Source organism: Bufo bufo, chromosome 9 (genome assembly GCF_905171765.1).
Source record: "Bufo bufo chromosome 9, aBufBuf1.1, whole genome shotgun sequence".
Taxonomy (NCBI): domain Eukaryota; kingdom Metazoa; phylum Chordata; class Amphibia; order Anura; family Bufonidae; genus Bufo; species Bufo bufo.
This window is the reverse complement of record NC_053397.1, coordinates 210,705,336-210,777,424: the sequence shown is the minus strand read 5'-3', so window position 1 is coordinate 210,777,424 and position 72,089 is coordinate 210,705,336. Positions and strand designations below refer to the sequence as shown.

Genomic DNA, 72,089 nt, shown 5'->3' with positions numbered 1-72,089 from the left:
TTGGATGGAGGATGTGTGAGTTGAGGGTTGTGGGTGGGAGGGTGAGCTGAAGCTGAAGACCGCGTCACCCGGGAGCTCCCTGCTCCCACCTTTTGTAGTGGTGCTGGCGCCTCCCCTCACACAAATGCGGCGTCTACCGCGCCTATACTTGTGATCGGATCGGCTAGCAGATGATGAGTCCTAACCTTAGCAGTGGGGGTGTGGCGGAACTGCTTGTGTAAGGAAAGCCTAAAGGGGCCAAAAATGACGCGTGAGACACGGATGGTACAAAGGACTCATGTTACGGACTTACAGTACTACCTTCTGAAAAGCGCAAGACATTTCGGAGCGTGGATTGGGAATGTACCCGGTATAGAAAGAAGACCGCCACCAACCTAGTCTCTCTACGACGTGCACCAGGGTGCTATATTTTGAAGCTGCGGAAGCCGCGCCCGTCCTAAAGGAATTCCCCGCGAATGATTGCGGGTTTACCTTTACCTTGGAGAGGAGGCTCCGGACATGCTCTAGGAAGACCTGAATGCTGAGGGGAATGGAGCCAAGAGCTAGTAGGGGAGATCAGCTGAATCATCGTCAGCCTGGGCCCACAGGTGCCTATGAATAGCCTAGTAATCAGCCAGCCTGGGCCCACAGGTATGTATAATCAGCCCAGCGGTCAGCCAGCCTGGGCCCACAGGTGCGTGAAATTAGCCCTGTAATCCGCCTCCCCTCCTAACAAATGCAGCAATATATTTGCTTGATACCTGTGGTCGGACAGGCCGTCAGAAAGGTGAACCCAACCTATCTACCCCAGTCCATGACAAGCAGTAGAATCACGCCACGACTGCCGCGGTATGGCAGCCCTAAGGGGCCAAAAAGAGCAGCCCTTGTTTAGAATGAATATATACATACCGTTACGACACCCGATTTTGAACGGAAAAAGACCTTTCACGATGGAGGTGCGGAATATACCGTATATATCACAGTGACTACCATCTACCTTACCTCTTTGTCATGTGAACCGCCACCTCGTTCTTGGAGATGGTTAATGCGATGTAATTGAAAGAGTGGCCAGTAACCAGAAACGATTTACTCCTATGTTGACTAACGTATGACCATATTACGAGAAGGTCTGAATCCTGAGAGCTGCAGACTGAAACAAATAATGGTGAATCTGTTGGTAGGGCCTAGATGAATTCCAACCATCCGCCCAGGGCCCTGATCGGGCACCCACTGTTCCTGGTGGCAAAATACTTTACCTCTACTTATTCCCCAGGCCACACTTCCTATTAAGGGCCCATGAGTCAGAACATGGTGTCTGCCGTCTTACTGTAGTAGTAATTTAAGTGAAATGTGTGACCCACCAGGCCTGGGGAACCATCCACCGGAATACATGGCTATTTGATTAACGAGCTAATGTTGCCTGTAATGAGGGCAGAACGTACACGATGCCTGCAGTTGTGACAGAAAATGCTTAAGGTCGTGATGAACTGTGTATGCTGCGCCTGTAGTCGTGATAGGACTGGTCGTGTCAGAAGACATGACAGACTTCGTAAGCTGCGCCTTATTACTGTACCTTCTACTGGAAGATGGACCGATACTCAGGACTTAGGCCGGACACCAACACCCTCAGCCCGAGTTTGTAGCTGAAGTAAGCATGCCTGGAAGAAGATGATGTCCGCAAAGGCAGGCTTGGGATGACTGCTAATAAAGAAAACAATGAAACCCAACAACCTAGAAAATAACAGTCAGGGAAAACAATAACGTGCGTGAGACTCTGTTGGCACGAGTCACACGTGCGAGCCACCACGAGAAATTTGTTTTGCGAACCACAGATTGCCGAGCCATGCGAGCGGGTCTGAAGGCAGAAAAGACATGGGACTTACTTGTTGTGGGACTGCGCAGCCGGCCTCGAATGGCGTTGTTGTGTGTAAAATTTGAACGGAGAAGCCATACGTGAGAGACTCTAATGGCGGAGCCATGCGTGAGAGACTCTAATGGCGGAGACATGTGTAACACTGAAAAGGAGAAGCCAAGCGTGCGAGACTAATGGCGGAGTCATATGTGTAAACTAAACCGGAGAAGCCATGCGTGAGAGACTAATGGCGGAGTCATATGTGTAACACTAAAACGGAGAAGCCATGCTTGAGAGACTAATGGCGGAGTCATACGTGTAACACTAAAATGGAGAAGCCATGCGTGAGAGACTCTAATGGCTAAACCATGCGTGAGAGACTCTAAAGGCTGAACCATATGTAACACTAAAGGGGGGAAGCCATGCGTGAGAGACTCAGATGGCTAAGCCATGCGTGAGAGACTCTAATGGCGGAGTCATATGTAACACTAAAAGGGGGGAAGCCATGCGTGAGAGACTCTAATGGCTAAGCCATGCGTGAGAGACTCTAATGGCGGAGTCATATGTAACACTAAAAGGGGGGAAGCCATGCGTGAGAGACTCTAATGGCTAAGCCATGCGTGAGAGACTCTAATGGCGGAGTCATATGTAACACTAAAAGGGGGGAAGCCATGCGTGAGAGACTCTAATGGCTAAGCCATGCGTGAGAGACTCTAATGGCAGAGTCATATGTACCACTAAAAGGGGAAAGCCATACGTGAGAGACTCTAATGGCGGAGCCATGCGTGAGAGACTCTAATGGCGGAGTCATATGTACCACTAAAAGGGGAAAGCCAAACGTGAGAGACTCTAATGGCGGAGCCATGCGTGAGAGACTCTAATGGCGGAGTCATATGTGTACCATTAAAACGGAGAAACCGTTCGTGAGAGACTAGTGGCGAAGTCATATGTGTAAACCTAAACGGAGAAGCCATGCGTGAGAGGCTCTGATGGCGGAGTCATGTGTGTAAACCTAAAATGGAGAAGCCATACGTGAGAGACTAATGGCTAAGCCATGTGTGAGAGACTAATGCCGGAGTCATATGTGTAAACCTAAAACGGGGAAGCCGTGCGAGAGACTAATGGCGGTGTTATATGTGTAACCAAAAACCCGAAGAAGCCATGGTGAGAAACTAATGGCGAAGCCATGCGTGGGAGGCTCTAATGGCGGAGTCATGTGTGTGAAACTAACCGGAGAGCCATGCGTGAGAGACTAATGGCGGAGCCAAGCGTGAGACTCATGCGGAGTCATATGTGTAACCTGGAAACGGAGAAGCCATGCGTGGGAGACTCTAATGGTGGAGCCATATGTGCAACACTACAACGGAGAAGTCATGCATGAGAGACTAATGGCGGAGCCATGCGAGAGATATTCTAATGGCGGATTTTTAATTATATTTTCATTTTCATTTTATTTTTATTTATTTTTTAATGACCACTTATGCAGCTCCAGTATGACTTGGGGACTCGCATATATGTGCCCCTAACGAACGGTCATCGGGCCCCCTAAGCCACGAGGCCCCCTGAAGCCAAGAGACTGACCTGGATGACTTTACAGTGACGATAAGTACTTTAAAACGTGAGCCAGACCTAATGGAAAATGCATGACATTAGTGATCCGAACCACTTGCATAAACGAAACATTAACCGACCGCAAGATTGAACAGATGGGAGAAACCAAGAGCCAGAGGCATGCGTTTCGCTAAGCAAAGACCCTTGTCATGACAACCAAAATGAACAGCTGTGAAAACATAGTAGGAACTTACTCCTATTGGCCCACTATCCGCTAGGGAGCTATTTGGTTAACTGGGGCGGGGGATCAATCTGAGTGAATACGAACCAGAAGTAAAGAAGACCAGTCTGAGTGAATGCCAACCAGGATTTAAAGAACACACCGAAAAAGGTAGGCCTAAGGAATGTAACAAACCACCGAGGAAAGAAACGTAAGCCTGAAAAGAGCAGCTATGTTTATTGGAAGAGCAGTATCAGAGCAGTGCGCTGATAGCCCTAGTAAGAATACGGAGTAACCCTTATGAAGTAATGAAAGAAATGCAGCTTTAAGTGGAAACGGAGTATACCACATGATGTAAGAACAAGTGGGTAAATGCAGCTCTGGATGTGAGTGGAGCCTAAGACATAGTATGGGCACAGCTCTGAGTGAATATGCGGAGCATGGTATGGAGCAGCCGTATGAATGCAATCTGAAGTGAGCAGAGTATTAATGTAATGCAACAGCGAACGCTGCTCTAGTAGTGAATGGCGTATAGGACAAAAGTAAATGCAGACACACGGATGTAGCTTTGAAGGTAACCATCCTAACCACGATCATTTGACCATTGGAGCCCAACCCCCTTCGCCCCAAAGCGCTACACGTCACGGACCGCTTTTAAAACATTGACCGTTGATCCACGTTTACCATTACTTGACCCAGCATGCGTGCTTGAGCCAACTGCAACACGCGCCCCGCGTGCGCTAAGCGTATTTGGGTACTCAGAGGGGACTGACAGTCACGTGAGCCTGACAATACGTGGTGATGCGCGACTGGCGCCCCAGCGATGGGGGGGCGCAGCTGATTGTTGCAGATACCCGGGCCGTACTGCCCCCTATGAATATTTCCCCTACACGACCTATCATGCAGCAGGATAATGTCACCTTCGCCCATATTTCCTCTCCCCCCCCCCCCCCCCCCACAGGCAGATACTCCCCCCCTTTTTTTTTTTTTTTTTCTGAGACTGGCGCCCTGTGAAGGAAGATGTACTTTATGATCAAATCCCAGAATTGCAGTGCCACGGCCCTAACATCCCCAGACAATACCTGTAACACACCCACAGTAAGCGCTGCTATAGTGAGGGATGCCGGACTGCCACTAGCGACGACCTGTGGAAAGAACACATGTGAGGAGGCGGGTGGATGCGGCGCAAGGATCGGGCGTGCGTGCCAGTGATCCGGCTGCCGCTGGTGAGTGTGAACCTGTCTGGCTGGTGTCAGCGCCGTGCCGCCCCCCTGCCCCACTTACCCTCCGTGTGTACCGATGTACGGCCCCTCGCTTCGGCTGCACGCCCTATACTTACCCACCGGAGGAAGTATCGGGGGATCGCGTATCCACGCCGACGCCGGAGCAAGAATGGGAGCAGGAGAATCCCGGAAGTGATGTCAGCCGAGCTGAAGCTGAAGACCGCGTCACCCGGGAGCTCCCTGCTCCCACCTTTTGTAGTGGTGCTGGCGCCTCCCCTCACACAAATGCGGCGTCTACCGCGCCTATACTTGCCACTAATACATGCCAAAAAAGGGCTTAACTGCACAGCTGAACTGCAAATATATATATTTTTTGCCACTAATACACGCCAAAAAGGGCTTTAGAACATAATACTGCCCTGCTGAACGGCAAATATATATTTTTTTCCACTAATACACGCCAAAATGGGCTTTAGAACATATAACTGCACTGCTGAACGGCAAATAGGCCCTTATTTTCTTCCACTTATACACACCACAAAAGGCTTTAGAACATATAAGCCGTTTTTTTCACACTAATAAAAGCCCAAAAATGCTTTAGAACATATAACTGCACCGCACAAGGGAAAATAAGACGTAGAAATCAAAAAGCACTTGCACCCCAATAACAAGAACAGTTTGCTGAAATTACAGAGCTGTATAATGGCAATTTGGATCCGCAGTCAGTGCAGCAAGGTGTAATAGGATTGTTCCTTTTACCCAGGCTGTAAACTCTCCTACTGAACCCTGTTCTGCTTCAAGACTGTGGAATGATTCCTCCCTATCCTTTCCCTGAACTTCTATACAGCAAAATAAAAGTTTTAAAGTCTTTTCTACCACTGTCCCTAGCGCCTGCTGACGTCTCCCCCTGCACTAAGTACTCTGGAAAATGGCTGAATCCAAAATGGCTGAGGCTATTTATAGGGTTGTGACATCACAGGTCTGGCTGCTGATTGGCTGCATGCATGGCATTGTGGGTGATCCCTCATTCCCAGAGTTCCTTGCTCCATGTCCTAACACGTGCAGCAGACATTTTAGGATTTTTTTTTTACCACAAAGCGTGAGAAAAGTTGCATTCAGTGCGAATCAAATTTTTCCTGAAGTTCGGATCGAATTCCACTTCGTTAACTTCGATTCGCTCAACTCTAGTTACAATAAATTAAAACTCTCTTTACTAAACTGATAATAAGAGTCGCAGTCAATATAGCAGCAATAGGTACAGTTCCAAAGTATGTTACAGAGTAGTATTTTCCCAATAACTGTGTATAGGCAGCAATGATGATGGTAATTCTCCATGAGTCTCTTTCTAGACACACTTTGCAATCTTCGCAAATAACCACAGGTGTACAGTTCCATTCTCATAAACTATTTCTGCAGTTCCTAGGCTGCAGGGTACAGATCTTAGTTCCAGAAGGCCATACCGTCTAAAGTGTGGTGGGCGGGCACCAAAGCAATATTTCCCTAACCACAAGCAGTAAAGTCTTTTTGCCAGAAACATGCCTTAATACCTTTCCAGGAATGACCTTGGTTTTCTTCGATCTGTATGAATTTCAGGCTTTCTTTCCCTCAGGGGTAGTCCCTTAGTTGACTTTCATTATTAAAGTGGCTCTGTCACCAGGATCAACCCTATTAAACCAGACATACTGCATCTGTTTAGCATGAGCCCCGCCAGCCAGTATCTCCGGTTTAATAGGTAGGATCCTGGTGACAGAGCCGCTTTAAGGATAAATGTTCCTTGGACAAGGCCCAGTTTCCAGGAGCTCTAATGCACATCTTACTTCTAGGCTTGCTTATCTTAGACTCACTAAAGGCTTGAGCTAGGTCTCTCTCTCTCTCTCTCTCTCTCTCTCTCTCTCTCTCTCAGAAGGTTGGTACCCTGGTCAGAGGTCTGGTGGCACAGGATCTGTGGTTCAGACTTTTGGCAGGCCCTCTGGTTAAATGGCTGATGACCCAGGGTCTGTGGCAGAGTATCCCAATCTCAGTGTCTTCATCTGGTCACTTGAGCAGTCTGGCAGATTACCTCCTAATAAGCACTGGTCCCGTTCTGCAGACAACTAGGGGACTTGCTCTTTTGTATATTTTAACTCAAAAGCTCACAGAAGGCTTGCTTAGCCAAATTAGGTTTGTGTCACCTTTAATCGTGTAATTATTGTAAATTGGGGACGCTAAAATGAAAACAAAAAAGTCTTTATTCACTATCACTCAATTAAAAAGGTTGGGAAGGATGTGTTAAACGCACAGTGACAAATAGTTGTCAGTGGCACAATGAACGTTGCAGGTAATGGACTGAAATAAACCCGCAAACCCAAATTGCCATTTGCGCCCCAGACTTAAAGGGTGCGCAATTGTTACCACTGATAAAAGGCTACAACATGTTACAGGGTATAGTTCTACCCTTTCTGTGCTTCAGTAGCCTATCTTGACATAACCCGACTGACTGCACAATCAAATACCGTAGCAGTGTGACACGTAGACCGCAGACCATCCACTATTGCTGCATGTTGGCGCAGCTGGAGTTCAGCTAAACCACACTTCTTAAGGGTTAAACTAACAATCCCTGCCACTAGATGCTCATTTCAAATGGTTACTACCTATGCCAGGGATCAGCAACCTTCGGCACTCCAGCTGCTGTGAAACTACAACTCCCAGCATGCACACTTGCTTGGCTGTTCTTGTATCTCCCATAGAAGTGAATGGAGCATGCTGGAAATTGGAGTTTTAGAACAGCTGGAGTGCCGGAGGTTGCTGATCCCTGACCTATGCTGTTGCTCCCTATGCCGTGTCTCAATGCTGTTTCTTATAGTAAATCATCAGGAGCCCTACAGCAGAAGCATAGTGTAAGCTGTTTTACATATATCAGAGCAGCATCACGCCACCCCGCAACGCGTATGGAGGCAGCGCACCGGCACTAGTGGGTATTTAAACTCAGGGTATTTAAACCTAAAACCCCTCCCATCGCAAGGGAAGCCACGCCCACCCAGCATCACGTGATCAGAGCGAGATGGAGAAATCCAAAGCGCTTCTATTATTCACGGATGCTGGCACAGTAAGTGGGGGACCTCGGGGGACGACGACAATTCCCCCAACAAAAATCGAGATCAAAAAGGCGAATATCATAAGAATGACCTCAGATAACCAATACCATAAAAAGGGTGGACAATAAGAACCAGATTGCAAAATGATGTTAACATGCAGAGAATCAATCAGAGAAGTATTAAGAGGAATAGCGCATAATTAGAATGTGCAAAACAAGGAGAAATAGATGGCGTACATAATATATGTTTGCACAATTATCCAATGTGTATATAACAAGCTTTGCTGTCACACCAAATGTTGACTGGGTAGGACAAAGCATAAAAGGATATCAACTCTCATACTTCTATTGTAAATTATATTGTCCAAGGGCATACACTTCTGCAGGGCATCAGGTTCAAGGGGTGTACTTGTAGAGTGTGTCACTATAAAGATCTAAAGCCTAGGACTATGGGGAAATGATTATGCAAAGAAATGTAGATGGAAACCATAATGCCCCCCTTGCTATATAGGATATCAACATATTATGGGGTACATAACAGCACCAGCCTATTTCATAAAAAAACAAGCAAAGGATATGTGCTTATTAAGGCCATTGGGATGTATAGTTTTCAGACGAAAAATCTATTGTGCTTCCTTTTTAACCTCCCTGGCGGTATGATTATGTCAGGAATTTTGTACCAAAAGTGGTAAAAAATTTTGCATAAATATTTTATGGGCACAAATGACAGTAAAATGGCAGGCAAGGGGCACTGCACAGTCATCAAATGTCAGATCTGAGGTTATACAGTGTAATCCTCTCAGATTACAATGTATAACCTCTTTTATGTGTGTTTGTCACTTTTTATGTTTATATTTATTTAAATTTCCCGCCCAGTTCCGCTCCCATGCGCAGCTGCTGCTCGCAGGGAACGGAACCAGGAAGTCAAATGCTGGCTGGTGTTCTGCCAGATATCTATACCTTACGAAAAGTCTATACCGGAAGTGACGCGGCCGCACAGGAATCAGCTGGAGGGTGTGCGATAGAAGTACTTTGTGCACCGCGCGTGCGCACTTAGGGGTATAGAGATTTTGCAGCGCAAAATGTTGCATCAGATCCCCCTACCCCTGAGTGCACACGCGCGCACAAATCATCAGATCAAATCAGGATCAACTGCAACTGATGATTTGTGCGCGCGTGTGCACTCAGGGGTAGGGGGATCTGATGCAGCATTTTGCGCTGCAAAATCTCTATACCCCTTAAGTGCGCGCGCGCGGTGCACAAAGTACTTCTATCTCGGCGCTGCAACGATTCTTTCCCTCCTCCAGCTGATTCCTTTGCAGCCACGTCACTACCGGTGCGGCCGCATCACTTCCGGTATAGACTTTTCGCAAGGTATGGAGATCTGGCAGAATATAAGCGGAGGACATTGCCGAATCGCCAGCAGAAGGTGAAGGGACTCTGCAATGTTATCCCGAGTGTGACTCGGGGTTACCGTACCTGGCAGCGAAAATTAACCCCGAGTCACGCTCGGGAATACCGTCAGGGAGGTTAAGAAGACTTCGGTCGAAGTCACCTCCTCTTGGAGATGGCCTAACAACCTCAATGTCCTGGAACATAATTACACTTGGGTCCCCATTGTGGATTTCGACCTCATGACGGGCCACAGATGTGTCCGCTTCGTTCCTGACATCATTGAGGTGCTCCCCAATTCTTCTACTAAACTCTCTTAGGGTCTTTCCCACATACTGGACTCCACAACTGCAAGTGACCAAATACACCAAACCTGTGGTTCTAGAACTGATAAAGGTCCAGATGTCATACGTAAGACCAGTACATGTACTTTGAAAGGTGCTACCTTTTTGGATAGCCCCACATGCAATGCAACCACTACACCGGTAAGTACCATGCATTGAGCTGGTTATCCAATTAGGAGTATGAGGAATGGGTTCATGAAAACTATGGACCAGACGATCCTTTATATTCCTTCCTCGCCTATAGGTAATCGCCGGAGTGTCACCCACCAGATGCCCAATATCAGGATCAGCTTGTAAAATTCCAGTAACGGAATAAGATCTCCCTCACATGATTATGGGCCTCAACAAATTCTCCAATGATCCGAATCTGATGGTCTAGCACGGGGAGTCAAAAGAGATTCCCTATCACATCGCAGGGTCCTGCATGTTGGTACAATTACGACGAAGGCGCAAATACTTGAATACCCCACTTGAGAGCCACTGGGTGACAACTCTGCCATTCAAGCAAGCTGTTAGTCGCTCTCTTTTTACGAAAAAGCCGTGTGCCAATGATGCCATTAGGATCTTTATAGATTGTAAGGTCCAAAAACATAATAGTGGAGTCATGAATCTCAGAGGTGAAATAGAGACCCCATTCCTTAGTGTTGAGGTGCCTGATGAATGAATCAAAACTATTCTTGTCCCCTTTCCACAGGATCAGTACATCATCAATGTACCTGAACCAGAGCACAATTGATGATGCAAATTCAATCATGTTTTCTCCAAACACCTTATAATGCTCCCAACCCCTCATGTAAAGGTTTGCGTATGTGGAGGCACAAGGGCTTCCCATCGTCACGCCCTTTACTTGGTGGTGGATTTTTTTTTATTGAACATGAAATTGTGATGTTCTAAAATAAACTTAATCAGTAATACCAATTCATTATGGGGCCATAAGTGTACCCCCCTTTGTTGTAAAAAGGAGGACACCACTGCACATCCTTTTTCATGTAGAATTGAGTTATACAAGACCTCCACATCCAAACTGGCCAATCGGACATTCATTTCGACCTGAAGGCCGTCTACCCTTTTAATAACTTCCATGGAGTTCCGAACATAGGATGCAAGTGAGGTGACAAAAGGCCTCAAAATCTGATCCACATAAGTACTGATCGGATGTGTCAGACTCTCAGTGCCTGAGACTATGGGTCTCCCCTTAAGTGGCTCCAGGCCCTTGGGAATCTTAGGGAGGCCATAGAAACATGCCATTTTTGGATGTGGAGGTAACAAAAATTCCATTTCCGTTTTGCTAAGAAGTCTGGATTGCAGGGCCTGTGAGAGTATTGTATTGTGTTCCCTTCGATCTGAGATAGATGGGTTAGAAGGTAGAATGCTGTAGCACATTTGATCATTAAGAATGTTAAGACAGATTTTAGTGTATTGATTGAGGTCCAAAATTACCACATTGCCTCATTTATCTGATTGCTTAATTACAATACACGGGTCAGTTTCCAAAGCTCGCAATCCCTCCCTTACAAGTTGGGATAGATTATTAAACCCAAATTGTTGCCCATCAAGAGTGCTAAGCTGTTCCACTACCATCCTGAGGAACATATCCATCGGGGTATTGTCACCGATGGGTGGGTTCTTTAAGGATTGAGGTCTCAAACTTGTAAAGGGACCCTCACCGAGTCCCCTATTACCCTCCTCCCAAAGTTCCGCCAGGATTTGCACATCTGTCAAGTCACCACTCTCAATACCCAGGCTTTCACATTGCAATCTGTCGTGTGTAGCAAAAAATGTTTTCCATTTTAATCTACGCACAAACAGATGTAAGTCCTCAACCCTTTCAAAAAGCTGAAAGATATTACTGCAGAGACCAGGTCCGCAGGGGCAACATGTGAGGTACGGTGGGCCGATAGGGGTAGTAGTTGAGGTGCCCTTGATGGCATAGGTGTTTAGGGTGCTTTTGAGGCTGGGACCCCAGTTGTTTGAGACGCCAGCACCGTTAGGTGCAAAGGTTAATGGTGGAAAAGATGAGGAGTCGGTTGTAGTAAAACAGTTGAACTTTTAATCACTTGTCTCCAGGTAGTCAGTACAGTTCATTTATATGGCATCAAGATATGACTTAGATATTGGTTTAGCTGTAATCCTTGCAACATGCTAGGCAATTGTAACTTGAGGAGTTTTCCTTCTCCCTATATCTCTGTCTTTACCTTGTCCTTACTATATAACTCTTACTGATCAGTAGCAATCCACAGGGCTGTCTACCTAACGGCAGGCATCGGTCTTCTGCTCCATTCTTTGGAAAGGATGCTCACTTAAGAATTACGGTCCACTATGTCCATAGAGGCATGTGGTAAAGGACAATTTTGCACATTAATCATCCGGCTGTGTCCAGGTACTTTTAGGTTCCTCCTGGTCACTGCTGTTTCTGAAGTCCTTTGGCTAGTTTAGCTATAACCTCCACTAGACTTTCTCTATATCCAGACGTAGACTCACTGGTCTGTGCTGTGTTGCTGTAATACTGTCCTGTATACTCCCTTAGCTTGATCAGGGCCAAGGGGCTAAAACAGCAGCTACATTGTGGACTAGGAATGCCATCTTGATGTGACTGCAGTCTTGGCCTGGGTATATATATATATATATAATATATATGGGTATATATATAAGCAGTGCCAGCACCACCTAGGGGAGAATAGATGTAATGACCTCTAACAGCCTGGTAATAGGAATTACAGCTTGATACCACAATACATTAAATACACATATATCAAAAGTTTAAAGTGCCCACATATAACACATAGTGGGACACTGCATCCCCCCTTGGTTTAAGGTAAGCTGTCCTCGGCGTTTGTCTTGAGGGACGCTGTGGATCTTTACGTTGTCACCTGAAAGATATAAAACATACGCCGCAAACACAAATATGCATAAAATCACTGTTCAAAGTACTATCATGCCACTTAGATAACCTCATGTAAGCAAAGGGTTATGCATAACAATACACATTTATTGAAATATTTTTCTGGTCTGGTTCCATGATGCAAGGGTGATATTGGGCGTCGCATCTTCTGTGCTTGGCGGTGACAAAAATGGGCGTTGATCTTATATTGAGGGAACAAAGTTCATGATATAGTCCTGAGAAAAAGTCCATCCCTGATTTGGGGTCTAAATATTTGTAATCCAATGGGTTAAAGTGCAAAGTCTTTGCTTAAAATGATATGCATTGAATAGGACAAAACGCAGAAGAAATGTCTTTCTGGGCACATGACTTAAAAACGTTGCATAAAACCTTTGGTGTAGAGTCCCAGGAAACCTGAGAAAGGGGTAAAAAGGAATAAAATTGGTGCAAACTTTGGCGTGAACTTTCAGTGAAGGGGTCCAGAGGGAAGTCCTAACAATGGGTATAGGACTCCCATGTGGACTGGGGAACTGCCACAGCAACTGCAACTTAAGCAGAGAGTTCCTTCCTCAACATAACAGTACTGGCTCTTAACACAGTAGTCTCTCACATGGAGGCTAAGTTGTTTTGGTCAGCCGGCCTACTCCTGAGTACGGGTCTGGTTCTAATGGGACTTTTTTCTCTGTAAGGTCCCAGACCTCCCATTCTGTCCAGAACGGTTTCGGAGACTTCCATGTCCTTGGTCCTGCAAAAATAGGTTCCGGCCCATGGGGGAATTTTCTGATGAAGTGCTGGGTGGTGGACCCTCTCTGTTCCCTACCGACTCAACCACCAGGATCTCCTGGGGTATAGGAGGTGGAGTCCGAGGCCAATAGGAGCCATATTGCGAGACACGCTCTCTCCATGCGACGGAGTAAGGGTAATCTAGGTCCTCGGTTGGTGGGAAGGTAAGATTTGAAGACTGTACCTCTCTCCTTGAGCGCGGGCATGATAAAAACCAAGGATCAGTCGGCTCAGTGGAGCTTGCTTCGGGTGGAGGTTCGGTTCTCCAGGCTTCACCCCGCGTGGCTTGAAAACGAGCTCTTGGCTGCTCCTTGATGACTTCACCCTGGGAGGTGGTTCATTCCATACTTTCCTCCAACACCGGTGGCAGGTATTCGGCCATGACGCTTGATTTTTCAGGCCTAGCATAGCAATAGACATTGATCACATCTCTCCAACCATAACACAGACTCTGCCTTCTTACAAGCCCGCCCCCTAGATTCATTGCATAAGGGGGGCAGCGCAGACATTTGGAGATATAATGAAAAGTCTATGGTGGCGCAACAAATATTCTTTTCCTGCTTTTTTAAACTCAATTTTCCTGCTCTGCAGGGGGTGTCACTAACTTTTTCCACATTGATGGCGCAGTAAAACAACAAGAAAGTCCTCAGGCGGCCATTTTAGGTGCAACTTAACAGTCCATTCAGTGATAGTAAGCAGTGGCAGAGACACAAAAATATGCGATTTTCCAACTTTTGGCAGTGCAATTTTGTAGTGGGGTTCTTGTATATTATTCAGATGCAATTTGTAATCAACAGAAACACTTTTTCGGCTCAATAAAAGATGCCTAAAGTCGCTTCACTGACAATAATGTGTTAAAGCAAAGTTAAAGTCTCTTTCAAAGCACATATGTTTTGGGGTCCTATTCACACTAGGCGCAGAGGATTTTGATCCTGTATTTCCCTCTCGTCTGATCCTTGTATGTATTAGTCAGTGACTTGAAAGAACTCGAGATGGTTAAGCTCTTAGTCTCAGTAGGTAACTGTGCATCAGAAAAAACAAGTCTAGCCTCACTATCCCAGCTAGTAGTATTAGGTCCTCCTGCCAAAAATCCTGCCATCCCTACACGTATTAATTGTAAATTCAAAAGCTCACAGAAGGCTTGCTTAGCCAAATTAGGTTTGCAGAAGTGTATGCCCTTGGACAATATAATTTACAATAGAAGTATGAGAGTTGATATCCTTTTATGCTTTGTTATATACACATTGGATAATTGTGCAAACATATATTATGTACGCCATCTATTTCTCCTTGTTTTGCACATTCTAATTATGCGCTATTCCTCTTAATACTTCTCTGATTGATTCTCTGCATGTTAACATCATTTTGCAATCTGGTTCTTATCTTTTTATGGTACTGGTTATCTGAGGCCATTATTATGATATTCGCCTTTTTGATCCCAATTTTTGTTGGGGGAATTGTCCCCCCCCCCCCCCCCCCCCGAGGTCCCCCACTTACTGTGCCAGCATCCGTGAATAATAGAAGCGCTTTGGATTTCTCCATCTCGATCTGATCACGGGACGTTGGGTGGGCGTGGCTTCCCTTGCGATGGGAGGGGTTTTAGGTTTAAATACCCTGAGTTTTGGCGGCCGCTTCACGGCCGCACTAGTGCCGGTGTGCTGCCTCCATACATGTTGCTGGGTGGCGTGATGCTGCTCTGATCTATGTAAAACAGCTTACACTATGCTTTTGCTGTAGGGCTTCGGATGATTTACTATAAGAAACAGCATTGAGACACGGCATAGGGAGCAATAGCATAGGTCAGGGATCAGCAACCTCCGGCACTCCAGCTGTTCTGAAACTCCAATTTCCAGCATGCTCCATTCACTTCTATGGGAGATACAAGAACAGCCAAGCAAGTGTGCATGCTGGGAGTTGTAGTTTCACAGCAGCTGGAGTGCCGAAGGTTAATGACCCCTGGCATAGGTAGTAACCATTTGAAATTAGCATCTAGTGGCAGGGATTGTTAGTTTAACCCTTAACTGACTAAGAAGTGTGGTTTAGCTGAACTCCAGTTGCGCGAACATGCAGCAATAGTGGATGGCCTGCGGTCTACGTGTCACACTGCTACGTGATTTGATTGTGCAGTCAGTCGGGTTATGTCAAGATAGGCTACTGAAGCACAGAAAGGGTAGAACTATACCCTGTAATATGTTGTAGCCTTTTATCAGTAGTAACAATTGTGCACCCTTTAAGTCTGGGGCGCAAATGGCAATTTGGGTTTGCGGGTTTATTTCAGTCTATTACCTGAAAAGTTCATTGCTACCACTGACAACTACACTGCTCAAAAAAATAACGGGAACACTTAAACAACACAATGTAACTCCAAGTCAATCACACTTCTGTGAAATCAAACTGTCCACTTAGGAAGCAACACTGAGTGACAATCAATTTCACATGCTGTTGTGCAAATGGGATAGACAACAGGTGAAAATTATAGGCAATTAGCAAGACACCCCCAATAAAGGAGTGGTTCTGCAGGTGGTGACCTGACCACTTCTCAGTTCCTATGCTTCCTGGCTGATGTTTTGGTCACTTTTGAATGCTGCCGGTGCTTTCACTCTAGTGGTAGCATAAGACGGAGTCTACAACCCACACAAGTGGCTCAGGTAGTGCAGCTTATCCAGGATGGCACATCAATGCGAGCTGTGGCAAGAAGGTTTGCTGTGTCTGTCAGCGTAGTGTCCAGAGCATGCAGGCGCTACCAGGAGACAGGCCAGTACATCAGGAGACGTGGAGGAGGCCGTAGGAGGGCAACAACCCAGCAGCAGGACCGCTACCTCCACCTTTGTGCAAGGAGGAACAGGAGGAGCACTGCCAGAGCCCTGCAAAATGACCTCCAGCAGGCCACAAATGTGCATGTGTCTGCTCAAACGGTCAGAAACAGACTCCATGAGGGTGATATGAGGGCCCGACGTCCACAGGTGGGGGTTGTGCTTACAGCCCAACACCATGCTGGACGTTTGGCATTTGCCACAAAACACCAAGATTGGCAAATTCGCCACTGGCGCCCTGTGCTCTTCACAGATGAAAGCAGGTTCACACTGAGCACATGTGACAGACGTGACAGAGTCTGGAGACGCCGTGGAGAATGTTCTGCTGCCTCCAGCATGACCGGTTTGGCATTGGGTCAGTAATGGTGTGGGGTGGCATTTCTTTGGAGGGCCGCACAGCCCTCCATGTGCTCGCCAGAGGTAGCCTGACTGCCATTAGGTACCGAGATGGGATCCTCAGACCCCTTGTGAGACCAGATGCTGGTGCGGTTGGCCCTGGGTTCCTCCTAATGCAAGACAATGCTAGACCTCATGTGGCTGGAGTGTGTCAGCAGTTCCTGCAAGACGAAGACATTGATGCTATGGACTGGCCCGCCCGTTCCCCAGACCTGAATCCAATTGAGCACATCTGGGACATCACGTCTCGCTCTATCCACCAACGTCACGTTGCACCACAGACTGTCCAGGAGTTGGCAGATGCTTTAGTCCAGGTCTGGGAGGAGATCCCTCAGGAGACCGTCCGCCACCTCATCAGGAGCATGCACAGGCGTTGTAGGGAGGTCATACAGGCACGTGGAGGCCACACACACTACTGAGCCTCATTTTGACTTGTTTTAAGGACATTACATCAAAGTTGGATCAGCCTGTAGTGTGTTTTTCCACTTTGATTTTGAGGGTGACTCCAAATCCAGACCTCCATGGGTTAAAAAATTTGATTTCCATTTTTTTTTTGTGTGAATTTGTTGTCAGCACATTCAACTATGTAAAGAACAAAGTATTTCAGAAGAATATTTAATTAATTCAGATCTAGGATGTGTTATTTTTGTGTTCCCTATATTTTTTTGAGCAGTGTATTTGTCACTGTATGTTTAACACATCCTTCCCAACCTTTTTAATTGAGTGATAGTGAATAAAGACTTTATGGTTTTCTTTTTGGCGTCCCCAATTTACAGTAATATTTTAACTCAACTAGAAGTGGAGAAGCACAGCCTGATGGAAACATTGTTGCAATTTCAGTCTGCAATAGACTTGTATAGAGTTTCAATGCAAATCTATGGGAATGACTAAGCAGTTTTTTTCAGATATTAATAAGTCTTCACACATAAACAACAGAGCTAAGCCAGACAATCAAAAGATCAGTGTGTTCTTTTTCCTCCTTTAAAGTGTTGCATAGTCTCTTATAGTATACACTCACCTAAAGAATTATTAGGAACACCATACTAATACGGTGTTGGACCCCCTTTTGCCTTCAGAACTGCCTCAATTCTACGTGGCATTGATTCAACAAGGTGCTGATAGCATTCTTTAGAAATGTTGGCCCATATTGATAGGATAGCATCTTGCAGTTGATGGAGATTTGAGGGATGCACATCCAGGGCACGAAGCTCCCGTTCCACCACATCCCAAAGATGCTCTATTGGGTTGAGATCTGGTGACTGTGGGGGCCATTTGGTACAGTGAACTCATTGTCATGTTCAAGAAACCAATTTGAAATGATTCGAGCTTTGTGACATGGTGCATTATCCTGCTGGAAGTAGCCATCAGAGGATGGATACATGTTCTCATTCTGTTTACGCCAAATTCGGACTCTACCATTTGAATGTCTCAACAGAAATCGAGTCTCATCAGACCAGGCAACATTTTTCCAGTCTTCAACAGTCCAATTTTGGTGAGCTCGTGCAAATTGTAGCCTCTTTTTCCTATTTGTAGTGGAGATGAGTGGTACCCGGTGGGGTCTTCTGCTGTTGTAGCCCATCCGCCTCAAGGTTGTGCGTGTTGTGGCTTCACAAATGCTTTGCTGCATACCACGGTTGTAACGAGTGGTTATTTCAGTCAACGTTGCTCTTCTATCAGCTTGAATCAGTCGGCCCATTCTCCTCTGACCTCTAGCATCCACAAGGCATTTTTGCCCACAGGACTGCCGCATACTGGATGTTTTTCCCTTTTCACACCATTCTTTGTAAACCCTAGAAATGTTTGTGCGTGAAAATCCCAGTAACTGAGCAGATTGTGAAATACTCAGACCGGCCCGTCTGGCACCAACAACCATGCCACGCTCAAAATTTCTTAAATTACCTTTCTTTCCCATTCTGACATTCAGTTTGGAGTTCAGGAGATTGTCTTGACCAGGACCACCCCCCTAAATGCATTGAAGCAACTGCGATGTGATTGGTTGGCTAGATAATTGCATTAATGAGAAATAGAACAGGTGTTCCTAATAATTCTTTAGGTGAGTGTATATGGAAGATTTCTAACTTCTCAGTACATAGGTAGAAAGTCCCAAAGTATTTCAGTATTAGCTGGCTGTATATTAACACTTTCACAGTGCATGAACAGGATATTTTACAATGAACATATAAAATCCAGTTAAAAAATATAAAACAATATAAGTGCGCACAACAGCATCAATCATGGTGTAGGCAACCCTTTAAAGTGCAATAAAGTAGGTACCTGATGGCTTTGCGTAGTAGCAACAGGGCAAATATCCACAAACATCCATACTCCAAAGTACCCTTGCTCCAGGACACTAAACTTTAACAATACATCTCTAGCATTTAATTAACCCTTTGCAGTGATTCACTGGATTACTGCACAGATCCTGTGGGGTAATTGAAGGGAGAGGGGCGCAATCTGGTCAGACTTATTGTCTTTGTAAAAACATATGCAGGACTTCTCTCTATGGAGTACACAAGTGGGTGTAGAATTGACAAAGGGGTCATAGGGAGAGCTCTGAGGAGGGAAACAACAGGTGACAAAACCTGGCACCATAATGGGGGGCATTCTGATCCTTCCCATGAGATCTCCTCTCCTGTTTACTCCACTGATTTCAGACTAATCAGAGAAATAGTAAAGAAGAATCAAAACAGTCTCCTTACTGCACTGACTTGTTTAGACCTACTCTGGAAGATTATTCCTGGGTGTGCCTTCATCTGTGATGCCAGGCGTGCTGCCAAAATCTTGTTTATTTCATGCCAATGTGTTTTATGTTGTAAGGATCGTTTATCACACATATATACTCTTATAAAATTTGTGTTGATTATTGAAATAAGTTTTATTACCTGCACTGAATGAATCGCTCAACCCATTAACATATCTCCCCAGGAGCCAAAAGACATAATTAGTGTTTTCCTTGAAAATCATAAATAACACACTATAGCAGAACAGGCTTAAAGGGGATGTTGTGTGAGCCTATTTACCAGTCACAGGGCAACCTTTTTTAGATGGGATCCTACCCAGATTTCCCTCCTCTGGCCTTAGTCCAGCAAAATGCAGGTAAGATTCAGGAATATCTAAAGCCTTGAACACAAGGGCTAAGTCTGATAGTGTGGATTCCCATCTGAAGAGGTTCCCTATCTATCTATCTATCTATCTATCTATCTATCTATCTATCTATCTATCTATCTATCTATCTATCTATCTATCTATCTCTATCTCATTAGCTATCTATTATCTATCTATCTATCTATCTATTATCTATCTATCTATCATCATCTATTCATATCTATCTATCTATCTATCTATCTATCTTTCTTTCTACCTATCATCTGTCTAAAAATATGATAATATTCTTGTACCAACGTTGTATCTATGGCCATCACACAGTATTCAGCGTGTACTTCGAACATGAAAACCATAGTTCTATATTTAAAAGATAGCAAAGGGGTTTTCCAGGATTAGAAAAACATGGCTGCTTTCTACCAGAGACAGCGCCATCCCTGTCCACAGGTTATGTGTGGTATTGCAGCTCAGCCCAGTGAGTCCAATGGAGCAATACCAGACACAAGCCGTGGACAGGGATGGTTCCCTTTTTTTTGAAGAAAGCAGCCATGTTTTTCTAATCCTGGACAACCCCTTTAATGCTCCTCACTTCCCCATCAGTTGGTGCAGTGCAGCTACAGCATCGGTAATTCATTTATTAAAGGTTAAAGTGTCGTGATATATGTTTACAATCGTTTATTGCTTGTTCAGCTCCTTATGCCGCAGAGCCACAGGGCCTTTGTTCCAGCAACTGATCTGTTTCAGCATAAAGTCAATCACACATCGTCAATATTGAACTTTGTGCCAATTCTCTTCTGTATTACAATTCAGTCCTGCATAAGAAATAATCAACCACTGATAGGATGGTATGGTGTGTATAGTTTAAAGGGCTTGCGTAGTGCCCTGGAGTAATGGTACTATGGACTTTTGTGGACATTTACCCTTATTGCTACTATACAAAGCCATCAACTCCCTGCACTTTGAAGGGTTAACTTGCACAGTGGTTTGTGCAGTTGTGTGCACTTCTACTGTTTCATATTGTTGAACTGCATTCATATGTTTATTGTAATATTTTATTTTTCGCACTGTTATTGCACTGTATTTGCACTGCACTGTGGAAAGGGTTAATGCATAGCTGGGTAATACTGAGAAACTGTATGACTTTCTACCTATGCAATATTTTGGAGGGCGGAAAAAACACTGACCTTGACATTGACCTTCTGACTAGTTTAGCTCTGCCTTTTATGTCTCAAGACTTGTTTATTTCTGGAAAAGCTGTTTAGTCATTCCCATATTCTTTCACTGAAACTCTTTGCAAGTCTATGACAGACTAAAATTGTAACATTGTATCTATTTAGGTTGCATTACTACACTCCAACCCTCTCACTAGAAGGTTCAAGTTCAGTTTGAAACGGTATATACGGTAAGTAGAGCAGTCAGAGCCCCTAGCTGCCAGCAGAATGAAGCACACTGGTTTACTGCAAACCCTGACTCTCAGGACTTATTTCACATTGGGGTGCACCACACCTTACCATCCCTTCCAGAGAGCAACAACACGTGGTGACATCTCAATGGTATCCGTCCAGCGTAGCATTGAGGCCACCCAAAACCCGACCACTGCACTTGTGTCATCAAGACAATCCCTTTCCTTATGTAAATTATACCTCATACTTCACATATCAGTACACTGCTGTATATACTATATATCTGTACACATGGCATCTATTATACCTCGTACCTCACATGTTAGAACCCTGCTGGGTATGCTACATCCCTGTGTCTACTGCATCTATTATACTGTATACTAGATGCAAATGAAGAGAAAGGAAGAGGACCTCCTCTTACCACTCCTTTCTAGTCTCATGGAGAGCTCATCCTGCAGTTCTTATCTATGCTGTTGGGGGTTGAAGGACCTGTGATGATGCTCTATGCAGTTCCTTTGCCAAATATACAAGACCTTTGATGATAATGTCATAACGGGTCCTGGCAGATGCTCCTATCTAACCTAAGAACTACACCAAGCTCTGTGCAGTTCCTTTATTAGATGTACAGGACCTGTGATGCTGAAGATGATGTCATCACAGGTGCTGGCAGATGCTTCTATCTAACCTGGGATCTACACCATTCTTTGTGCAGTTCCTTTACTAGATGTACAGGACCTGTGATGACATCATCACAGGTCCTTTAGCTTTCTATGCTGACAGGTATACCATACTGGAACTGGACAGTGATGAGTGGGGCCTTTGGTTCACTGTGGTCCCCTTTTCCCCATGGGCCCCATAGCAGCTGCGTGGTTTGCCTCTATTGGAGGTACGCCACTGCCCTCCAATACTTTACCAACCACCATGTTACAGCAGTTTGTAATCATTAAGACACAGATCTGTGTAGGAGCTGTATATTCAAAACAATAGAAGGACTTTAGTTAAAAGTTTTTGCAAAGCTACAATTTTTTGGTCAATTTTAGATGCACTGGAGCAGTGAAAAAGAGTTTCAAAAGTGAACATGCCCTTTAGAGACGTTCTTTTTATGGACCAGAGACGCATCTAACAATAGCTCAGATTTGAATGCAAATTATGTTGTGGGTATTCGTTATCATCCAGATTTGCTCGGTCATGCCCCTTGAGGCTATGGAGGTGTTTGCGAGAGTAACACTCATCTTAATTAGAAAGCCGCGTACGTACATTCCGTCTCATGTTATCAATATTTTCCTAACAACTTAATCCAATTCAGTCTAATTTCTAGTCGTGTCCTGGCTGTAGGAAACGGTTTACCTAAGGAACAATTTCTATCTGCTGCCTTTTAAGTACATTTTTTGTATAGATCCTCTCTTAATTTGGTGCTTTAGGACATATTGACACTGGCCACTTTTGGCGTGGTTTGTGCTACAATGTTTGTTGCTTTTTTTTTATAGTACAGTCATTTATTTTTGTATTTTACAAAATAGGACTCAAACTGCTAGCAATAACTATGACAAATTCAGCCATAGAGCTAATTCACAGCATTCTGATCAAGGCTGCAAGACCTGGATTGTCCTCTCAGTTCAGATGAACTTGGGTTCTGTGGTCATCTAAGTTCAGCTCACTTGAACCACAAGGAGTTTGAGTCTTGCAACTATTCTATGGATGCTAAAATTCGTAAGCATTACTGTTGCCTGAGAGTGGCCTTAGACTATATTCACACAAGCCAAAAATCTCTGGTGAAAATGTTGCAGTTTAATTAATCTACCTACCAAAATGTTGCTGTTGACCTGTGGTTTTATCACAAAATTTGGCAAATTTTTGCCACATTTTGGCACTTTTTATTTTAGACTTATCCATAAAGCAAGTAGGCCAAAACAAGGGGCGGTGCTTAAGATGCACCATTAGGCACCAACATTTTGGCACAAAATTTTGTTGCAAAGTAACCCAACCAAACGGTGGTATAAAGTTAGACAAAAGTGTCTAGCAATGCACCATCCCCAGCCACTGGGATGAATTTGGCAGATTTTAACACTGGCTATATTTTAGACAGGATTATTAAATCTGCCCCAATGTTTTTCCCCATGCATATTGCACAGTTTTTTTTTTGGTTGCACATGAAGTCCCTACAGCTCCTTGGGACAGCACCAAAGAGTATAAAAAGCAGCATCACACTGGTGTTCCTTGGGCCAACTATAAGAAATTATTCTTGAGGCTCATCCACCATATCATCAATATATTCTAATAGGTTTTGAATCAAAGAAAAAGCTCCTAGTGGCAAATCAATTGGCTCCAAAGACAGCCAAATGAGTATTTTTGTCCTGGACCCTTGGGGCCCACTATGGCTTTAGAGTCTGGGCCCACCGGAGGATCCTCTGCTATTGTGGTGGGTCAGCCCAACTGTGAAACAATTAGAAACAATTTGCGAACTGGAGAATATCTGTGTAATACCACATGTAATGGAACAAGCCATGACGGACGGAGTGACATAAGAACTGCCGTGACTGCTGAATTACAGCTCAGAATGACTCCAAATTGTACCAAGACCAAATATGCCTATAAAGCATGGAGAGACCCTCTAAAAACGTGTGAGACTATTGGTAACTGATATGTATATAGTTGACTATATCTGATTTAATACTCATGAATGTGTTTTACTGTGATGTGCAGCCATTTCATAGAGCCTGAGAAATGCATGGTTTATTATGTTTATTGACATGCTGCCACCTAGTGTTGAAACTGAGTTATGCTACGGCTTTGTGTACAGGCAGCAGGACCTTTTGGTCACGAGAACCCCCCCCCCTCTTCCCGTGAAGGTCCTTGAGACAGAAACAGAACAGAGCCATTTGCAATTATAGTATAGAGAGTGCTTGTCACGGCTGAGGATGGGGGAAATCCTCAGCCGTGTAGAGCCAGGTGATGTTATGGCCAACTCGGCCAGGAGAACAGGATAGGGAGCAGGTCACCTCCTAACAGCGTCCCTACCCTGACCCTAACTCCTAACTGCATGGGCCGACCTTAAAGGTAGGAGGACCCATGCGCAGGAACCTCGGATCCCTAACTCACCCTCCGTCCGGTCCCTGCGCTAGGAGTCAGGGTAAGACGACCTACTCCTCCTAGGCACGGAGGAGCAGGAGTCTCAACGGCCAAGCTGTTGGGAAAAAGGGGAAACATAAACAGACTAATGGAAATGGCAGGTGAACTCAGTAGCTCAACCAACCTGCCACAGCCTTGCTGACTGGATCCCTGACACAGAGAATCCAGAACCATTAGCTGCACAAACCAACATAGGAAAATCCCAACAGACCATCACCCAGACATGACACATACAGGTAAGCATAAACTTAAAAAGACATAAAACCTGAACTTAAACCTAGACTTAAACCTATGACCACAGTGGTGGCTCTCACAGAGGAATGGAAAGCACAGGAGACTGCTTCAGCTAGCAAGACTGAAGCAGCCTTCTGAGCCCTGCTAGAGAGAGGGTATATATAGGCCAAAGTGGCCACACCCAAAGATAAGACACACCCAGTGACATCACACCCACACTGGGAAGGAAGTTAACCCTTCCAATGCCACAGAAGGGAAAACACACATACATAAAGGGAAAGTGCACACAATAACTAACAACAAGTGCACACAATAACATACCACACGGTGCACACAACACACACACCTAACAAAAGGTTGCTAGGTGTGACCGCATGCCAGGGCAGCAAGCTACCTAGCGATGCTCAGGCTGCTCTGCTGCTAAAAACAACACTGGTTGCCCGCGGCAACCACAAGTGAGGCCACAGACAAGCGGCCCTCACCCGTGGTTGAACGCCCATACAAAACCGCAGGCAACCGCATGCGGTAAAGGAGTCACGGTCATGGGCATGGCCGTGACAGTGCTGGGGTGATGTCATCACAGGTGCTGGCAGATGCTTCTATCTAACCTGGGATCTACACCATTCTTTGTGCAGTTCCTTTACTAGATGTACAGGACCTGTGATGACATCATCACAGGTCCTTTAGCTTTCTATGCTGACAGGTATACCATACTGGAACTGGACAGTGATGAGTTCACTGTGGGCCCCTTTTCCCCATGGGCCCCATAGCAGCTGCGTGGTTTGCCTCTATTGGAGGTACGCCACTGCCCTCCAATACTTTACCAGCCACCATGTTACAGCAGTTTGTAATCATTAAGACACAGATCTGTGTAGGAGCTGTATATTCAAAACAATAGAAGGACTTTAGTTAAAAGTTTTTGCAAAGCTACAATTTTGTTGTAAATTTTAGATGCACTGGAGCAGTGAAAAAGAGTTTCAAAAGTGAACATGCCCTTTAGAGACGTTCTTTTTATGGACCAGAGACGCATCTAACAATAGCTCAGATTTGAATGCAAATTATGTTGTGAGTATTCGTTATCATCCAGATTTGCTCGGTCATGCCCCTTGAGGCTATGGAGGTGTTTGCGAGAGTAACACTCATCTTAATTAGAAAGCCGCGTACGTACATTCCGTCTCATGTTATCAATATTTTCCTAACAACTTAATCCAATTCAGTCTAATTTCTAGTCGTGTCCTGGCTGTAGGAAACGGTTTACCTAAGGAACAATTTCTATCTGCTGCCTTTTAAGTACATTTTTTGTATAGATCCTCTCTTAATTTGGTGCTTTAGGCCATATTGACACTGGCCACTTTTGGCGTGGTTTGTGCTACAATGTTTGTTGCTTTTTTTTTATAGTACAGTCATTTATTTTTGTATTTTACAAAATAGGACTCAAACTGCTAGCAATAACTATGATAAATTCAGCCATAGAGCTAATTCACAGCATTCTGATCAAGGCTGCAAGACCTGGATTGTCCTCTCAGTTCAGATGAACTTGGGTTCTGTGGTCATCTAAGTTCAGCTCACTTGAACCACAAGGAGTTTGAGTCTTGCAACTATTCTATGGATGCTAAAATTCGTAAGCATTACTGTTGCCTGAGAGTGGCCTTAGACTATATTCACACAAGCCAAAAATCTCTGGTGAAAATGTTGCAGTTTAGTTAATCTACCTACCAAAATGTTGCTGTTGACCTGTGGTTTTATCACAAAATTTGGCAAATTTTTGACACATTTTGGCACTTTTTATTTTAGACTTATCTATAAAGCAAGTAGGCCAAAACAAGGGGCGGTGCTTAAGATGCACCATTAGGCACCAACATTTTGGCACAAAATTTTGTTGCAAAGTAACCCAACCAAACGGTGGTATAAAGTTAGACAAAAGTGTCTAGCAATGCACCATCCCCAGCCACTGGGATGAATTTGGGAGATTTAAACACTGGCTATATTTTAGACAGGATTATCAAATCTGCCCCAATGTTTTTCCCCATGCATATTGCACAGTTTTTTTTTTTGGTTGCACATGAAGTCCCTACAGCTTCTTGGGACAGCACCAAAGAGACTCTATAGGTCAGAGTATAAAAAGCAGCATCAGACTGGTGTTCCTTGGGCCAACCATGAGAAATTATTCTTGAGGCTCATCCACCATATCATCAATATATTCTAATAGGTTTTGAATCAAAGAAAAAGCTCCTGGTGGCAAATTGATTGGCTCCAAAGACAGCCAAATGAGTATTTTTGTCCTGGACCCTTGGGGCCCACTATGGCTTTAGAGTCTGGGCCCACCGGAGGATCCTCTGCTATTGTGGTGGGTCAGCCCAACCGTGAAACAATTAGAAACAATTCGCAAACTGGAGAATATCTGTGTAATACCACATGTAATGGAACAAGCCATGATGGACGGAGTGACATAAGAACTGCCGTGACTGCTGAATTACAGCTCGGAATAACTCCAAATTGTACCAAGACCAAATATGCCTATAAAGCGCGGAGAGACCCTCTAAAAATGTGTGGGACTATTGGTAACTGATATGTATATAGTTGACTATATCTGATTTAATACTCATGAATGTGTTTTACTGTAATGTGCAGCCATTTCATAGAGCCTGAGAAATTCATGGTTTATTATGTTTATTGACAGGCTGCCATCTAGTGTTGAAACTGAGTTATGCTATGGCTTCGTGTACAGGCAGCAGGACCTTTTGGTCACGAGACCGCCCCCCCCCCTTCCCCGTGAAGGTCCTTGAGACAGAAACAGAACAGAGCCATTTGCAATTATAGTGTAGAAAGTGCTGGGGTGGAGAGAACTGGAATCAGTGCAGTGTTTCGGTGGGTACTGATACAGAGGTGGAACCATCTAGAGATCGGAGAAGCAACCCTGGAGGAGCTGGCCTTATGCTGGAGGTCTCAGCAGTAACAAAAGACCCTGAGAGCCCAGAATCAGAACAGAGGGAGAATGTCCCAGAAACCTCAGTCACAGGAACCAGTGAGCCTGATATACGGAACTGGTCACTCCCAAGAGGTTCAGAGGCTGTGAAATTGCCAAGGGGTCGGTTGCCATAATTATCAGGGCTACCGATATATATTCGGTATATATGGAGAGATGTCAGGATTTACAGCTTGTTGCACTGTTGTTTCCTGTTGATTGCAATCACATCTTGCATCTTACGCGCCGCGCGCATGAGCCCTGCGGCCGGACTCTCTAGGGATTTAATTCTAAAAGACAATTGTTAAAAAAAAAAAAATCGCACTAATGTAACAAATTATTCAGTTCTTGGAATTTACAGCCATACTGGAACGAATCCAAGAGAGCAATTGGCCATTCTATTAATTTTTAATATCGCTTCCACTCACTATTGTTAGCAGCGATGTTTAACACAGTGTGTTCTGCTCCACGATCTGCCCCCTATGGCAGGTGGATACAATTCGATACAGTTAAAGGAGAAATTCATTAAAGGGGTCGTCTCACTTCAGCAACTAGAATTTATTATGTAGAGAAGGTTAATAGAAACCACTTACTAATGTATTGTTATTATCCAAATTGCCTCTTTTCTGGCTGGATTCATTTTTGCATCACATTATACACTGCTCATTTCCATGGTTACGACCACCCTGCAATCCATCAGTGGTGGTCGTGCTTGCACACTATAGGAAAAAGCATCAGCCTATATGCGCTCCAACAGGCTGGGCCACTAGAGAGGCTGATCCTTTTTGCTATAGTGTGCAAGCACGACCACCACTGATGGATTGCAGGGTGGTCGTAACCATGGAAACGAGCAGTGTATAATGTGATGGAAAAATGAATCCAGCCAGCGAAGGAAGCAATATGGACACTCACAATACATTAGTAAGTGCCTTGTATCAACTTTCTCTACGTGATACATGCCACTTACTGAAGTGAGACAACCCCTTTAACTTTTGTTAGCTTTTCCTTTAGCTGGATGAATATATAAATTGTGCATCTAATGTTTGGATCCACTTATGACTTCCATTGCAATCAAAACCTGTACTTTAACATATACATTTTATGTCCATAACATGTGCAGCCCAACATGGGAATGTCAGACGTAGGCAGAGAGGTTGGTGTGAACAGAGCCTCTATTGTTCCTGATTATTTTAAGGGGAGGCAGGAAAGTAAAACAAAGAGTCAGATTTTTCCTCTCAGAAATAGCGCCACTTTTGTCATCAGGTTGTGTCTGGTATAGCAGCTCAGTCCCATTCAGTTGAAACTTTCCATGACTCTTGAATGGGCAGCCTATTGCCGGAGATCTGCCCACTCTCATAGACTTCAGAGAAAAGCTGCAGCTGCATCCCCCTCCTCCCTATCTTTTATTTACTATACTTCCATACACAGATTTTTGGTTGTGCTAAGGAGGTTTCTGAATATTAATAGACAGGGGAACTGTCAGTTTTCAGAAAATTCTAATGAAGTATTGGAAATTTTCATTAATTTACATATACAACTAAAGATTTTATCAACTGGTACATGTTAAGCCTAGGGATAAATAAAATGTGTAGTTCTTAAAGAGGACCTGTCGGCAGGATCAACTCTACTGCCTGTTGGGGTGGATCCTGATGATTAAAATGCAAATCTTTTGTACTGTTCCAGAGATAACAGAATTGAATTCCATATGCAAATTAAGGCTTCAGTGCACCGAGGGGGGGGGGGGGGGGGGGCCTAGCCCCTCGGTGCACCTCAGCTCCTCTATTTTTTCCATGTCCCCTCTCCGGAACGGTCTAATGGTTTTATTTTAATGAGTGGGATCAACCCTAAAAGGCAATATGCCTAGTTTAATAGGGCTAATCCTGCTGACAATTCCTCTCTAACTCCTTCTGGACCCTAAACGTTACATATTTAAGTTAAATCTTTATGTAAAGTATGTGATTTCTGAAACTGGAATATGGGTGTACACCTTAGGGGAGATCCATGCGGAAATATTTGAATGCATGCAAATGTCATTTCTGAAAACCTGTTCACATGCATATCATTCGAATTTCACAAGGATGTAGGAATTGCAACCGTGCCAAAATCCGTGCGAAATCTGACACGTGAACAGAACACAACTAGCAACTTTAATGTGGTGCAATGTGCCATCGTGAATGTAAAGACCCGAAGAAACTAAAAGCAGAAAAATCAGGAAAACAGCGGGATAAATAGCATATTTCCCCCCATAGCAGGAATTACACAATAAACTTAACTGCTTAACCTGTGAGTAACACGATGGAAAGTTTTCTATAACCAAAAAGTTGTGTTTTGTCAACAGTGGGTGAATCATCTGTGGGCGAGCACAAGAATCTCCAAAACTGGGTTTACAAAAAAACAGGAAAGAGTGAAATTTATTGGTCTGAAACCTTCTTCAAGCGTTTATAGCAGCTGAATAGGGTTCAGGTGGTTTTTCCATCTGGGGGAGGGGATCGCTGGGCTCATAAAGGAGGAGAGCATATTTAAAAGAAGAGAAACTACCACAAGAGGACACAGTTTTAAATTAGAGGGGCAAAGGTTTAAAAGTAATATAAGGAAGTATTACTTTACTGAGAGAGTAGTGGATGCATGGAATAGCCTTCCTGCAGAAGTGGTAGCTGCAAATACAGTGAAGGGGTTTAAGCATGCATGGGATAGGCATAAGGCCATCCTTCATATAAGATAGGGCCGGGGGCTATTCATAGTATTCAGTATATTGGGCAGACTAGATGGGCCAAATGGTTCTTATCTGCCGACACATTCTAGGTTTCTATGTTTCTATAAATACATGTCCACGTAGATGATGTGCTTTATCTGCTTAGAGATCTACGTAGTGTTGTAGCAGAGCTGAGTCTTTTAGCACAACGCATGATATTTATGGTGTATAATCAGGGGTTTTGCTTAAAATTGCAGGTCAACCTGTTACATAGTGTGACCAGACGTCTGGCTTCGGGCTGGACAGTCCGGTTTTCTGGATCCTGGTCCTCCGTCCAGCGCAAGGCTTGGATGGACACCCAGCAGTCCGCCCTTTTTAGAGGCTGCTGGCCTCAGTACATACAGGTGAAACTCGAAAAATTTGAATATCGTTCAAAAGTCCATTTATTTCAGTAATGCAAATCAAAAGGAATTGCATTAATGCAGCTTAAAATTAGAATTTTGTGAAAAGGTTCAGTATTCTAGGCTCAAAGTGTCACACTCTAGTCCGCTAATTAATCCATACCCCCTGAGCAAAGGGGACCTCAAAATTGAGACTTTGAGGTTTCATAAGCTGTAAGCCATAATCATCCAAATTATAACAAATAAAGGCTTGAAATATCTCGCTTTGCCTGTAATGAGTCTATCTCATATGTTAGTTTCACCTTTTAAGTTGCATTACTGAAATAAATGAACTTTGCACGATATTCTAATTTTTCGAGTTTCACCTGTAGCTACTGTTGGGTGGCTGGGGCATGGAGTGTCACAGTGACAAGGACAAACTGTGCAGGGACAGCAGTGTGACATATAAGGCACTCTCCATAAGGAGATATAGCACCCCCCCCCAAATATAGAACATAATGCACACATAGTAAAGGAGTGGCTACTTCCTCCACCCACTCACCTCCGCTTCTCATTCACTCCTCCATTTACCTGGACTTTGCCCGGCAGAAGCTTGATCTTGGGAGAAACAGTTACTGAAGGCCCTGCATCACAGAAGGCCCTGCATCTAGTCACCCTAGTCTGCAACGTTACTGCGAGAGAGGGAGTGGCTTAGCGGGTTTGGGGACGTGGCTTAGAGGGAAAAGCATGGCCCCCCTAGGATGTCCTCCTTTTTGGGGTTATGCAAGTGGCCACCCTACTACTACAGTGTCTTAACATAAATGTCTGCTCTTAATAATACAAGTTCCTTTTTTGCGAATGATTTTCATACTAGAAGTCCTGAAATGCTGTTCATAGCTGTTCTTTTTCCTTTGAATACTGTTTTCATTATTTTGTGCTTCCATGTAACTCAGTGCTACTGCTAATCTGTTTCCTTCTACCTCTGGCAGCTGATAATATAGTCCCTTCTCAGGCCCGCTTCACATACGTCCAGTGATCTAGATCAGTTTCCCTCTGTAGGGAAAATGAAGCCAGAACTGATCCTATAGTTTTCTACCGGATCATTCATATTTCCATGAACTCTCCTTGAAAATCTGTGACAGAACCTGCAAATTCAGAACTGTTGCCAACGGTGTACCCCTCCAGTAGGAGGAGTCTCCTCAGCTATACCGCTATACTACTGCAGAGGCTCTGCGCCATCCCTGACAGATCCCTGGCAGAAAGCTATTTCTATTGGCTGCCCTGCGGTAAAATAAGGATCACTATGCAAAGACCTGCCTGTGGGAAGAGGGGCTGAGCATGTGTGACCACCAGCACCCTGCTCAGTAGATGGAAGTGCACATTGTTATGCACTGTGAACACCAGGTGGCGCCATACTATGCAAGTAAATGTCATAACTTTTCACTAGACCATTTTTATAACAACAGGTAAATGGGAAATATGCTTCATTTTATGATCTATACAGTGAATTTTTGGATGGTTGCATTTTTCAATTGGTCTTTATTAAAGATATTGAGTTGTTCTGTCACAAAGGGTTAATTTTTTTTGTCTAATTGTGTGAATTGTACTTTATACATTAATTTTGTGCCCGTCATCTAAAAAACCTTATCTCAAAATGATTAAAAGGTCATAAACAGTTATTTAAGCCACATTCTTATCAGTAAGATAGGAATGGAGCTCTAATGAATGTTTAGGAAGTCCAAGAGAAGAAGCCATCAGCTGAGCTGCCTGACGGAACTGAGTGAAACTTCAAATCCTGATACTAGATAAACTCTAGGATGCACAGAGACAGGGGTACAACATTTTTAATAAAGGCCAATTAAAAAATTATTTTTTAGCTCCAAATGAGTACAATGCAATAATAAAAAAAAATTGTCCCCAAAGGTGTACAAAGCCTTTAATGGTGGGACTACCTTTTTACTTCCTAATATATCTCCCTCCCTAGAAGTAAATGTATAATATTCTGACCCCTGTACTTTTTTATGCTCCTCACCACAATGGGGAGCAAAAGGGGTCACTACATACTGTGAAAATGTAAGATCAATGTATGAATAGTCTGCAGTAAGCTTCCCCTAGTAGCAGCTACACGGATAGCTCTGTATCTGTGCAGGGGATTTGGAGCTCTGTAACAGGAGAACTGAGCTGCAGTCACTGTACAAATATAAAAGAAATACAAATACAAATATACAAAGAAATTAACCAGCGCGGAATGTTTCACATTCTTAGAAAGAAAAAATAAACAAAGTGATGTTAAAGGGGAAACATTTTACTTAAAGAGACGCTAAAGCTAAAGTCTGTTTAGGCTGACCATACGTCCTCTTTTTCCCGGACATGTCCTCTTTCTGGGACCTAAAAAAAAATTGGGCACTATAATCTGCTAAAGTGCAAGAGCTGTACGACCTGTGATGATGTCACTGTCATGTGATCAGTGCAGGAGGGGTGGAGTTCAGCAGTGAAGAAGAGAAGTGGTAAGGACCTGTGATGATGTCCCCATCATGTGATCAGGGGAAGCAGGACAGAGTTCAGCAGTTGAGAAATGGTGAGCCTGATAAACTTGGACATGCTAGGAGTTGTAGTTCTCTCCTCTTATACTTCCTCTCTGTATTGTCCTTTGATATCTCATAATAAGAACCTGGACATGCTGGGAGTTGTAGTTCTTTCCTCTTATACTTCATCCCTGTAATGTCCTATGATATTACATAATAAGAACCTGGACATGCTGGGTGGGGGTCATATGATCAGGGGAAGCAGGACAGAGTTCAGCAGTTGAGAAATGGCGAGCCTGATAAACTTGGACATGCTAGGAGTTGTAGTTCTCTCCTCCTCACCCCCTCCCTGTAAGGTCCTCTAACATCACATAATATTAGCCTGGACATGCTGGGAGTTGTAGTTATCTCCTCCTATACCCCTCCCTTCCTCTGATATCCCATAATGTCAGCCTGGACATGCTGGGATTTGTAGTTCTCTCCTCTTATACCTCCTCGTAATGCACTCTGATATCACATAATAGCCTGGACATGCTGGGAGATGTAGTTCTCTCCTCACACCTCCTCCTTGTAATGTGCTCTTCTATCACATTATATCTGACTGGAAATGCTGGGAGTTGTAGTCCACTATTCTTATACCTCCTCCCTGTAATGTCCTCTGATATCACATAATAGCCTGGAGAAGTTGGGAGTTGTAGTTCTCTCCTCTTATACCTCCTCCCTGTAATGTGCTCTTCTATCACATTATTTCAGCCTGGGACATTCTGAGACTTGTAGTTCTCTCCTCTTATACCTCCTCCCTGTAATGTCCTCTGATATCACATTATATCAGCCTGGGACATTCTGAGACTTGTAGTTGTCTCCTCTTATACCTCCTCCCTGTAATGTGCTCTTCTATCACATTATTTCAGCCTGGGACATTCTGAGACTTGTAGTTGTCTCCTCTTATACCTCCTCCCTGTAATGCTTTCTGATATCACATTATATCAGCCTGGGCATGCTGGGAATTGTAGTCCTCTCATCTGATACCTCCTCCCTGTAATGTCCTCTGATATCACATAATAGCCTGGACATGCTGGGGGTTGTAGTTCTCTCCTCTTATACCTACTCACTGTAATGTGCTCTTCTATCACATTAAATCAGCTTGGAGATGCTGGGAGTTGTAGTTCTCTCCTCTTATACTTCCTCCCTGTAATGTTTTCTGCTATCACAATATATCAACCTGGGCATGCTGGGAGTTCTAGTCCTCTCCTCTAATACCTCCTCCCTGTAATGTCCTCTGATATCACATAATAGCCTGGACATGCTGGGAGTTGTAGTTCTCTCATCTTATCCCTCCTCCCTGTAATGTGCTCCTCTATCACATTATATCAGCCTGAACATGCTGGGAGTTGTAGTCCTCTCCCCTTTTACCTCCTCTATGTAATGTCTTCTGAGGCTGGGATATGGATAATATGGTGAGATATCTTTGTATGTGCGGCACACTGCAAAGTCATGAGATGATATTGTAGGAACTGCAGGTAAATCTAAATCCATTTCAGTGACTGCTTCAGCTCTGCTACATCTGAACACACATATGTATAAGGTATATACAAAACGTTTATAACCCTTCTTCGCAGGGAGTTATGATAATGCACCATTGAGGCAGATCTGCCCTGACTCCTAGTGTTTCAGTTACTTTTATTTCGCACATGAACCCTATGAATTTGTAAAGCGCTGCGGAATATGGTGGCGCTATAGAAATACATTGTATTATTATTATTATCTGTACATATTTCCATATAGCATTCTATACAGAGGTGGGCATACAGTAAAATCCTCCCCCCATTCAACATTTATTCTCTTTTTCAGCAGCAACTCCAGAGATTATGATCCAAGACAGTTACAGAACTTTTCTATATGGCTCCTATAGACCCCCCTTTTAACATGGCAGTGTGCACCCCTTGCATGTGATATCTGCTATATACAGCCGGCTAGCTATTGCATAAGGCAGGAGGATCCCAGGACCACAGTAGCAGTGGACGGCAATAGTCGTGTGTGTGTGTGATTTCCACGTCTCACAATGGTTAACTGCTGTGGGAGGGGTTGGTTGGGCGAGCTTCTGGAGATCCACATTGATTTCTATGTTCAGAGCGAAAGCCTTGCTGCTGCCGGATAGTCCTGCTCTGCCCAACTGCTTGTGTATGCCCACTGGATGCCCGGGTCCACACATGGGGGCAGGAGAAAAGTCCCAGTAACCCCAGGATCTATGTCCAGGCGGAGGAAGGGGACTCAGTCTTTCTGGGGACTTCGGTCTCCTCTACTTTAAGTGCTGCCATGCAGTACGAGCCTGGACCAGGATGGAGGGTACAGTGACTGGTAAGTACCTGAGGGATGCCAGGTCAGGAAGGGTGGACCTTTCTATAGACAGTATATAATATAATGCCCCTTTCTACCTTACATAGTGATTAGTCTCTGTAGTCCCTATGAAACTTAAAGGGGGAGATCCATTTAAAAAAAAAAAAGAGACAATCTTTTGTGGGATCCTTGCAATTTTCCTGTATACCTGTACCTGTATACCCAGCATGGCACGTGAATGCCCTATGAGTCACTGATAGGATACTCCTGGGAATGGGAACCTTGCCAATCTGGATTAGTCTTGATATGAATTTTAAATTGGGACATATTTTCATTCAAACTGCAGTCCCCCTTTAAACGAACGGGGACCTGGTTGCACCAAAATAGCTAGAATTCACTAAATCCGGATGGATAGGGGTGACAGGTAGGATCCACAAATGTCAGTCCTGAGGTTTAAAAGTACAGTAGGTTGTAGGATGCAGTCAACTTGAGGTCCATCCTGGGGCTCCTTGTGATGTTTTATGGGCGATCTGTGCCGTGTAGACCCCATAAGTGAACAGGACTCAGACTTAGGAAACTTTGTATTCATGTTACGTAGAATTCTACATGGATCGCCAGCATCTGTGTGAACATCTTGTGTCCAGCCTCTTCAGGGTTAGGCCTCATGCACACGAATGTTTTTTTTTCCCCGCTTCCGTTCCGTTTTTTGCGGACTGTATACGGAACTATTCATTTCAATGGATCCGCAAAAAAAAAAAACGGAAAGTACTCCGTATGCCTTCCGTTTTTCCGTTCCGTTCAAAGATAGAACATGTCCTATTATTGTCCGCATAACGAACAAGGATAGGAAATGTTCTATCAGGGGCCAGCAAAAAAACGGAATGCACACGGACGTCATCCGTATTTTTTGTGGATCCTTTTTTTTGCGGACCGCAAAATACTGAAAAAGCCATACGGTCGTGTGCAGGAGGCCTTTTTCTTATGGCCAAAGGTCTGGTTCTGGTTGGATCATTGCAGGGGGCAGCATGGATCTACCTGGGGACACGTGATGTGTATATCATTAGTCCTAGGTTAAGACCCATGAACATGACTGTATTACAGGTCTGTACCTTACTGTACTTTCATACACCCCTGATGTGTGCCATCCAGGTACCATGTGGGGGGCACGCACTGTCCACAGCTATAGGGTCTCTATGTGCCGCTTTATTGGTTCTGCTACACTAAGTGCATGACAGTTATTATATCAAGGAATTGCACTGCAAGCAATTGTCCACCTGCTCAAATATCAGCAGCAGTCTGCATCAGCAAGCAATGCATTGGCAGAATATCCCTACTATTATACTTATTAAAGGGGAAGTTCTCTAATTGTCTGTAACCATCGTTTTTGATAAAGGAGCCATTCTAGGAACTGTTTCCAGCACTGCTGACTTTTGCTTGTTTTCTGTCCTGTGTTTTGCACCTTAAAGTAAATGACAAAAATAATCCCTTTGGAGGGGTATGGAAAGAACGTCCATCCATGAGACATTGCTCTGTCATACTCGTTACTAATAATATGGGTAATAATAGTAATAATGTATCCCTGACCCCCCCCAATGCCAATTTCTTAACCTAACCCCTTTGCCACAATGAAAGCGCTCATTGCCCATGGCCCTTCCGCTGCCCCCCTCTTGCCCCTGCCTGGTCGCCTCACCTGGCCTCATTGGTGGTGACTGAATCCAAATCCCATAATTTAACGCTTTTTAAATGTTTTTCTTTCCAAATAGTGTTGTACTTAAAATAACTCTGAATTTCCCATTTCACGCCATTGACTTTTAGATGTAGCAGAGTTAATATAGCCTATAATCACATGAAGGATCAGAGACTACTGTCGTGCCAATACAATGCGATCTAATGGGATCTAAAGGGGTTGCAGGAGCTCAGACAAAAATGTTTTTGTTTTTTTTCCTGCAGAAATGGAGCCCCTCCCGTCCGCAGGCTGTGCTCCGTCTGATACTGCACCTCACAGAGCTGCAGTACCAGACGCAACCCATAGACTAGAATGGCGCTTTTTCTTTTTCTTTAGGGTAATCTCCTATAATTAATTTCATTTCGGGCATCTTCTCACTCGTGGCGGTGTTTCAATTTCTGAGTAATTGCTAGTTATGCAATTTTCTAGTATAAGCTTTCACGTGGCTCCAAACCAGGGCTTCGCTCTGAAACGCGTCGGGTGTACAGTCCTCCCACTAGACTGGGTCCGGCGTCAATCAGACAGAAGTCTCAGTGTTCCGGACTCTGTGCTTAGTTTGTCCCTTCTATATATAGGCAGGACGGAAAGCTGTGATTCTGGATTCTCAGACCTGTTCTATTATTGGATCGAAACGCACAGTCTTAACCAACGCGCTTCGTCCTAAAGAGAACTTTTCATACTTTCGCTGCAGTTTTACTCGTGTTAAGATATTTTTGAAACAGAATGTCGCGTGCTTACAGGATTGTATAGATTTCGGGAATCAATACCATATATCTCATAAGTAAGTAATACCAGCAGAGACATCAATATATGGCGTACAGCAAAAAGCGATAGTGTAAGGCCTCTTTCACACTACCGTATGGCTATTTCAGTGTTTTGCGGTCCGTTTTTCACGGATCCGTTGTTTTGTTTCCGTTGTGTTTCCGTTTCGGTTCTGTTTTTCCGTTCCATTTTTCCGTATGGCATATACAGTATACAGTAATTACATAGAGAAAATTGGGCTGGGCATAACATTTTCAATAGATGGTTCCGCAAAAAACGGAACGGATACGGAAGACATACGGATGCATTTTCGTATGCATTCCGTTTTTTTTGCGGACCCATTGACTTTAATGGAGCTACAGAATGTGATTTGCGGCCAAATATAGGACATGTTCTATCTTTCAACGGAACGGAAAAACGGAAATACGGAAACGGAATGCATACGGAGTACATTCTGTTTTTTTTGCGGACCCATTGAAATGAATGGTTCCGTATACGGACCGTATACGGAACGCAAAAAACAGCCCGCAAAACGGAAACAAATACGGTAGTGTGAAAGAGACCTAACAGTAAGACATGGACTCATCAGCACCACGGCCAAATAGACCTGACTCATCACGGTTCATTGAAATCCATGTTTGGCTATATAAGCATATGTAGCAGAGCTGAACGTGTCCTTTAACTGTTAAGACACCTCTGATTAACCTAAGCACATTCCCATAGGCAAACTCAGCTCTGCTACACTGCCAACCCGAGTTCTGTGTTTGCATGAAGCTGTTTGCGCTGGTCACTGACTAGAACCCTGGTTGTTCAAGCAGGAATGAAAAGGTTATTATGAAAGTCCTTTAGGATGTTTCTCAATTTCTCCATGGATTAAGTCTCTTGGCATGCAACGTCCTGCAGGGAAGAGCAGCACACAGGTAATTCCATGGGAAATTCCGAGTTTCTGAGTGGGGGTTCTAGATGTCACTGGGTAATATGTAATAAGTAGTAGGCAATCGGTGCCCAGGGCCCTGTGTTCTATCAGATGTATAGATGATAGATAGAAAGAAAAAAAGAAATAAAGATAGGCTACTTTCACACTACTGGATTCGGCAAAAAAACCCGCTTCCGTTACTGGTAATACAACCGTCTGCCTCCGTTTTGAGCCGATCCGTTTGTATTATCTGTAACATTGCCAAGACGGATCCGTCATGAACTCCATTGAAAGTCGAAGCAGGACGGATCCGTTTTCCATTGTGGCAGATTGTGGCAGAGAAAAAACGGATCCGTCTTGTTCTGCATCTCAGGACGGAAAGCAAACTACAACATGTTGCGGTTTACGCAACTAAACAGAACAGAAATGCATTTTGGGGCATTACGTTCTGTTCAGGTCAGTTTTGTCCCCATTGACAATGAATGGGGACAAAACGGAAGCGTTTTTTTTTCCCCCGGTATTGAGCCCCTATGACGGATCTCAATGGCGAAAAAACTAAAACGCTAGTGTGAAAGTAGCCATAGATAGGTCTAGTGATAGATTTTGAGATAGAGATAGAAAGATATAGTAATAGAGTGATATATATATAGTGATTGGTAGATCTAGTGATAGATAGATAAGTGCACCTAGCCTTTTTGCTGCCTGAGGCGAAAACTGAAATGGCGCCCCTCCCTCCCCAATGCCAATTTATTACCCTAACCCCTTCCCTTCAGTCCATGGCCCTTCGGCTGCCCCTCTCTTGCCCCTAGCTGGTGCTGCCTGAGGCAATCGCCTCACCTGGCCTCAATGGTGGTGCGCCCCTGTAGATATAACAATAGATAGGTATTATGATAGATATAGAGAAAGAAAGAAGGATAAAGATAAAAGATACATAGAGAGATCTATAGAAATAGAATAATAAACAATGATCTGTTTGGTTTCTATGGTTAGTGACAAATTCAGGAACTCATTGGAAAAATGACAGATAATAGATAAATAGATAGATAGATACAGTAAATTGTTAATAGAGCAATAACCTAGAAATGAAAGGAGACACAATGAAAATGCAGATTACTGTACAGTTTTGTTGGAATAGGTTCAGCAACACTTGAATTTTACACATTTAGTCCTTGCTCTTCCTGTGCGGAGATGCCACCCGGCTGGTCCTACTCGCTGGTGTCATGTGATTAGTTATCTGTGTATACGCGCTCATACAGGGAAGGCCATTAGTCACTGATAGGACCGCCCACATGACTCCAAAATTTAAATGAAAAACAATACCCGTTTTGCTGACTCTATATAAATCTTCTCTGCTCCTCCTTCTCTGTAACATGCTTTTTCAATGCGAGAAGCTCCTGATACAGAGTCTTGCAGAAATCTGGCTGAAAAACCAAGACTTGTCTTCTCTTCTAGTTCTCCTCAATTCAGCACAATATTCACTCAGAGGTGGGACTTGGCTCAATGGTGCTGGTCTAGCTTGTCTATGTTCCTTTGTGTTTCTTTAAGATACTACAGAAAGTTTACCTGCATGCGACTAAGACATCATCTCCTTTGTTATCCTTTCCTTTTTCATTTTAACAGGTTGCGTTGTATCTTGGAGATGATTTGATCTTCTCACCCAACAATGAACAACAGCACGGAGGGGACATCGTATAGGGGACTTCTGTCCCCATCGAATACCACAGACCTCAGGGACTTCAAGATATCGGTCTTGTTTTCCATAGTATTCATGACGGTGGGGATCACATCCAACAGTCTTGCCATAGTCATACTCTTGAAGGCCTACCAGAGGTTCAGGAAGAAGTCCAAGGCCTCCTTCTTATTGTTTGCCACTGGCTTGGTCTTTACTGACTTATTCGGCCATCTCATCAATGGGACTATCGCGGTCTTTGTCTATGCCTCCAATAGAGAATGGTCAAAATTTGATCACGCGAACATTCTGTGCAGCATATTTGGCATGTGCATGGTGTTCTTTGGCCTCTGCCCGCTCTTACTAGGGAGTGTAATGGCGGTCGAGAGGTGTATCGGAGTCACTGAGCCCATCTTTCACTCAACTAAAATGACCTCAAGACATGCCAAGATGATCTTGGCTTTCGTCTGGCTCTTTGCCATTTCAGTGGCTTTGTTGCCTATTGCGACTTTAAGATCTTACCACATCCAGGCCACCAAGACATGGTGTTTTTTCAAGACTGAACAGATTGAAGACTGGATGGATCAGTTCCATTTGCTGTTTTTTTCCTGTTTGGGGCTCCTTTCTTTGGCCATCTCATTTGTATGCAACGCCATGACTGGAATAACATTGATCAGATCCAAACTGAAAAGTCAGCAACACAGAAAAGGCAGATCCCATCACCTGGAGATGATAATCCAGCTGCTGGCTATCATGTGTGTCTCGTGTATTTGCTGGACTCCGTTCTTGGTAAGTTTCCCAACACATAAGGGAACGATTTGGCGTGCGTTTTAAAGCCAGTTACTCACCGACACATACTCTGTTCTAGTGTTTATTTATCCGTTAGTATTCAAAATGGCTTGATGGAAAACTTTGGAGGCACTTTAATTATTATATGACGATGTCCCCTTTGGAAATTGTGTTAGAAATGCCCTCTTAAAATAAGCTCATACTTACCTGATCCCTGACACTGGGTTCTGGCTCCATCGCTGGCCCGCAGGCTCTGCAGGTCCCAGGTCTACCCACAGTAACATCAGGTTACGTGACTGCTGCAGCCAATGACTGGCTGCAGCAGTGACTTGTCAACCTTGCATTACATGACCCAGTGAAATGACACATAGGTGACGCATTGACAGCAGGGGTCATGTGAACTAGCGTCAAACCGGATACTGACGCTAGGGCACTTGGGGCAGAGCTGGGAGGGCAGCATTGGAGCAAGAACCCAGCAGTGAGGATCAGGTAAGCATGATTACCACCATGGGTCCAGCCATGCTGTGGGGTCTGTAGAAAAGATCCACAAAGGTGAAAAAACCCTTTAAGTTACTCATTTGGTGTCAGATATCTTCCCATGCTGCATTGGCACCAGTACCTGTAAACCATTGGGTTCTGGAATTAATCTTCATGCATCTGAAAGCCTTTATAGAGTTTTCTTCACAGTTCTTTCCGGGGCAGTTTCCTAACAACGGAAATCATCTTGTTTAGGTCACACATCATGTAGAGGCGTGCACACCCACACGACACACCTGCTTTTCCAGGCCGAGGATTGCCGAGTGTTTACAGTATGAACACAGTTAAATTTGTGTGAGGAAATGAATGTTTACACAGCATCAAGGAGATGAAAATCTGTATTTCCTTATAATGGCTTGTTTTTCTTCTATACTTAAAGAGATGATTACGTTATATAGCATATCTCAACAAGACAACTAGTTTTAAAAGAAATCCTCCTGATTGCTGTGGGAGGTTTCTGGTAGTCACACGTCTTCCCTACCGCAGCCACTACAGGGGAAATATATTATTACACGGCACCTATTCATTTGTAGTACTTGGCCAGGCATACTCCACCACAGTGGGTGCCGCTCTAGCTAACAGAGGGGCTCCAAAGCAGGAGACCCCCTTCTAAGACTCACCAATAATGGCATGTTCATTGGGGGAGATGCCTTGTTGAGACGGCTAGATACTAGACTAATAGACTAAAGTATTGAGTATTACTTAGGGCAGAATCTCAGGCCCTCAAGACTTGGTTTCTCATAAAAGAGAAAAGGGTCCTGGACCAAAAATTTAAATTGTCCCTCATTATAATCCTGGGTTTTCCCATCCAAGACAGATGAGCCTGGTGCTTGTTCCTGATACAGTTTCTTTGGAGGGTGGAGTTCCACACAGTAGAAAAGGCGATGGGACCAACCAAAACTGGGTCTCCATTCCCCATGAGCCCCATAGTAGTGGCATGACCTGCTTCTCTAGTCTATATAAACCCATGCTTCTCACCAATGATCTACAGATTGACCCCAAGCAAAAAAGATAAAGAATAAAGTGTCTATGGAAACAGCAATGGCGGCCGTGTTGTCAGAGGACTGTGCAGCTTGGTGATAGATTTGGCTGAAAATTGGGTTTCTGTTCTTCCATTTAGTGTTGAGCGCGAATATTCGAATAGCGAATTTTGATTGCGAATATCGCCACTTCGAGAATTCGCGAATATTTAGAATATAGTGCTATGTATTCGTTATATAGAATATTCTGAGTTTTTTTTCCATCTGAACACATGATTCCTCTCTGCTTCTTACTTGTTGGCCAATGAGAAGGAAGCAATGTCAAGTTCACAACAATACTTAGCGCACCAATCAGTAATCTTTAGTCAGACCTGCTAAAATGTGAAAAAATATTCTAATCACTGCCGATTAGAGCAATCGCGAATATATTGGAGCACTTGACTCTATCTGCATATAAAGCTATTATAATGTTCTGCCGTGCCAACCATTTTCTCCAGTCTCAGCTTGAAAAATGTAGCCAAAGTGACACACGCCTGTATTTCACGTTATGAATTCGGATTACGCGATTTTTACATTGCCGATTTTTTGCATTCAATAAAATAATCTCGAATTCTCGAAATTCTCGAAAATATGACGAATATTCGACAAAATGTTTGTGAAATATCGCAAATTTCGAAAACTCTAACTGGTATGTGTCTGCCTCCCCTGGGCGGACCTATGTCTCCATGGCTACAGACTACAAGCACACCCTGTGTAGTCGGATCCTGCAGTGATATGCCCTTCTATCTGCCTTGTTCTTCTTAATAATTAACACATCTATAAGACGCAATGCTATTCATTCTTATAAAAAAACATATTGGATACTTCGGCGCAATAAAATTAATAGTTACAAAAGCGGACATCCCCTTTAATTCAGAATTGTACTTTTCACATAGGCAATCTTGGTTTTGGTGAAGGTCTATTTCAGATTAGGGCTGCATTTAGAAATTAGGGTTTATTGTTGTTTTTATTTATTTATTTATTTTTGTTACTTTTTCTTACTTTGTAACCAAATTTGCCTAATAGTAATCATCATGTTGGTGGTGGATTTGTAAGAAATATGCTGGGGGCACTTTAGGGCATATCTGGTATAAACTTACAAGGCAACCATATAAAATATTTGATATGTAAAAAAAATTCCTAATTGTCGGCTGCTATCTGTTCAACATTTATTTTTATATTTTGCCCAGTGAACAAATGTTTCCAATCTTAGACAGAAGCCAGGAGTATAATGGCATTGGCAATAATAACTAGTTTATGAAGCTATTTTGCAACTCAGAGCATCATAGGAATTTAACTAAAGGCAATCAGGTTCAGGGCAATGATCTTGCACATCTGATAGTAAATGTGCCAAAGAGCCGAGACCCAATATAAAACTGTATCAGCACATTATCTGTGATGGACTCCCATACTGTGGAACATCTTCAGAAGAGATCATAGTCAGGGCACTGCAGAGCGGGGCAGCCGCTGATACTTACACCTCTGTTTACTGAGTAATTTTGGATAAATATGTGAATTTGCACACCAATTAGGCCTTAATGATATAATTACACAATAATCTATGGACCATCTCTCATGTAGTTGTTTTATTGCAAAAATTGTGTGGTTTTGCAAAACAATGTATTTTTGCCACAAGTTGCTACATGTGTCTTTACTCACTAATACTTGTAAATTGTGTTGAGCGAACTTGTGGTTTAAAGTTTTGGCATACCACGTTCGGGTTATCTAAGAATTGTGGGCATGGCTTAGGGGTGGGCGGGGCTTAGTTTTTACTTTTATTTTCATTTTTTCTGCTATGGCGCTCACCACATAGAATTTTTTTTGGGATATTTTAATAGTTTGGACTTTTCAGACGTGGCGATATGTAATATGTTTATTTATTGTTTATATATTTTATATGTATAATTGTGAAAAGGGGTGATTTATACTTAATGTTTTATTTTTTATTTAATAACTATTTCCCCCCTATTAGGGTGAATAGGACTTTACACTGTCCCTGCTGCCCTGTGCATAGTGCACACAGCAGTAGGGAGATTACCATGGTAGCCAGGGCTTCAGTAGTGTCCTGGCTGCCATGGTAACTGATTGGAGCCCCAGGATTACACTGCTGGGGCTCTGATCAGAAGCTGCCACTGGCACCAAGAGGAGGAGGCGAGAGGGGACCCTGTGGCCACTGCCACCAATGATTTTAATACTGGCCCACCAATGATAATTAACCTTTAATACAGATACAGGAGCCGGGTGCGGCAGAATCACATAGCTGGCACCCGACCTCTGACAGGGAACTGTGATCAGCGGCAGTTAACCCCTCAGGTGCCGCAGCCGCCTCCTATTTCTGTTAGAGGACCTTTCATGGGTCCATACTTTATTAACTAAGTAACAGGACATGTAGAGCGGCGCCCAGGGATCTCCCTGCACTTACTATTATAGCTGGGTGTCACAACCTTCGCCCGCTGTGGCCCCCATTACCATCTCCCGCGCTGTATGCTAATTGGTACTATCGGAACACCAGGGAGGAGACATCAGCTTCTCTCCCTGGGCGTTCCTTCTCCCTGGCTGTAGTCCTGTCCAATCGCAGCGCAGAGCGTCACAGCCAGGGAGAGGGTGAGTTCTTTTTTCTCCCTGGCAGTGACGCTCTGTGCAGTGATTGGACAGCGCTACAGCCAGGGAGAAGGAACGCCCAGGGAGAGAAGCTGACGTCTCCTCCCTGGTGTTACAATAGTAGTAATTAGCAAACAGCGCGGGAGACAGTAATGGGGGCCACAGCGAACGAACGGATCAGCGCCCAGGAATTATAGTAAGTGCAGGGAGATCCCTGGTCGCCGCTCTACATGTCCTGCTACTTAATTAATAAAGTCCGGACCCATGAAAGGTCTTCTGGTTAATTATCATTGGTGGCACAGTGGCCACAGTCCCTTCCCTCCTCTGCCCACTCTCTCCTCATTGGTGGCAGTGGCTGGCTGGCTGGCATCACAGTTGAAAGGAAGGAATGTTCTCCATCCTTCCCGCTGTACGGCCGCCCGCTGTGTGTGATGTGTGCATCGGGCGCGCATGCGCCTGGCGTCTCCGCTCCCCTGTATTGTCGCAGCCCGGCAAACAATCTTCCAGGACCCGGTCCTGGGCCGCGGCCCGGCGGTTGGGGACCGCTGCTTTAATTTCTAGATTAGGCCCAATATTCCTGGTGGTTTAGGATGGTGAAGGGATTTGAGAAATTATTTGTGGTGGTCTAGGGCAGTAATGGGCTAAAAAGTACATTTACTTTTAGTTTATTTCATTTAAAGGAGTTTTTTGGAATTTTTATATTGACAGCCTACCCTGTAGATAGGCCATCAATTTAAGATCGGCATGTCTGTCACCCCACATTCCCACTGATAAGGTGTTCGAGAGTTATTCCGGAGCTTGAATAGTGTCACGAGGGGAGGGATAAGTGCTGCCCTAAACTACACCCCACCTCTGACCCTGCCTACTTGCACAGCCTGTCCTAACCAACGGCGTACAACTTGGCGGCAGTCCCTCGCTTAGATACGTGCAGGGGCCTAAGAAGATAAGAGGAATACCGTAACAGAGTCAGGCAAGCCAAAGTCAAAGCCAGGAGGTCACACAGGTACACAGGAAGCAATACAATAACGAGGTCAAAACATAATCTGGAGTCAGAAGACAAGAGGTCACATCAAATCCAGGGAGGTCACAAGGTCGAGGTCAAAAACAGAGCCAAGGTCCAAGAACACAGAAATGCACAATAGGAAGCTGCTGGTTAGGGTAGCAAGACCAATCACAGGCAACCTGTGGCCAGTAGGTTACCTGTTTAAATAGGTCCTCCTGATGGGTCATGTGACGCGGCCAGCGTCACATGACCCATCCCCCACAACTCAGAACAGCTGAGCGCTCAGTTCCCCACGTGCTCGTTGCCTAGAGGATGGAGGACACCGGCCACGCCGAGGAAGCGAGTGCGTCTCCGGCTCCCCGTTACAAATAGGCACTGAAACTGCACAGCTCCATCCATTTATCTAATGTTTATGGACATCTATAGGATGCTTGTACATGATGTGGCCCAGGAAGCGAGATATGCATATGGTTCACCATTAATTACCGGGCCACACCTGTACTTGCCAGGCTGCACTTGTGCATGCTATTGGAAACAAATGACAATTACACCTAAAACTCTGCTGCTTGGATCCCAACAATACTCTGTGGTGAAACTCTGCAGTAATTTTGTAATTATTCAAATATCCTATAATGCCCCCACAGGGACATTAGGCATGACAGCGCTCCAGCGGAACATAATGGTAATAGAAAGGGTCCTGAATTTGGGACCCTTTTTCTAGTAAATAAGAATCCCCTAAAGTATGGTATTTGAAAATGGCTTCTCTAAACCAGATGACCCCTTAACTATTTGTAGCTAGATACAGTATGTTCAAGGGTTTAGGTGTTGAGTTTTAAGAAGAGGGCTTCATTCATTCAATTTGTGGAAATAATTTTTCGCCCAGTTACTAGTCTCCATATGCCCCCCACCCGCCATTCACATGCTCATACACATTACAGTTTTGGTGAATGACACCAAAAACTGTAGACTGTATAGGCAAAATGCTAAACGTTATGGATAAAGGGGGGCATTATCTACAGGATCCGCTAACTCTCCTATACTAAATTTTTTTTAATTTCCACTTCTTTGGAGAGCAGATTTTGTTCTAACCGTTATTAGATCTGAATATCCGTTCTTTGTATTTTTTGTCATTGGAGAGCTGCATGTGGGGCGGTTGCAATTCTGTGCCTAAATGACAAAAATTTGTGATGGAGGAAATTAATTCCATGAACTTTCATGGGTACGGGAAGATACAAACAGAAACATCCGCCATTCTGCATCCTTTTTCTTAAGCCATGAAGGCCATCTTAGAAGAAATGTGGATGTTCTTAACTAGTATGGTGACTGGTAGACAATGGGGCTCATTAAGAAGGAATGTTATCTTGCCAGGAATGCCATTTTAGTGATGACAATCACTGTTCCTTTCATCGTCATGTACATTCCGAGGCCGGTTTCACACGAAAGTACAATGGTTGAATCTTAGGGTTTAGACACAACAGACAGTTCTGGAGGACTGAACCTACATCTCTATACATCTTCATGATCATCTAAGTTTGGTTCAGAAGAACCGCAGGGGGTCTGGGTATTTTATGTCCATAATACAAAACCTAAAATGTGACCATTTTCCACTGAAGTGATGTTGACCGTAAGCTGGGTTCAGACAAGGAGTTCTTTGTAGTATTTGTATTATACCATTGCAATCAATGGGAGTACTTAAACGGGTGCCATTTAATGGATCTGTACAAAAAGGTTACATTTCTAAGGTCATGTTTCTTGTATTTCTTTTGTTTCTCCTGTGGTACTCCACAGCCTTTATGAGCCAACTCCTTGAGATACACCTCTTGACACTAGGCTTCCTAGAAAATGTAGATGACCCACACAACTTCTCTACAACTTAGCCTCACTCCAACTTATAGGACTCCGCAGCAGCCACTCTGGCCTTGCACATCTCCAACAACACAGGAGGTCTCCTGCCTACCAGGCTTTATACAGGCTCCTTAGTTACTACACGAAGTGTAAACCATGAACACCCAGTGGCGCCAAGAAAGCAACCCTACATGTGCAACACAACAAGCACCACTTTGCTAACGTTGGACAACTTCTGGGCCCACATTGTTCCTAACAACATCCTCAAAATATCTGAATGATAAATCATCCCCATTTCCAACCAATTTAATGGAGTCTGGTGGTGCCTCAGACTACCACGACCCATCAGCCCAGTAAGAGCCTGCACTAAAAAGAGCTATTTACACAGGGCAATAGGCCATATACACTGTACATGCTATACGTGTACTAAGATAACAAGATGGGCAAACATCTGAGCAGTCTCTCAAGCAACAAATTGTTCATTAAAATGATGTGCACTCTCTTTTATCTACAGGAGGGAAAGAAAAGAATCCTAATGTTTGCCTCCTTATCCTTGACTTCAAAAATAATCAGTAGAATGAGCATTATTTACATGTAGTATTATTTGTGGCTTCCAGTAGAAAACAGTTCTTCGGTTTTTATTTGCTAAAAAAAAATTGAAAACAAGCAAAAACTACACACATTATATAAAATAATAAATCAATAGCCAAAAATACATAAAAACAAAAAAATAAGGGACAAAAATGGAAAAATCCTTCAGAACTGCTAGTCCTATTTCCCGTGGCTATGACAAGTTGAACCATCAATAGATATAGATTTTTGTTGTTGAGGAAGTGGAGAATCTATGAAATTTGACAATTGAGTGAAGTTATCATATTGCAGTATATATTCTAGGTGCTGTGTGCCTGAAATTTTAAGGAAATTCTGTCTTTCTACAAAATATCTCAGATGTGAAGCCTCCATTTCTTCAGAACGTGGCTCATTAATCTTATGAGAAGGCATTATTGCCTAATTCTCTTTTTTATGCTTGTGGGTTTTATTTCATTCTTTAAGTATTTCCAGACCTAACTAATAAAAAAGGGTCAAGCACATTATTTAACCCCTTCTCACAAATGGATCATTCTCATACTTCCAGAGGGGCGGTGATGTGGATTATGTATATATTTTAACGGGTCGTGAGCTCACGGTAGCGTTACACACACAAGCAGCGGACAGTAATGTATTACCATGGCATATTATTAGCTAAATACTGTATAAGATATTATTAGCTAAATACAGTATAAGAGTGAAATAATAAAAAAAAAACATTTAAAAATGTGTAAGTAAAAAAAAAAAAGAATAAAAATTACAATTAAATGAAAAGTAAATAAATTATGTAAATGCATTTGTGTGGTCAGACACCGATGTTCGCTATAAGGGCTTGGCTCACAATTTGGGTTCTATATTTGGATGGGGTTCAGTTTGGTGCTCTTTGACACCAGTCAAGTTCTTCCACACCAAGCTCACCCAACCATGGACCTTGCTTTGTCCACTGTGGCACAGTCATGCTGGAACAGAAAAAGGGCATTTCCTAAACTCTGCCCACAAAGTTGGATGCATGGAGTTGTCCAAATGACTTGGCATGCTGAAGCATTAAGATTTTCCTTCACTGGAATAAAGGGGCCTAAACCAGCCCCTTAAGAACATCCCATAGCATTATCCCTACTCCACCAAACTTAACAGCTGGCACAGTGCAGTGAGGCAATGTTCTCCTGGTCCATCCACCCAGCCTAATCCATCAGACTGCCAGGTAGAGAAGTGTGATTGACCAGAACATGCTTCCACTGCTCCAGAGTCTAGTGACGGCGTGCTTTAAATCACTCCATCTGGCGCTTAGCATTGTGCTTGGAGATGTAAGGCTTGTATGCAGCTGCTCGGCCATGAAAACCCATGCCATGAAGCTCCCGGCACAGTTTTTGTGGAGGTTTGGACTCTGCAGTTATGGAGTCAGCAGTGCTGATGACTTTTATATACTATGCTCCTCAGCACCAGGTGACCCCGCTCTGTAACTTTGTGGTCTCCACTTCGTGGCTGAGGTTCTTCCACTTTACAATAATACCACTCATGGGTGATGGTGGAAGATCTAGGAGGGAAGAAATCAGGAAGTTACTGGTGGCAGCGGTGGCATCTTTTTACACGACCGTGCTGGAATTCAGTGAACTCTTTAGAATGAGCCATTCTTTCATAAATGTTTGTACAGGTGAGGGACTGGATTTTATACACCTGTGGCAATGGCACTAAATGAAACTGTGAAGAGTCCGGCTGCAATATGGCGGTGGTGCAGGCATTGTCCTGTTGTATACGGCAACTAGCCTCGCTGACAGTGGGGCTGCTTAATTTATCAGGGAGCTTGGACGCCGCACCAATCAGGCTCTGTACCGGCTTCACATGTCTTCACATGTCTCCTGAGGAGGGATACTTAAACAGGCAGCTGCTGGCAGCAGGTGCCTGTGATTGGTTTTCAAACTCTCACTAGCTATGTGACTGCTTGTCCCTCTGGATCACTAACCATTGCCAGCTGTTTTTGACATCGCTTTGGATTACTGATATTGCCTCTGACGTGACCACCTGATATTTGACCCTGCTTATCTTGACCTCGCCTTTGCCTGATGACTTTGTCTCTTTTAGCATCTCCAATCAGGCTTCACATGTCTTCTGAGGAGGGCTACATAAACAGGCAGCTTCTGGCAGCAGGTGCCTGTGAGTGTTTTTCAAACTCTCACTAGATATGTGAGTGCTTGTCCCTCTGGATCACTGACCATTTGCAGCTGTTTTTGACATCGCTTCGGATTACCTATATTGCATCTGACGTGACCACCTGATATTTGACCCTGCTTGTCATGACCTCGCCTTTGCCTGATGACCTTGTCTCTGTTAGTATCTCCTGGTGCAGTGGACCAGATCGCAGGGGCAGTATGTGAGTGCATGGTGGTCTGATGGGCATCCAATATCATCACTTTGTATTGCATACAGATGGCAAAAAGGGTAAAGCTGCAAATCCAAATTAGCAGGCTCCTGGAGGTGAAGTGTAGAGGTTAGATCCAGCTTACTTTAGTAAAGGTGATGTTCTTACTTGTACTTGGTTCCTGATCTTGCTCTGATCACTCAGCCTTTCAGTAGTAGTTTCGATCCTCTGTAAATCAGTATTCTGACAGATGGCCTTTCTGTCCTTAATTACGGTGGGCAGCCTGCAGCTTAGAAAGTCTCCACCTAATGCAAAGGTGACTAAAACCTGATAAACGGCAGTTATCTTCCTTTGCCAACAGTCTATAGTTCAATGATCCAGCAACCCAAGGGCGATCTCCCTCATGGCAGGCAAACTCTCTGCTTCCTTATTTTAAAAGGTTGCGGTCCTCAAAGTGATAATCCAATTTATACCCTGGAAAGGTAATCTACAGTGTAGGTTCAGATAGTCCTAATCATGGACTCAAAAGTTGAGGTAAATTAGTTCCCCAGGCTAGGCCCGGGAGAACAGAGACAAGACTCCTCTCCTTCCTCCTAACTCCCCACTCCTAATCTCCTCTTCACTTCTTGTGGCTGCACTATATAAATGATGTGATGGAGACCTCTAGTGGTGGAAATACGTAATGCATGTTACCAGCCTGTAATATGGATTCAGCAGCATAGACAAAGGAAAAGTGCGAAATGACATCATACTATATATAACAATTTGGAGTGGACCATGCACACATATGTGGGACACTACACTGGTTTCACTTACTGTATATTTGTATCTGTTTTTGGATTCTGATCCAGGCCTGGTTTAGTCTGCCTGGTTTTCTCCTCTTTCTGTCTTGCTACTGTTTTCCCTATTTTGGTTTAGGCTCCTGCACTTAGTTAAGAAGGGACTGCCGTCCAGTTGTGGGCCGTCACTTGGATAGATAATAGATACAGGTATAGATATAATATATGGTATATATTGTATAGCAAACAGTTTGAATCCTCCCTCTCCCCCTAAAAAACATGACTATGTAAGATGACATAGAAATACATTGAATCCTCCATGTAAGGTTGGGGCTACACAAATGTCGTAACGCTGGTTGCAGCTAATGACAGGTTTTGATTGCTGTGACCACTGTCATGCAGCATTGTAACGTTGCCATCTTATGTTGTGTGACTGGAAGCTGCTGTATAGCTGTACCCTAACTGCACAATTGATAATATTGCTCTGGAATTTCATTAAATTAACCCCCCCCCATTTATTTTAGTAATTCACTAGTTCAGTAGAAGTTTAGTAGATCAGCAGCAATCCTCAAATGGCGCTGCTTTTCTGATTTTAACAGGAATCTAACAGGAAGTCAGACATCGTCCGTCCGTCTGTCCCTGTCAGCACTATATTGTGCATGTAATTAAAGCTGAGGTCAGAGAATCACAGATCTTGTGGGAGAAAGTCTGTGCGCCTCTATAGAACAGAGGATCACTATCTCAGGGCTGATTACTGGGATTCTCGAGACCTCCAGTATTAGTTTTAGACACGTAGCGCGTTGATCAAAACTGTATAAAAGTAAAGCAGGCCTTGTTACCCATAGCAACCAATCACAGCACAGCTTTCATTTTTCCAGAGCAGCTTTAGAATTGAAAGCTGCACTCTGATTGGTTGCTATAGGCAACAAGGCCTGTTTTACTTCCAGGCAGTCTTGAACACTCACCCTCTGTGTTTGTGGCCTCCTAGTATCTCCACATGACTGAAAGAACATTTCATTTTTAGCCATCAATATCAGATTGGCGGGCGTCTGACGCCCCACACTCCCGCTGATAAGCTGACGCCCACACTCCCGCTGATAAGCTGTTCTGCAGTACTCTGGTGTCAGAATTACACAGCTCCATCCATTGTGTATTGACAATTCTGGAGCTTGTTTTAAACAGCAGGCCCACAAGACTAATGTATGAGACCAACAATGGCATCTGAGAAGTTAAAGACCAGGGGCGTGTGCTTCCGGCCATGCTCTGGCTGCCCCCGGCGAGGATTGGGGATGCCGGATGCAGTGTGCGGCAGACCCTGTTCCCAGGAGTGATGCAGGGCTGCCGCACACTAGTTGCTATAGAGATCCTGCCTGTGGCACTATTAAAAATAAGTTTTAAAAATGTAAAAAAAAATATATAAAAATTCAAATCACCCCCCCTTTCCCGAAAATAAAAATAAAAATACATAATACGTACTATTAAAATATAAAAATATTTATCCCATACGGTGAAATGGAAAAAAAAAAGTCACAATGGGCAATTCAATGTTTTTTGGTCACTTTCACCTCCCACAAAAATTTTAGCAAAAAGTGAGCAAAAAGTCATATACACTCCATGGTATCCAAAACAGAAAACGAACATCCAGCTCAATTTTGCAAAGGTTCAGCGGTACTTCATTAGCGCGGTTAAAAATATACATCCAGTGCAACCAGTCTTAGTCTACGCGTTTCGGGCTGTCAGGTATATAAGCCCTTACACATGACATGCTGAAGACACAACTAAATGCAGCATATAAAGTGGGTCAGCACTAGTGACGGGAGGTGCCATATTCGAATTCGCGATATTTCGCGAATATTCGTCTTATATTCATCGAAATCGAATATTCGTCATTATTCCATTTATCGCGAATAATATGCGATTTAATTAATCGCGTATTGCGATTGTTCTTTTGACAGTATAAGGCAACGTTCGACTAATTGACTATGGCTAGGCTAATATGTGTATTTTACGAATATTCTTAATATTGCTCTAACTTCGTCTTTTAGAATTTTCGTAAAATACACATATAGATTGTAATTTAGCTAATATAGTGCTATAATCCTTTTTTTTTGTCAAATTTTTTTTGCCTCTTCTGAACTTCAGTTTTGGAAAATATGTACACTATTAAAAAAATTACTATAGCAGTATATTAGCTAAATTACAATCTATATGTGTATTTTCCGAATATTCTTAATATTGCTCTAACTTCGTCTTTTAGAATATTCGTAATATTCTAAAAGACGAAGTTAGAGCAATATTACGAATATTCTAAAAGACGAAGTTAGAGCAATAATATTCCACTTTGGCATACTGCTCCCCGACAAGCGTCCCTGTAACCATGGGAACGCCTGTGGGTTAGAATATACCATCGGATCTGAGTTTTTACGATCTCAGGGAAAACTCAGATCCAATGGTATTTTCTAACCCACCGGCGTTCCCATGGTGACGAGGACGCTTGTCGGGGAGGTGTATGCTGAAGTTGATTAAATAACGATTTTGTCATGCGGTCGGGCACACGTATTAACCATTACGATTTTTCAGTTGTAATATTCGTGAACTCGAATATTATAACCGAGATTATTGGTTTAGATTAGAATAGGACGAATATTCTAAAATCGAATATACAGCATATTTGGTCCATCTGAAAACGTGATTCCTTCCAGCTTCAATTCAGTTGCTTGTGGGCCAATGGCTCATTGACCCACAAGCAAGAAGCAGGGAGGAATCATATATTTTCAGATGGAAAAAAATAAATAAAAATATTCGATTTCGCGAATATATAGAACTATATTCGAAATATTCGCTAAATCTCGAAGTTGCGATATTCGAGATAAAATTTTGTTATTCGAATATTCGCGCTCAACACTAGTCAGCACCTGTGCCCCTAATTGGGCTGTCATGTGACCCAAATGGATTAGAAGAACTACAGGTAACAGCACTCTGCTGGTCAATTGCACAGAGATATAAGCAAACACTGAAAGAATAAATGCTTGGCGGTCATACTTACTGCAAATGCAGCTAGAAGCTCTTTGCGAATATAATTGATCAAAAATATTTCGGGCCCATCTACCGGTCGTCAAGGTCGCTTCTAATCAGATGGGTCCTACTCTAACATGCCTCTCCTGTCCTTACAGTAGGACCCATCTGATTAGAAGCGACCTTGACGACCGGTAGATGGGCCCGAAATATTTTTGATCAATTATATTCGCAAAGAGCTTCTAGCTGCATTTGCAGTAAGTATGACCGCCAAGCATTTATTCTTTCAGTGTTTGCTTATCTTTGTGCAATTGACCAGTAGAGTGCTGTTACCTGTAGTTCTTCTAATCCAAGTGTGTTTTAGCCAAGGTAGCGTGCACCTGCGTTCTCATATTCACTTATTGTGGAGGTGCTGGTTCGTTTATTTTTCCCCATGTGACCCAAATTAGACGCTTTCAATCACATGCATCAACTCTTCAGTTTAAAAGTTATATAATCAATCAGCTAAAAACATATCAATATTCGACACAAGAGAACATCTAGAGTGGGAAAATATATATCACTTTATCGCATAGCACTATTGGTTTAGAATCAATTTCAATCTTTTATTAAGTCCCTCAGGCTGACGGCTGTCCAACTGAAAACTCCAAAAGGATTCCCTATTAAGAAGTTTCCTCTTGTGATCACCTCCTCTGACTGGTGCTTTAACCCTCTCGATCCCGTGCACTTGCATACCGGACGTGTCTCCACCATGGGTTACCGCAAAGTGCACGAGGATACGCAAACACATCTCGGACGTGCCGCACCATGGGAGCCGCAATGTGTCTGCGGCCAGCGTGCACTTTGCGGTAACCCATGGTGGAGACACGTCCGGTATGCAAGTGCACGGGACCAGAAAAAAAGGCTTCAATTTGCTAGGGAGCATAAAGATTGGACTGTGGAGCAATGGAAGAAGGTCATGTGGTCTGATGAGTCCAGATTTACCCTGTTCCAGAGTGATGGGCGCATCAGGGTAAGAAGAGAGGCAGATGAAGTGATGCCCCCATCATGCCTAGTGCCTCCTGTACCAGCCTGTGGGGGCAGTGCTATGATCTGGGGTTGCTACAGTTAGTCAGGTCTAGGTTCAGCAACAGTATGTGCTCCAAGAATAAGATACCTGAACATACTGAATGACCAGGTTATTCCATCAATGGATTTTTTCTTCCCTGATGGCACGGGCATATTCCAAGATGACAATACCAGGATTCATCGGGCTCAAATTGTGAAAGAGTGGTTCAGGGAGCATGAGACATCATTGTCACACATGGATTGGCCACCACAGAGTCCAGACCTTAACCCCATTGAGTATCCTTTTTTTTTATGGTGATTTTTTTTTTGGACAGGCAGTGTGTATATATATATATATTGGGTATTATTGTAATTGTAATGACCCAGAGAATAAAAGTAACAGGTCAGTTTTACCACATACTGTAGGATACTGTGTAAAAAAAAACCCATAAAACTGTGGTGGAATGTTTTTTTTTAAATAATTCCACCCATTCGGATTTTTTTTTCCGATTCTGACCACATTATATGCAACCGTAAATGGTGCCATTGGAAAGCACAACTTGTCCCTCAAAATACAAGCCGTCATACGGCTATGTGAATGATAAAATAAAAAAGTTATGGCTTTGAGAGGGCTGAGAGTAAAAAAATGAAAAACGGAAAAAAAAAATGTAATCACCTGAAAGGGTTAATATGGCTTTGTTGTGCCATTCCTCTATTATTCCTCCTACAAGTTTGTGAATAAAGGTCCAACTGGGACAAATGTGGGGAGGGGGTCCCTGCACAGTTTGACACTATCAATCAGTGCTGCCAGTGTCAGGCTGTGCAGAGTTACACCCCCATCTGGTAACACCCAGTTGGACCTTTACTTATAAACTTCCACAACCTACAGTTATAAGAAATATGTCCCAGAATTATTATTACATGAGGAATTCAATTAATTACTAAAACAGCCTCTAAGGGCTCTAAGTGTCTAAGGGCTCATTCAGACGAACGTATATGTGTGCCCGCATCTGTTATGCAATTTAGCGGAACGGATACGGACCGATTCAATTCAATGGGACCGCAAAAGATGTGGACAGCACACTGTGTGCTGTCCGCATCCGTACTTCCTTTCCATGGCCCCGCCAAAAAGATAGAACAGATTGTATTCTTGTCCGCAATTGAGGACAAAAATAGGCTTTTCTATCATATATCGTATACGTGTTTTCTGGGTCTGCAATGGACCGCAAAATAGATAAGGTTGTGCGAATGAGCCCTAAAATGTGAATTATTACTCAAAATTTTGGACATCTTTTATGAAAACCATCTAATAAAAAGCAATAAATGCTCATTGCAACCAATCACGGTGAAGTTATTTCCAGATATCTAATTGGTCCCTGAGGGAAAATAGGCCAGCTTTGATAACTGAGGCCCGTAGTTGCTATCTCGCTGGACTTCACCATGTAATAATATCCCATCCATCATTCCCACACATTTCCCAGTCAGTGATTCGGTTGATTCATTATCACATTCATTACATGAAACAGCTATTAACGCCATAATTATGCCATTAGCCGTACTTAGCAGTCCGTCCTGCACTTCTCTTCTTGGTGCGAAAGCAAGTGGAAGAGAATTACTCTGGCAGGTTTCTGTGCTTTAGTTATTGGCACTGGCCTCTTGCCGGGCAGCAGCATCTTCATTCGGTTGGCAGTGTCTGCAACGTTTTATGTCCTGTTTGACAAATTATCTCACTTAACAGCTTTTACTTTATGTGAATAAAAGCTGAGGGACAAAGATTTATGACCTAAAATATTTTGTCCAGAACATCACTTATCTCCGTAAGGGACTTAAGTAGTAGTGCGACTTAAAGTTTCTGGACCCTAATACAAAACCTCTAACAGGGCCCCCTGCCTACCATGTGTCATTTGAAATACTGGTGTGTCATTTTGGGGAAGAGAAGCTTTTGGGCACCCTCAGGCACCAAGGATCAGGTGCAACTATTACCTTTGCACCCCCTAAAGCTAGTCTTCTGTATTGAAAATATATCCTAATTAGAAAGAACTTTCTTTGCTTTAACACTTATGACCAGGAGTGGCAGAGTGGTCCGGATATTGTCTGAGAGCCTGGCACCAGAGAGGTTCTCAACCATGAAGAAGATAGATCCCACTGTTAGCATTTTTGTCAACAGTCTATAATTTTCAGAGACAGTCCCAGCAAATTTGGGCTATTCAGGGCCAAAAATGGGTGTAGCTCATGAAAGCCCCAACCATATGTGTGTGGTCCTAAGTTAATTCTCAGGAGTGAGGCTTACATATCCCAAAATACACTGTCGGTAGGTAGGTAGGTAGCAGAGTGGATTACCTTCTAGCTATAGGGGATGCAGACGTGGAAGTTGCATCTAGGCCTTGGTCCATGATGGGCCCAAAAGTTCCTCCACTAGATAGGTTACCAGTGTTATAGGTGGGGACTGGGGATCTTCTTACAGATTTTGAATTGGAGCTCTCAAGCTTCAAGTTAAAGTTAGTTTCACATCTGCGGTAAAGGTGTTCTGGCCATCTGGTAGAGGAATAGCCTACCAGAGTTCAGGGATCAGGGATCAGGCCTAGCTGGATACTGCCATTTACTGCCAAGGCCATTGACTATAATGAGATCTGGCGGGGAAACTTCCACTTTCCGACAAGAGCGCTGGGTTTCTGCTGGACAAAAAACAGTCCATGCATCTAAAATCTAGATGTTTCTGCATCTAGAAAATGTTTGTAATTATTGCTGTTAAAATTTTGTTATGCACAAAAAATATTACATTAATACCTACATATTTTGATTTTTTTCAGGTTACAATGGCAAATATTGGATTAAAAAACTACGGATCTCAGGACCCTCACGAGACAATCCTTTTTTCTCTCCGGATGGCCACTTGGAATCAAATATTAGACCCATGGGTTTATATTCTTCTAAGGAAAACAGTCCTAAGAAAACTTTTCAGAATTGTCCAGCGTTGTTGTGGCATAGAAATCATAGATTTACATGGTTGGGAATTTAGCTCCATCAAAAACTCCCTCAAGGTCGCTACAGTCTCGGAACATCCTGCTTGCTCACGAAAAAATACCTTGAGTATCTCTCCAAAAACAGATACAGAACAAAAATGTGAACTCATTGAAAGAAAATAAAGCACTTTTTCAACCGTTTGTCAAAAATTATATCCCCAAAAGTGTATATCGTGAGGCTATGTCATGGTGATCTAATACAGAGTGACCTCATGCACCTTCAGCAAGACTGATATATTTCTTAGCATGGCAAACAGCATAGACCTCTTTTTGTGCCACAATGAAGACTGTAAGTCTTGTAAACAGTAGGCAATGATCCGTAAGATGTATATGATGGTAATTTCATGTACTGTATAGCATAATGTATGGCTGGAAGAACTTTTTGGTTACTCAACCTGGTTGGGTGTAGTGTGACTTTCTCATTATAGAAGGGATTACAAAGATGTTCCTATGCAAGTGATGATAAGCAGCAACCCATCAGGCTATGTTAATTTAAAACCAAATTAACAAAATAGGGAGAATATTTTCAAAAACTTCAATAAAAATATGAATGGGAAACACAAAAACAACAATGAAGATTTTTAAGGGTCACTAAGTTTTTACAAAACTTAGATCGGTGGGGGTCTGAGGGCTGAGAACCCCACCGATCCCAAGAAAGAGGGGAGGGAAGCTTGCGCATAATGCACTCTCTATCCTCGCTGCTGAGGTTGGAATCAAGATGGGCGCATAGACTTCTATTGAGCCCATCTTGTGCAGCGAGGAGAGAAAAGGCGCTATACGCGTGCTTCTCTCTCCTCGACGGTGGCCAATGTTACTATGGAGCTCTAGCTTAAAAGTCAATTAGAGCTGAAGTGGTAGATACGTTTTTCTAAATGTGTGGACCACTTTGTTCAGTCACAAATCCTTATAATTTCCCATTAAAATGTAAAAAAATAAAATTAGCCATTCAAATATTCAGCCAAATGTTCCTATTCACGGTGACAGAGGGATAACTGATAATTTTTGCCCTGTTAAAAACAAGATTCTTGTTCTAAAACTTGTGTTGAAGGAAGGATTTAATCTCTTTTTGTATTTGACGTTTAAGATTTTTAAATATATTTTTCAATTTTAATGTAATGTTTCTAACACACATTAACATAATTTTAATGTAATGTGTTCATATTTTATGTTCTTACGTGCATAAATGTTTTTTTGGAGGTGCTGTTCATTTGAAGCTATTTTTATAAAAGTTTTTGATAATATTCTCCAAAAACACCATGCCATATACATTCAGTATTGCCTTGCAAGTTCACTAATAACACGTAAACTAAATTTATATTTTTTGAAGAAACAAAAGGAATGTAAATGTTACATTTTCATGTGCTTTTTTGTAGCATTTTTGTCTTAACATATAGTGCAATATTACTGTATATATAAATATATTTATGTCAGGAGTCAAAAAATGTCTGTTCTGTGTTTGTGTTTATATCAAATTTTTATTGTATATTTGTCTAGGTAACTAACATTTCATGATGTGCACAAAATGTTTTTTTTAAAAATCTAAAATTTGGATTGTTTATAGAGGAAAAAAGTATTCTATGAGAAATGGTAATGTAACGGTAATGTTGTGAATTTTTGAAAAAATGTCCTTTAAATATTCAGCTTGAATTTAGAACAGAATATTTCTACTGTTATTTTCTTGACACAAAATTCAAGAAAAACACAGTTAATTTCAGTATAATATATGATGATGCAGCTCAACTAATTTTGGGAAGGAGGAGACCAATAATGGTGCCATCATTACACATATGTGAATGGAGGATGGAATATAAAAAAATTACAAAAAGCAAAAAAAACAAAAACAACAACATGTACAGTAATATTACTTCAACTGGGCATCAAAGGAATCAGATTGGTGCCAGATTATCCCAACTTCTGTTGCCCAGGATAAAAACAAAAACTGTTTAAACAAAAACATAAAACCCAGAATATTTACCATGATTAAGCTAAAAAACATTCTGTTCTGATTCATTTCTTAATATATATTTTAAAGGAGCTCCGTACGTTGATATAGAACACCAAATTCACTTCATAGTCATCAAGTTAAAATAATGAATTCTAGTTGCTTGCACCCACCACTAGGGGGAGCTTATAAGCCCACTGCATACTTTTGCTAAGTTCAACGCATTACCTGTATGCTGTAAGCTATTAAGCTATTCCTATGGGCAGAATGTTATCATTTTGCTTGAGAATGTAAAGGATTTGGAACTCTGTTTCAGAAGTACAGATTTATGTGCCTCCATAGATACAGCTTACAATCAAGCCTGTGTGCAGTCAGATCTTTAAAGGGGTTGTCTCAAGATTTAAACTTACCCCCTATCCACAGGATCTGATCAATTTGGGTCTGACCGCTGAGACCAATCACCACTGCATCCCCCCATATGAACAAAGCAGAGGTTGGGTATTCGTGCTGCTGCTCCAGTTAACTCTATGGGACTGCTGAAGAGAAGCCAAATACAGTGCTCGTCAATCTCCACCAGAATGGAGTGGTGGTACACATGCTTGAAAACCATTCACACGAGGAGGGACACAGGACCCCTATCCTTGTGATTGGTGGGGACCCGTCAGTCAAATCACCACCACAGGACACATCTCTTATCCTGTCTCATAGTTCTGCATAGGAGCTGTGTACACAAATCAGATTTTTAATCAAGACTATTTGCAAAATTGCTTACATTTTTTGGAACGGCTAAAAAATTGGTTGCAAGAAAAGTCATATTCATTTAGTTTCACTTGTTACCATACTCCGATACAGTCATTTTCAAATGATTCAAAGCTTGGTCTTTGGATGTACAGCTCTAGATAAATGTAAGTGTAATTGCCATTTTGCACTAATTTATATGAACAAATTAGAATTCATGTTTTAACGTTTTGTCAAAATTGGGTCTTTCTAGTTCAGGTTTTAATTATTAAATGATCCAATTTTGCGAAAAAATTATTTGATAAATTTACATTTCTTCATTGTACTAAAAGACTGAGAACCTCTTCTTATCCTGTAAGGTGCAGGATATTTTTAAAGATGCCAAAAATTGTACCGTGGTGTCCAATGTTGTTGTGATGTTGTCCCAATGCTGTTACTCGCCTTGTGTCTTGTGTGTTGGGTACAGTTTGTTATGTCGGATGTTCACTGTTCCATTATTAAATGGTTTTCCTTTGCAAATAACTGATTTGCTGTGTTTCTTTTCTCTATAACTGTCATAAGTAGAGATGAGTGAATCGAAGTGGAGGAAGTGGAATTCGATCCAAATTTCAGGAGAAATTCGATTTGCACCGAATCCGAATTTCCTCACGCTTCGTGTTAACGAATTGCATTTTTTCATAAAATGGCTGCTGCACGTGTGAGGACATGGAGCAAAGAACTCTGGGAACGCGGAATCACCCATAATGCCATGCATGCAGCCAATCAGCAGCCAGCCCTGTGATGTCACAGCCCTATAAATAGCCTCAGCCATCTTGGATTCTGCCATTTTCCAGTGTACATAGTGCAGGGAGAGACGTCAGCAGGAGCTAGGGACATTGTGCTAAAAAAACGATTTACAAGTTCTGTGAAAGATTATTCAAGGTATAGGGAAAGGATAGGGAGGAATCATTCCACAGCATTTATGTAGAACAGGGTTCAGTAGGGGAGGTTACAGCCTGGGTAGTAGGAGCAATCCTATTACACCTTGCTGCACTAACTGGGGATCCAAATTGCCATTACACAGCTCTGTAATTCCAGCAAACTGTTCTTGTTATTGGGGTGCGAGTTCTGTTTGATACAGCCATTAACAGGGTTTATTACAAGGAAATATTTCTACGTCTTATTTGCCCTTATGCGGTGCAGTTATATGTTCTAAAGCATATTTTGGCTTGTATTAGTGGGAAAAAAGGGCTTATTAGCTGTTGTGTGGTGAAGTGAGAAAATTACAGCCCATTTTGGCGTGTATTAATGGCACAAAAAAAATTCTATTTGCCATTCAGTGGTGCAGTTATATGTTCTAAAGCCCTTTTTGTCATGTATTAGTGGCAAAAGAAAAATATATTTGCCGTTCAGCGGTGCAGTTTTATGTTCTAAAGCCTTTTGTGGAGTGTATAAGTGGAAAAAATCAAAATATATTTGCTGTTAAGCGGTGCAGTTATATGTTGTAAATACCTTTTTGTCGTTTATTAGTGGCAAAAGAAAAATATATTTGTCGTTCAGTGGTGCAGTTATATGTTCTAAAGCCTTTTGTGGAGTGTATAAGTGGAAAAAAAATCTAAATATATTTGCTGTTAAGCGGTGCAGTTATATGTTGTAAAGACCTTTTTGTCGTGTATTATAGGCAAAAGAAAAATATATTTGCCGTTCAGTGGTGCAGTTATATGTTCTAAAGCCCTTTTTTGCGTGTATTAGTGGCACAAAAAAAGTATTTGCCGTTGTGTGGTGAAGTGAGAAAATTTTAGCCCTTTTTGCGTGTATTAGTGGAAAAAACTAAAAAAAAGGGCTTATTAGCCGTTTTTGAGAAGTTCGCTCATCTCTAGTCATAAGTCAGTGTTGATGTCTCATCAAATCTGTGCCAGGTATTACATCCGAGCCCATAGCAGCCGATACATGAACCGGGGATGAGTGACAGTAGCGACTGAGAGAGTCATCCGAAAAATGTCTGCAGTCAGCGGAATGACAGCATTTTGTCAGTGTTCTCCGCTTTTTAGTGACAGAGATGAATTTTTAAAGATTTGTCCTTGGAACTTATTGTCTCTGATACTGTGGATAGACTTTACCATTGACATTCAGTCTCACAATACCTCCTTGTTATTCATTACATTTTTATACTTAAAGATTATTTCCTACTGAAATATCATATCTATCTATCTATTATCTATCTATCTATCTAACTATCTATCTATCTATCTTTTTTTGGACTAGAAGACACACTTGACTATAAGACGCATCTCAGGTTTAGTTAAAAATTCGAGAATTATTTTCTACTTATTAAACCCTCCCTGGTGGAGGGGTCAATGTCACTAACTTTGGGGTCTAGCGCAAAGGTGGTTAATAGTTTTGGTCAGCTCCTGTTAACCTTGGTGTGTCATCTGCTGAGCTCTGAAGCAAAAAGCACATGTGTTCACCTCAATAAATATACCTATCCAAGTACATGTGTCTCCTGTCCTTGCTCTGTAGTGTCCCACCATGCTTGTTCTGCTAGATAATTTATTCTTTTAGGTCTTTTTTTTTTTTTTACTCTAATACACTCACACAGCTCTACTGTAACCACATTTTACACACACACACACACACACACACACACACACACACACACACACACACATATATACATATATACATATATATATATATACACACACAACAAAACAGTGCAGTACGCACATTATAAACACACAGCTCTGCAGCACACACACATTACTGTATATACAGGTCCTTCTCAAAAAATTAGCATATTGTGATAAAGTTCATTATTTTCTGTAATGTACTGATAAACATTAGACTTTCATATATTTTAGATTCATTACACACAACTGAAGTGGTTCAAGCCTTTTCTTGTTTTAATATTGATGATTTTGGCATACAGCTCATGAAAACCCCAAATTCCTATCTCAAAAAATTTGCATATCATGAAAAGGTTCTCTAAACGAGCTATTAACCTAATCATCTGAATCAACTAATTAACTCTAAACACCTGCAAAAGATTCCTGAGGCTTTTAAAAACTCCCAGCCTGGTTCATTACTCAAAACCGCAATCATGGGTAAGACTGCCGACCTGACTGCTGTCCAGAAGGCCATCATTGACACCCTCAAGCAAGAGGGTAAGACACAGAAAGAAATTTCTGAACGAATAGGCTGTTCCCAGAGTGCTGTATCAAGGCACCTCAGTGGGAAGTCTGTGGGAAGGAAAAAGTGTGGCAGAAAACGCTACACAACGAGAAGAGGTGAACGGACCCTGAGGAAGATTGTGGAGAAGGACCGATTCCAGACCTTGGGGGACCTGCGGAAGCAGTGGACTGAGTCTGGAGTAGAAACATCCAGAGCCACCGTGTACAGTCGTGTGCAGGAAATGGGCTACAGGTGCCGCATTCCCCAGGTCAAGCCACTTTTGAACCAGAAACAGCAGCAGAAGCGCCTGACCTGGGCTACAGAGAAGCAGCACTGGACTGTTGCTCAGTGGTCCAAAGTACTTTTTTCGGATGAAAGCAAATTTTGCATGTCATTCGGAAATCAAGGTGCCAGAGTCTGGAGGAAGACTGGGGAGAGGGAAATGCCAAAATGCCTGAAGTCCAGTGTCAAGTACCCACAGTCTGGACTGGTGTTGGTCCACTGTGTTTTATCAAGAGCAGGGTCAATGCAGCTAGCTATCAGGAGATTTTGGAGCACTTCATGCTTCCATCTGCTGAAAAGCTTTATGGAGATGAAGATTTCATTTTTCAGCACGACCTGGCACCTGCTCACAGTGCCAAAACCACTGGTAAATGGTTTACTGACCATGGTATTACTGTGCTCAATTGGCCTGCCAACTCTCCTGACCTGAACCCCATAGAGAATCTGTGGGATATTGGGAAGAGAAAGTTGAGAGACGCAAGACCCAACACTCTGGATGAGCTTAAGGCCGCTATCGAAGCATCCTGGGCCTCCATAACACCTCAGCAGTGCCACAGGCTGATTGCCTCCATGCCACGCCGCATTGAAGCAGTCATTTCTGCAAAAGGATTCCCGACCAAGTATTGAGTGCATAACTGAACTTAATTATTTGAAGGTTGACTTTTTTTGTATTAAAAACACTTTTCTTTTATTGGTCGGATGAAATATGCTAATTTTTTGAGATAAGAATTTGGGGTTTTCATGAGCTGTATGCCAAAATCATCAATATTAAAACAAGTTGTGTGTAATGAATCTAAAATATATGAAAGTCTAATGTTTATCAGTACATTACAGAAAATAATGAACTTTATCACAATATGCTAATTTTTTGAGAAGGACCTGTATAATGCATCCTCTTTGGAACTTAGCACTCCCCGCCCATCCCCCACCCCTTGGTGTTTTTAATCAGAGTAACAATGGAGCTGGACACTCCGTGTTAGAGTAGGTCCCATCTGATAAGAAGCTACCTTGTCGTCTGGTAGGTGGGCCCGACATATTTTTGATCAATAATATGCGCTAAGAACAATATGGTTAACGAGGATAGCTCACCACCTTCTCAGAATGAAAAAGGTGCTCTAGTCTTGACTGATCACCCAATCAGTAAGAGGTAGAAATGGAAAAAAAGGATATAAGACTGGCACTCAATATGTGGGTCATATAAGAGGTTACAATTTAATATATACTTTTCACAACGATAAAATCAACACATAATAAATAATAAATAACAACACTATAAAAAATTCATGCTGAGTGAATCTGCTTGAACCAACTCTAACTGTCCACAGTTCCAAATGCGATGTATGTCTGTGGCTAAGATAGAGTGGAAGCAGAATGTGAGATAACAATCGCAATGAAATCGCAAAATAATCGCAAAAATAATCGCAGTAAAGTGCAAGAGCATATTCATAAAGTCCCTTGATTCACTGTAACGGAGGGGTTTATAATTATCATATGAGAAACATCCTTTTAGTCTTGACGATATTTACTCAAAAAATGACACCCGATAGGCAGCAATATGTTTTAAATCCCCAAATAATCGCCTGGAGGAAAAAAGTCAATCCATAGGCTATACACAGTGGGCGTGCAGCGATTCGGTCCAGCAGAAACAGTCACTGTTGTCAAAGCTGATATTTGCCAAGTGTATCACTGGCGGTTAGGTGTAGGTGGTAAGTAATGCGGTATTAGATGTCTTACCGGTGGAGGATCGAAGCCGGTAGCTGGAGATCTCACAAGCTTCTACTCACCACACCATACGGCTGTGTCTCTTTCTGTCGGCGTCCTCGCTCGCCAATGCGTGTCACATGGTTGCCGTCAGAAAATCACGAGAGTAACCTTTCAGTCCTGTTATCATGGGTAGAACAATTCTCAGTTAACAAGTTTTGGAGCGCTCCAATCTTTGTTATTTGTTCAGTATTCCACAGTGTATCCAGTTGGTACAGGTGCAAGGGTAAATTACGCCAGACGTGTTTCGGGGGCTTCTTTCCCCTTCCTCAGTAGCTCTGGCCACTGAGGAAGGGGAAAGAAGTCCCCGAAACGCGTCTGGCGTAATTTACCCTTGCACCTGTACCAACTGGATATACCGCGGAATACTGAACAAATAACAAAGATTGGAGCGCTCCAAAACTTGTTACCTGAGAATTGTTAGCCACAGACATACATCGCATTTGGAACTGTGGACAGTTAGAGTTGGTTCAAGCAGATTCACTCAGCATGAATTTTTTATAGTGTTGTTATTTATTATTTATTATTATGTGTTGATTTTATCGTTGTGAAAAATATATATTAAATTGTAACCTCTTATATGACCCACATATTGAGTGCCAGTCTTATATCCTTTTTTTCCAATATGCGCTAAGAGCTTCTTCACTGCTTATTAGCAAGTATTGGCGTCATGTATTTGACCCTGTTCACACATTCACCTGTTCACCCAGTCTTAGTGCATTTAGTGGTGTGCTGCTACTTTATTTGTTTGCTATATATATATATATATATATACACACACACACACTCAGAGCTCTGCTGCTATATCTATGCACAGCCCTGTTGCCTACACAGCTGACAAACACAGCTTTGCTGCAAACATGCACTATTATCTTTCATAAAAATAAAAATAAATCACATTTTTTTTACAATTATACAACCTCTGCACTGTACTGTCTTCCTGGTCTGGCCCCTCCAACTCATAACATCATCAAAGGTCCTTCAGCTGCAGTTAATTGTAGCTAGTATATCCTTTTACTGCAGTTGGGGACCTTCCGCATGAAAAGGACGGTGTTTCTCACAGTCGTCTCCATGACGGCTGAGCCTCCTCTCCTTCCTGCACAGATCACACAGATCGGTGCCAGGCAGGGAGAGAGAGAGAGAAGTGTGCAGATACACACTTCTTTCACTGATCCAGTAAAGTGCTGTATGAGCGCTCTGTCGGATCATTAAGGAAGCAGTCCGGGAGGTCTGGCACTGCTGAATCACCCTGATTGCGCACTATAAGATGTAGGCACTTTTTTTTTTTAGCAATATTATTTATAACTAAAAAGTGCATTTTATGGTCCAATAATGCTTCCCCTTAGCCATTTCTATATTCAGTATTTCATAATGGCAGTCCCACAGAGGTTGTCACCTACCTTTGCAGTTCTCAAATTAAAGTGGTATTCTAAAACATTTATGATATATTTAAAGAGCACCCGTCAGCAGGAATTAAACCAGCCATACTGCCTGGTGGGGTTGATCTTGCTGATTAAAATGATACCTGTCTTGTAAAAGTTGATTGCGGGAAATGAAGACTTCATTCTACCGAGGGGCATTGTCAGCACTGGTGGGCAGGTGAGCTGAAACGCACCAAGGGGCTCGGGCCATGCCCCTCGGTGCACTGAAGCCCTTATCTAGTGGTGGTGCAGGGTATTGCAGCCCGTTTACTTTAAATAGGATGAAGATGCAATATACTGCACTGCCTCACTTGTGAACCTGCAAATGGCTGAGAGTATCACTCCTGCTAATCTGATATTGATGGCCTATTGCAGAACTGATGGCGTTCTTTGACTACATTGAATCATATTCTCTTTATTTCAGGCACATTATTAGATAATAGAATTTTCCATCTATTCATTTTGCAGTGTCTTCTCCTGCACTTTGCATTCTGACAATCTGAAAAAAAAAGAACTGAACATGAATAATAGCACAAGAAGGATACAGGTAAGGGAAAAGGCATAAGAGGTCATTTAGTCAGCATCCGCTCCATATCTCTTCCTCCCAGGCCTTTACAAAAATCAATAGTGGAGGAGACAAGGCTAATGAGTCCCCTAACATCTCCGCGCCCACCCACAGGATTCACAGCTGTTTTCTTTGGAGTGACTTGTAAACTGCAGGAACAGTCAGTAAACAAACAGAATGAAAAAAAAATGGATTAAAAATGTAACACGTTGTGGTTCCCGACATTAGCGACATAATGCACTATGGAGAAAATTATGCCGAGTAAGCTGGAATGAAGCCTGTCCCTTTAAAGCCTAACAGGTCCATTACAAGGAGATATCATAAAACAGTAAACTATGCAAGTACAATTCCTGAAAAAAAAGGATTCATACCCCCAGGACTTTTTGTGCTTTAACGAATCATAGTGGACTGAAATGGGATCAGCTTATTGAAGGGATAGTCTGCTAGGAAATCCACAATAAAGGGGTATTCCCACCTTAAAAGGGCTATCCAACCCCTATAATCCCCCCAAAATGCCCGGGCACAGCATTTAGGTAATACTTACCCTGCTCTCCGGCACCCACGTCGCTCCTGATGCCCACGCGGCCACCGCTGCATCTCCCCGTCGCGCGGATCAAAACATCGGCCAACGAGGGAGGAAGCAGAAAATAGCAGGGACAAGCCTCCCTAGCGTCACCCGCGATGCTAGGGAGGCTCATTCCGATCGAGGCCCTCTATTGGCTGAAAGCCCCCCCGTAGTTGGATGTTTTGATCCACGCGAGGGGGAGATGCAGCGGCGGCCATGTGGGCTTTAGTAGCGATGTGAGTGCCAGGGAGCAGGGCAAGTATTAACTGCATGCGGTGCTCGGGCATTTGGGGGGCATTATAGGGGTTGGATAACCTCTTTAAATATCCATGATATATCCACATCAAATAAGCTATAATAATAATAATAATAATAATAATAATAATCTTTCAATCAGGGGTTCATGTACAAACAGAGTCATACACTGCATAGAAACAAACAAGTCAACAATTACAACAAGAGTATTGGGGGCCCTGTTCACAAGAGCTTACAATCTATAAGAAGACAGGGGTGACACAAATGGAAAAAAGTGCTTGCTTTGTGCAATGTTCCGGCCATCTTAACAGAATAGGGAAATAGATATAAAGCTGCATGAGCCGTCACCGGCTGATATCTGTAGTGATTTTTAACACATGGAGTGTGGCGGATAGTGTGTAATGATAGATTGGGATCAGAAGAATGAAGTTGAGGGGGAGATGAAAGGAGAAGAATTAGATCAGGAGCGAGGTTGCCAACTGTCTAGAAATTTCTGGACAGTCCATAAAAATAGGCGAGTTTTTCCTGTGTCTGTACAAAAAAGTAGATGCCTCCATGATTTTTTTTTGATGCTGGTGGTAAGTGACTAGATTACCGTATTTTTCGCCATATAAGAAGCACCGGCCCATAAGACGCACCTAGGTTTTTGAGGAGGAAAATAAGAATTTTTTTTTTTTTAACTAATTGTGGTGGGTTTTGAACTAATTGTGGTCTGTGGATGGCGAACTGTTATAGGGGATCTGTGGGTGATGCACTGTTATGGGGGATCTGTGGGTGACGCACTGTTATGGGGGATCTGTGGGTGACGCACTGTTATGGGGGATCTGTGGGTGACGCACTGTTATGGGGGATCTGTGGGTGACGCACTGTTATGGGGGATCTGTGGGTGACACTGTTATGGGGGATCTGTGGATGACACTGTTATAGGGGATCTGTGGGTGACGCACTGTAATGGGGGATCTGTGGGTGACACTGTTATGGGGGATCTGTGGGTGACACTGTTATGGGGGATCTGTGGGTGACACTGTTATGGGGATCTCTGGATGGTTCTTATTGGGGTCTCTGGATGGCACTGTTATGGGGATCTGTGTATGACACTGTTATGGGGGGGATCTGTGGATGACACATATATAGCATCTTATGCTATGTGTCATCCATAGATCCCCTCCATAACAGTGTCCCTGTAGTGTTAATGACCCTCAATACAGGGGGTGGGGGTCGCATCTGCTTTTATAATGACAGTGGGGCCCGTGCAGTGACTGTATTCTACTACACGGGCCCCGCTCACTGTATAATCGTATCTGTAATAGTTAATTGTTATGTATATAATCGGGTAATCAGCGCCTGTATACTTACAACTACAAGCGCTCGGTAGCAGAGAGGAGGGAGGAGGCAGGCCGGGAGGACGGGCGCTCGCACGGTGAGTCACTACGTCATGCGCCCATGCCGCCTGCTTCATTCATAAAGTGGGCGGCGTGGGCGCATGACGTAGTGACTCACGCTGCCAGCGCCCGTCCTCCCGGCCTGCCTCCTCCCTCCTCTCTGCTACCTACCGAGCGCTTGTAAGTACCGTAATACAGGCGCTGATTATGCGATTATATACATTTAACAATTAACTATTATAGATACGATTATACAGTGAGCCGGGCCCGTGTAGTAGAATACAGTCACTGCACGGGCCCCGCTGTCATTATAAAAGCAGATGCCGGCCCCCAGCCCCTCCTCCCTCACAGCTGATACACCCGCCGCGCGGCATCGCGGCGGGTGTATCATTGAAAATTCGGCAAAATCAGCAGCATTCGCCCCATAAGACGCACTGCTATTTTCCCCCCACTTTTAATACGGTATTTTGTTTGTAATGATCATCATTTTACAGCTCACAGTAAATGCTGGTAATGAGTTGTTATCAGTATATTGCGCTATGGACAAGTATTACTTATGATCTTTTTCATTCATTAGGGTTTTCCAATGTGTCCATGAAAAATTTTGTCTGTCTGTGATTTTGGGATTAGTTGTCGTGAAAAAAGAAAAATTCTGGTTCGTAAACGTGATTAGGCAGTGTCATAGGCAACAATAAAAAGAAGCATTTATTGGCCCCCTGCACACGATCAGGATTGCGTGCGGATTTTCCGCGCGGATTTGCGTGCGGAAAATCCGCACCATAGGTCATGTCCATTGTATTCTATGAGAATTTGAAATTCTCAATGCACACGATGCGGATTTGTTCCGCGCGGATTTTGACCTGCGGTGCGGATTTTAAAATCCGCGACATGTCAATTAATTTTTTTTTTCCTGACCGGATTTTCTTCATTCACTTAGTGAAATCCGCATGCGGAAAATCCGCACCGAATCCGCACCGAATCCGCACGCAAATCCGTATGCAAATCCGCACCAATTGATGCGGATTGACCGCACAGATTTGCCTGCGAACACCTGCGGATTTCAGTGCGGATTCTCTGCA

At 43.1% G+C, this 72,089-nt stretch overlaps 1 protein-coding gene across 1 annotated transcript; it reads left to right on the top strand.

The window, feature by feature from the left end:
• Positions 1-34,984: 34,984 nt before the first annotated feature.
• PTGFR (prostaglandin F receptor) lies at positions 34,985-59,316 on the top strand. Its single transcript, XM_040407766.1, has 3 exons — positions 34,985-35,295; positions 40,299-41,136; positions 58,737-59,316. Exons 2-3 carry the CDS (start codon positions 40,342-40,344, stop codon positions 59,070-59,072), a joined length of 1,131 nt encoding a protein of 376 aa, XP_040263700.1. The 5' UTR covers positions 34,985-35,295; positions 40,299-40,341; the 3' UTR covers positions 59,073-59,316.
• Positions 59,317-72,089: the final 12,773 nt, after the last annotated feature.

Coding starts and splice junctions, on each gene's coding strand:
- PTGFR (XM_040407766.1), top strand. CDS start 40,342: ATGAACAACAGCACGGAGGGGACATCGTATAGGGGACTTCTGTCCCCA. Junction 41,137..58,736: donor TTTGCTGGACTCCGTTCTTG/GTAAGTTTCCCA, acceptor GATTTTTTTCAG/GTTACAATGGCAAATATTGG.